At 41.4% G+C, this 63,334-nt stretch overlaps 2 protein-coding genes across 7 annotated transcripts; both read right to left on the bottom strand.

Annotated features, from left to right (window-relative positions):
* Positions 1-24,606: 24,606 nt before the first annotated feature.
* CASP2 (caspase 2) lies at positions 24,607-45,374 on the bottom strand. Of its 3 annotated transcripts, XM_072879382.1 has the most exons (12): positions 45,288-45,374; positions 44,658-44,808; positions 38,998-39,165; positions 37,204-37,279; positions 35,633-35,727; positions 33,924-34,100; positions 32,597-32,725; positions 32,048-32,138; positions 27,661-27,810; positions 27,460-27,569; positions 26,643-26,825; positions 24,607-26,458 (listed from the first exon to the last, which is right to left on the bottom strand). In XM_072879382.1, exons 1-11 carry the CDS (start codon positions 45,299-45,301, stop codon positions 26,691-26,693), a joined length of 1,296 nt encoding a protein of 431 aa, XP_072735483.1. In that variant the 5' UTR covers positions 45,302-45,374; the 3' UTR covers positions 24,607-26,458; positions 26,643-26,690. The 3 variants fall into 3 exon arrangements, with proteins under 3 accessions (XP_072735483.1, XP_072735473.1, XP_072735491.1); XM_072879372.1 differs by having other exon boundaries at positions 24,609-26,825; XM_072879390.1 differs by lacking the exons at positions 24,607-26,458; positions 26,643-26,825 and adding an exon at positions 31,874-31,935 and having other exon boundaries at positions 27,455-27,569.
* Positions 45,375-46,398: 1,024 nt separating this feature from the next.
* TMEM139 (transmembrane protein 139) lies at positions 46,399-62,226 on the bottom strand. 4 transcript variants are annotated; one of them, XM_072850908.1, is made up of 5 exons: positions 62,110-62,220; positions 61,835-61,972; positions 50,949-52,466; positions 49,580-49,888; positions 46,399-48,174 (listed from the first exon to the last, which is right to left on the bottom strand). In XM_072850908.1, exons 4-5 carry the CDS (start codon positions 49,825-49,827, stop codon positions 47,766-47,768), a joined length of 657 nt encoding a protein of 218 aa, XP_072707009.1. In that variant the 5' UTR covers positions 49,828-49,888; positions 50,949-52,466; positions 61,835-61,972; positions 62,110-62,220; the 3' UTR covers positions 46,399-47,765. The 4 variants fall into 4 exon arrangements, with proteins under 4 accessions (XP_072707009.1, XP_072707030.1, XP_072707039.1 ...); XM_072850929.1 differs by lacking the exon at positions 61,835-61,972 and having other exon boundaries at positions 50,949-51,040; positions 62,110-62,226; XM_072850938.1 differs by lacking the exon at positions 61,835-61,972 and having other exon boundaries at positions 50,949-51,136.
* Positions 62,227-63,334: the final 1,108 nt, after the last annotated feature.

Below are 63,334 nucleotides of genomic sequence, written 5' to 3'. Positions count from 1 at the left end.
GAGCAAGATACAGAAAATCAGATGAAAGAGAAGATAGCAAAATTAGGTTTTATAAGTGGATTCCAACTCATCCAGAACTTTAAGGTAGATCTGACCAGATGTCCTGATGAGCTCTCTGGTCAAGACCAGCAGGCTTCAAAACTCAAAATAGAACAGTCTTTACTAGAATAAAAATAAGATTCTTTGATTTTTTTAAATAGAGAAAACTTCAAGTGTGTAAGTCAGGAAGCACAGAAATAAATACGTAGTTTATACACAACTCTCCCCCACCCACTGGTTGCAATTAACTTGGTGACCTTCTGAGCTGCTAAAATTTTGTTCTTACACTCCATTGCCTAGGAGATTGTTTCCGCACCTCCACAGCTTGGATGGCTCCTCCCCTACAGCTGCCCCTCTTCTTAAATTGCAACCCTCAATTCCCTTGGTGACTCTCTACCCTACAGCACCCTGTAGCCTCTATTAAATAATCTCTTCCTTGCGTATGCTCAACAGCTTTCCAAAGGAAGAGGTGTCTTACTGGTGGGGTAGAGATCTGTTTGCCTTGTCTTAGAATAAACTGAGAACAAATCAACTATGCACAGTGTGTATACAAGTATCAAAAAGTTAAAGCAAAAAAAAAAAAGATATTTAAAAAAGTTAGACTGCTCAGAGGCAGAAAACTTTTAATAACTGCATTATGCATCTAAAAGCAGCTAAAGTCAATAAGAACTAGCAAACACTCAATGAACTATTCGAAGTGGGTTCAGTGGATTTCTTATTTTCTAGAATAACATTGCATCACAAACATTCTCTGAAGTAATCAGCTTGAAGACATTTTTAGCAGAGGAGACTAAGGAACATCTAGGAAATACAGATTCATCCCTAGTGACCAAAACATATTAGGAATGCTTCTAAGCTTGTAAATTTGTTATTATTCCAGGACAGAGAATCTACAGACTCTCTGCGAAATTACTCTTTACCTGTGTATCTAGATGATGAGCTCTGATTCCAAATGGTGAATGTTCCCTAATAAGTCACCTGCACCATGACCTGTATTTTGTTGTCAGCTAAAATCATCCTTGAGAGATAGTAGGCAGTGCATGGTAGATAATTTGCACCTTTCTCCCCCTCCTCCCTGTAGATTGCTTGTTGCACAGGTAAAATTAATAATTGCACATTCAATCTGTCAGTGATGCAATTACACAGCAGCATGACTGACATCATAAGGGTGGAAATAAAATGCAGTGATGATCAGTGTAGAACTGGGCTGGCACAGGCTGTGCTAGGGCTCCTGGTTTTATATTGGACTTGACTAATTTCAAGAGAAGAATGCTGCCTCTTATGTAAGCCATGGCCAACTAGGAAAAACTGTGGTCACAGCTGAAAAGTTTAGGAGGAGGACTGGCTTATGAAGCAAAATTATTTGGACTGAGATGAAAAGGGAAGGTTTCAAGGACATGTTAGGGGTATAATTGAGCTGGGGTTGGGCAAGAAGAAGGGACCTTGTGTATGGACAGATCTCCAGGAGGCCATGGCTAGGATTAGAGGTATGCAAGGAAATAAATAATTTATTTCATTTTCCTGATACATGTTCAACTTTCAAATACTTGAAAAGTTACTTCTTTGAGGCCCTAGAATCTATTGATCTCTCTGAAGGGGAGATCACACTACTGGTTTAGGGGTCTTAAGGAGCAGACTGGTTGAAAAGCACAGTCCTAATCTGTTAAGTACTGGAACTAGTGATCAAGAAGCTTGATGCAACAAAAAATTAATTCTCAGCCAGCTCAGCTCTCCATTCCAGCTGATGCATGGCCACATGAATGTTAGAAAAGAAAGGGTCAGGAACACACCTAGAAATGAGGAAAGGGACTGTCTTTTCTGATTGCAGCAGAGACATAAGCAACCATAAACCTTTTTGCAGTAACACTTGGGTCTTGCTTACATTTCAGACTTTCACCATTATTAGAGCAAATGCTATAAATTACTTATATGAACTCCATAGTTGCCAAGTACTCATTGCTGACTGTACTAGTGTGTCCTGTCCTGTCTCAGCTGAGATAAATTATGTCAATATAAAAGTTGTAGCACAGACATGTTATCACTACCATTAAAGATTTTTAAATACCTTATTTACTATCAAAGTTATACTAGTAAATCTTGTACAGTTTTCACTAAGCTTCCTGTTTTCCTTCTCCTTCGCCCATCCAAATGCAGATACCCATACAAAAAAACCTAACCCTCCTGCACAGCAGGGGTCTTTCCTGTTTCCCATAAAACAATCCCTGTTAGTAATATGAGATAAAGATGAAGGTAAACAGAGGGAAGATAGTAGTTCTCTTGGCAGCCAGAATAGTCAATCCATCACAAACAAGGGCAAAGTAATTCCCCTGTGGCAATAACCTTTCCTGTTATCACTGGCTGCTGATATAGGGATGATAGTGAGAGTCAGCATGACATTCACTGGACTCCCTCCCTCCCTGATAAAAGTATCAGCCCCCTGCTTTGACATGTAGGAAAGTGTTGGGGGAAGGGAAGACCTGCATTGAGCAAGTGCATCCAGGTTGAAGTAGTGGGTCACGCTTTGGCATGAAGGCTGCAGAAAGACTTTTCTCTGTGGAACTCATTAAACTCAAGCTGCTGTATACTTACCAGCAACAGCCAATTTTGACTGTCACAAGGGGAAAAAGGTGCAAAAAGTACCCCAGGGCCATGAGGGAGCAACAACCTCCAGATGTCAAAGAGACAGGTAGCCTAGTATTTCAAGCCCAGGACAAGATAAGTCAGCAGAATAAAGTGCAGGAAGTGCCGCACAAATGGCATTGTGTCTCAGGGCTGACATTTAATGTCCATGCCATCTAAAAATGTTAAACCTGGAACAGGAATCCAGGGAGTGGCTGTAGATCGACATTAGAAGCTATTGACCAAAGTCAGGAGTGGTGGAGGGATAATGGGCCAATGAAAAAGAAGGCGTAGAGGCTAAATGATGGGAACTATTCTAACTTTCATTTCACTTGAGAACTGAAATAATTTCTAGAAGCTGCTACCTCAGATTGTTTATGAGAAATTACTGATTTTTGGATGCCATGTTTGTGTGTTTAATGACATTGTTCAGAGTCTTGCTCATGTGCATTATTTGGTGTTCAGAGTCAGCACTAATCACTGAGAGTAGTTGTGGTATCTTGTTCAGACACTGCTCTTGATCTGGGGCGTAACTCAATTTTTGCCTATCTGTGTCAGAGTCATATTCTATTCCACAAGTAGTATTATGTCTATAGCATATTTTGATAGGGATCAGTCAGAAAACAAAAAAATCCAGAGATAGTCCTTGTGAGATTCTTCAAATCCCATGCCCTCTGCTGCTTGTCCATGCGTCAGGGGGACAGTCATTGCTTTCTGCCAGGTGCACTGGCTGGGCTGGGCTGGGGACCTTTAGTTAGCAGGAGAGGGACAGAAATGTCCTAGGCTGTTGGGCACTACAAGGACCATGGGCTCACACAAGTCTGCAGGCTCCTCAGACTCATCATGCTGAGGGACAAGCTGTGCCACCTGCTGAAGACTCACTGCTCTGGGAAGAAGATGGAGCTGACCCTTGCCGTGGCAGATTACAACCTCATCTTCATCAGTGAGGGCCCTGTTCAAGGAGGGAAGGGGACCCAGGGGGCAGAGCGCTTCCCTGTACCACGGGGACCACAGTTCTGGCTATAGAACTCGCTGGTGTACAGCACTGTTGGTACCCCTGGCACCACCACTGCTGGCCAGCAGGATCCTCACCCCCCTTTCTCTCTCTCTCCAAGTGAAACAGCTCAAAATCCCATCATTAAACCCCATGGGATTAAGGGACGGTCTCTGTAGGGGCAGCATACTCTCCTTGCTTTGGGCAGGAGGGTTCTCCATTGTATGGGTTCTCCTCCTCTTCCTGCAGGAGACCTTCACCTTGACAATCTAACTGTACTTTGTGGCAAGACAGCTTGGACAGACATGTCTGTCTATACAATTTCATACTGAGTTTTGCCACACTGATCATTACAACCCTGTCCTCTCTTGACCTATCGTCTTGAATGCTGGGGAACATGATTATTGTACTAAATCAGCTGCTGCACATTCAGATCTTCTTGGAAGTTCATTAATGTCTTTAATATCTGTGTTGTGATACGAGGTCTGCAATTTCATTTTTATCAGGATGCCTTCCTCAGCAGTATCAGTCCACATGAGTGTCTGGTCCTGGCTGTGAATTTTGCTTCTGCCCTATTCACAGAGCTGCATTGGAAATAAGAGGCAGGTATCTTTGGGAAGGCAGGTCAGCACTCCCTAAAGGACACCTGGTACCACCTCCAACCAGATAATAGTACTTCTTTCACCTATATCCAAGTGAAAAGATCAGGCTGAGCCACTCCTGACTAGACAGAATCTGCATCTTGCACTGGAACATCTCACAAACAGCCTCTGACACTGAACTGTTGTCCCTCCCAGACCACCATCTACTCTCTGTGAGGGCTGCTATCACTTCTTGCTGGCCTACTGGCCATTTTAATATGGGCATTGCAGGAGCTGTGGAAAGACAGGGCCAAAGGCTTTGGGAAATGGTGTGCATCTGGCTATCTTGCCACAGCTACACAGAGATGGCTGCCAGCAGAAGGATGTGGCAACAGGGCAGCTGTAACAGGAGGTTTTGGAGCTGCATGGGTGTTTGTCTGTCTTGTGATCCATCTTTCTACAGTGAGTTTTAGGAGAAGTGGGATAAGCTGTAGGATTTGAAAGTTTCCTTGTCCTGGCGTGTTTTTTTCCTGGTCGTTCATGCACCTCCTTTGGGAGACAGATCATACCACACATTTCCTCTACACCGTGGAGAAAAAGAGGGTTCTAGGAAGCATATCACCTGCATCCTGGCAGAGGACAGCACTCCTTTTAAGGATCTGAGGCAGATGAAAGAAGGACTGAAGGCTTTCTATGTGGACCTGTTCTCTTTAGATACCACTATGGTGTCCTTCAGTAACCTCCCATGTGTCCTGGAAATGTTTCATTTTCTTTGGTCACATCTCTTGATTAAAAGGCTTCTTCATTTTTATGTGGTTTTCTGTTTGATCTGTTCTAGTGGATTTCTTACCCTTGTTGCTTCCACAGGGTTATTGACTCCATGCACTTTGTGGTCACTATGAAGTAGTTGTTTCAACTAAGAAGTTTAATTGTTTAGCACAGTATCTAGTCATAACCTTTTGTGGACCTCCTAGCTGACTATTCCACAATCACTGATTGCGTCTACTTCACATCCCAGTGTGACATCTGCCCAGCCTATATGGGGGTCATTGCAGTTTTTTGTTACTACTGTAGTTTCTGCCCTAGCTGGCTCTGTGATCTCAATTAGCAGATCACAGTGTTGCAATCTAGGTTCAGAAGGTGGTAATGCAGATCCAACACTATACACTTCCTGTTTAGGTCTGAGGTTTCAACCTATTCTGTTGCCAAGTTCATTAGGTTGATCCAGGTTCTCATCAGCATATAGTACTACTCTAGTATGGTTTACCTTATCTTCCTGCGTATTTTGTATTCTGGTATTACAATTTTCCACTGGTTGTCTGCCACAAAGTTTTTAATATGCCTAGTGTATCTCCTGTTAGGACAAGAGACTGGTCCTACATGTTATTTTTCACAATTCTAGCATTTGCATAGAAGTACCACTACTTTGGTTCTTGTTTTGGTACTCTGTTTAAATTGAATCATATTTGCTTTCTATGTCTAATTTGATTGTTCACAGACTCTAATCTGCCCTGCACTTGAGGATACAGAATTTTTGTAACTTTACTATCCTTCATAGAAATGACCTGAAGAAAATATGCTTTTGCACCTGTTATCTTCTCCTAAATCTTCAGTCTGAAAGTGTGCTGATAACTTTCTTAACGTTCAGCATCAGAAGCCTGATTCCAGCAGCTGGTCTGTCCCTCCTGTACAAGGTCACTCTTTACAACAGTCCGTAGCAAGAAGCTGTATTACCAAACAATTTTCTCTTCCTTTCATGGGGTTTGAGCAGTCATGTGACTGAGAGGTGACCAAGCTGGGTTGATGGAAAACTAATTGTTTTGATGGGTTAGATTTCTGTTCAATCAATGGTCTGAGCTAATTTAACATTGCAGTCATGGGCATTAGATCCATCATGACTGGGGCAGTAGGAAAGCATGTCCAAGAACAGAGGGAAGAAAATAAGTCTGTCCCTTTTCACAGCTACCTGCCATTAGATCATATTATACTATATTGTAAAACCCTGAAAAGCACAAACAGTCAGCTGATATACTGTTATGGAATCAGTTGTGTCAGTCCCACAGTCCTCCACATTCAGTAGCAAAATGTCATCAGCTGATGATTGCTCATTCTCTTTAGACAAGATCCATCTACTACAAACCCAAACACACTGATGTGGGAAAGTGGGGAGAAGGAGAGAGAAGCTTACACTTGTAAAAAGGGGTTGTGTTGGAAGTGGAAACAACTAGAGGTTCTGAAAGAGTAAAAAATCCTTGCAGAAGGATTTTGAAAGGGTATGCCAGAGTATCTTAGGGTGTTTTGTTAATACATTATACTAACATTATACCATGTACTTGCTATAAGGATATCAGGTTCTATAAGGCATCAGGAGTTAGATAGCTGAGTAGAATATAAAACAAACAAGACTGGAAGAAATGGCACATCGAGAAATAATAAGCAAGCTATACCCAGTGAATCTCTTGCTACCAACTGAGGATATATGAATTCCCTCCCTTTCTTTCCCAGGACTGGCACTTTTGAAGGAAAAGGTCAATTCAGTACTTGTCCAGCCCTTGGGGTTCTGTTCCCTAAGATGCTGCTGAGATGTAGGAGTGGGGCAGAACTCACAAGGGTTGACCCAGTAAGGCACTTCAGGCAGTCATTGGTACTGCCTCACAAGTTTAAACCATTGTGATTCATGCTTCAAGCATGGTGTTTCTTTAATATGGTTATGCCTATGGGTAACCTATGTAGCATTCGAGCAGTTTCCCACGGTGATGGAACGGTAAAAGTAAAGAATAAGGGTGCCATGGGGTAGCTCAAGGGTAGAACTTAATGGAAAGTGAAAGGTACTGTGGGGAAGGACTACTTCTTGCAGATATTCTGACTCTCTCTTTCTGTGGGCTTGTGGTGAAGGCTGGAATAGGCCAATGAATAGGCTACCCGAGCCCTACGCAGAACAGGCTGCCTGTCACACTGTGCACCTGCCTAATCAAAAGCCAGTAATGTGTCAGATCTTGAACTTCTTAGTCTCCCTTATTCCACTTTTCCAGACAAAGTCTCAAGTCTGGTCTTTTATCTTTTGGAATAAGGGCAGTTAAAAAAAAAAAAAGGAACTCTTTAGGGGTCATGGGGTAAGAGTAGCTCAGACTGCTTTTGAAACATAGAGAAGAGGCTGGGTTAAAGAAGAGAGAACACACAGTAATTTAAGATTTTTGAGTGTTGGCCTGAACCTTCACAGCTGCCTCAAAATTGTGAGCAGCATAAAGAAAGGACAGTCACATTCCCTTCCTTGCACCAGCTCTGATATATCTGCCTTTAGCATTGTGAAAGGTAAACTGATAGAAATACATTCATGTCTTTATGTGGTTAACTGCTCAGTGTCATGCTCTGAATGAGTTCACCATAGGTCAGGGAAGCAGCATTTAAGTAAAAAGATGTTACCTGCGACGGTCAATAGATCATCTCAGCTACAAGTACACCCTCACATGAAGCATTAAAACAGATGTTTAGGCAAGAGGAGAACTTTACTTACCCTTGCTTAATCTTCCCAACAGAAAGATTTTCATGTACCTCTGGAACAGAGTTCCTACACCACACTGGCTGTTTCTATGTTGCACAGCTGCAGAGTGTTTAATCTTGCATTTGCCTTTACCATTCCTGGAAAGCCTAGGTGAACCTGCAGTTCTTTTACCCAATGGGCCTGGAGCATTATTGACTTCCAAGCAATGAAAATGAGATTTCCAACATGCCCTACTTCTATATGGAATTGGAACTAAAAGCAGCGTACACTCAGTACATTGTCTTCTACTGCTGATAATAAACTTGATGCCAAGCAGTGTAATATCAAATACCTCTCTGGTCTGGAAAAGGGCTCACAGTTTGTTGGTAAGTTATTCAGAGGAGTAAAAACAAAGGCTGACTGAAGAAGAATTGTATAAGGACCTTAACAGGATGACTGAGCAATAAAATGACAGATGAAACAGTCACAATAAATGTAAAGTGATGACTAGGAGGAGGAACAGGTGTTCTAGCTTTGCATACACAAGAATCATCCAACTGTTACTATTTAAGCTGACTTTTATTTAAGAATAAGGTCTTGGGGTTAAACAGAATGGTCATAATAATGACTCCCTCAGTATTTTTTTTAGAACCATGAGTCAAGAAGTAGGAAAATAAGACTAGATAAAATGCAATGTGCAACTACATCTTGAGTAATATTTGCATTTCTGTTTCCCCAATCTCAAAAAGAGTATAGTAGAACTGGAAGAGTTTCAGAGGATGGTCAAAATTATGGAACAGCTTCTGTATGAGGAACAGCTAAGCAGACTCAAACCTCCCAGGCTGGAATGGGCAACGAGGGCTGGACATGAATAAAAACATGAGTGATATCGGGAAAGTGAATTGAGGAGGTTTGTTTTGCTGTATCTCGGGAGGCATGCAGTGGGTTCAGAACAAAAAAAAAAATTGTTGGTCAGACAACATGCATCTTCCTCTATTAAAGTCACAACTTTTTGGAATTTAGATGCAGGAAACAGTTTTAATTTGCTTTTCTGTAATAGAAGTAAATGTCAGGTTTTTGTGAGTCCTTTAAAAGTAAGGGTAGATAAGAGAGTTCATTACAGATGAGGAATTAAAAATACGTTATGTGTCATATTTAGAAAACAATAATCTTGTTGACCAGTAGGTAAAACTTGCACTGCTGTTCCTCTGAGCACTTTAGTTAATTACAGAATCACAAAATATTTGAGCTTTGGATGGGACACCTGCTGTATCATCCAATACCGTTCTCAAGCAGTGGCAACTGGAGCAGGTTGCCCTGGACTATGTCCAGACAGTTTTTGATTACCTCCAAGGATGCAAATTCTATAACCTCTCCAGGCAACCTGTGCCAGTGCTCAATCACAGCAAAAAAACCTCTTTCCTTATGTTCAGACAGAATTTCCTGTGTTTCAATTTGTGCTCATTCCATCCTGTCCTGTCACTGGGCACCACTGGGAAGAGCCTGGCTTCATTATCTTCAGTCTTCCATCAGATGACAAGATCCCCCCTGAGCCTTCTCCAGGCTAAACAGTCCCACCTCTCTCAGCCTTTCCTCATATGAGAGATACTCCAGTCCCTTCATCATCTTTGTGGCCCTTCGCAGAGCTCTCTCCAGTAGCTCTGTATGTCTTTTGAACTGGGGAGCTCAGAACTGGACACAGGACTCCAGATGTGGCCTCGCCGCAGCTAAGTGGAGGGGAAGGATCACTTCCCACAGCCCACTGGCAACACTCCTCCTAATGCAGCCCAGGATACCATTAGCCTTTTTTGCAGCAAGGGCACACTGCTGAATCATGTTCAACTTCGTGTCCACCAGGACCCGCAGGCCCTTTTCTGCCAAGATGCTTTCCAGCCAGTCAGTCCCCAGCATGTACTGGTGCACTGGATTATTCCTCCCCAGGTGCAGGACTCTACATTTCTCTTTGTTGAACTTCATGAGGTTCTTCTCTGCCCATTCCTCCAGCCTGTCAAGATCCCTCTGAACGGCAGTGCAACCCTCTGGTGTATCAACTACTCATCCCAGTTTTGTATTATCTGCAAATTTGCTGAAAGTTTACTCAGTTCCATCATCTGGATAATTAATGAAGAGGTTAAACAGTATTGGATCCAGTATCGACCCTTGGGGTACACTGCTAATGACTGGCCTCCAGCTGGCCTTTGTGCTACTGATCACAACCTTTTGAGCCCTACAGTTCAGCTAGTTTTCAATCCACTTCGAGGTCCACTTGTCTGGCCTGTACTTAATCAGCTTGCTATGAGGATGTTGTGGGAGACAGTGTCAAAAGCCTTGCTAAAGTAAAGAGAAACAAAATCCACTGCTCTCCCTTCATCCACCAAGCTGTCATCTAATTGCAGAAGGCTATCAGGTTGGTTAAGCATGACTTTTCCCTTCATAAATCCATGCTGCCTACTCCCAATCACCTTCCTGTCCTTCATGTGTCTAGAAATGGTTCCAAAGATGAGTTGCTCCATCACCTTTCTGGGGATTGAGGTGAGGCAGACTAGCCTGTAGTTTGCTGGACTTCTTGGCCTTTTTGAAGATAGGAGTGACATTTGTTTTCTTGCAGTCCTCAGTAACCACTCCCGATCCCCATGACCTTAGAAAGATAATTGAGAGTGGCCTTGCAATGAAATTGACCAACTCCCTCAGCACTTGTGTGTGCATCCCATCAGGTTCCATGGACTTCTGTATGTCCATTTTGTTTAAATGTTCCTTGACTTCATCCTCTTTCAATGAGGGTCCGTGCTCTTTGTCACCTGGTCCCCTGCCCCTTTAGCAGAGGCCCCATATTTTCCATCACCTTCATTTTGTTGCTGATATACCTTTAGAAACCATTCTTGTTGCCCTTCATGCCCCTTACCAGATTAAACTCCAGATGAGCTTTGGCTTTCCTAACCTCATCCTTGCATACTTGGCTGGTGTTTCTTTATTCCTCCTGGGTCACATGACTCTGTTTACACCTTTTTATGTCTGAGTTTAGTCAGGAGCTCCTTGTTCATTCATAGAGGCCTCCTGCTAGCTTTGCTTGATTTTCTGCTCATCAGGATGGATCGTTCCTGAGCTTGGAGGAGATTATTCCTGTACATCAACCAGCTCTCTTGGACCCTTCTTCTCTTCACGGCCATATTCCATGGGATTCTTCCAAGCAGATCCCTGAAGAGCCAAAGACTGCTCTCCTGAATTCAAGGACTGTGATCTTGTTTTTAGCCCTTCTCCCTCCTCAGATCCTGAGGCTGTCCCAAACCTTCACACCCCAAACCAGTCCTTCTTTGTTTGTATCAGATCCAGCAGAGCACCTGCCCTTGCTGTCTCCTTGATTATCTGTGTTAAGAACTTGTTGTCAATGTACTCCAGAGACTTCTTGGATTGCTTGTGCCCTGCTGTGTTGTTGCTCCAGCACATTGCTTCCAGGGACTGTGAACATGAGGCTCTTTCAGTTGCCTGAAGAAAGCCTCACCTAATACTTAAGTCTCTTTGCAGGACTGTGGTCTGTACCTAGGCTGACTACATACTCAAAAATGGATAGTTATTTTTCTGTAGCTGTTAAAACAGTAATTTCTTTTTAACAGTGAAATATTTTGTCAGCTTCTGCGAGTGATCTTCAGGCAAATTCTGTTCTCTTCAGTGTCCCAGTAGAGCTTTGGGTAGCTCCAAGTCTCAGGTTATAGACATCCATAGTCACTATAATAATTTACACAGGATCAAAGAATGTGTATGCTAGACTATGCACAGTTAAGACTAATTGGCATAACTTCCATGTGAAACAAACTTGAGGGACCACAAGGTAATGTACTTAAACACTGTGTTTCCTCACATCATCAAATCAGAAAAGAACATACTGTGTGTAATTTGTCAGAGTTTTTAGAGCTGCAGGTAATGGCTTTCTTTGAAAAGGTGTAGGTGCCACTCACACTTGCATTAGCACTGTGCAATAAATACAGTGAAGCTGCTTTGTGTTCTTATGTACTTTTAGAATCTACTCTCAATGCCAATAGCTGATAGGCAAACATTCCTGATCCATGACCTTTCATAAATATTTTGTGAAAATGGATGACCATCAATCCCAGCAGTCACTTGGTTCCTTTAAGGACACAAAAGAATCAATTACTTCACCAGGAGGCAGGAATTTGTTGTAGAGATATATGGCTCAGTTTTAACAATGTGAGCAAATCCTTTAACCCCGCCTATATCCTTAGCAATGCCCAAAGATTGAAGTGTCTGTTGCAGTAACAACTTGTGGAGGATCTCTTTGCTACTCCCATGTTCAGTGTGGAGACTTGTACCATTATCAAATACAAAAGCATAGAATGCCTTCATGCTTCATGCAGATAACCAGCAATGAAATCCAGTTCCTCAAGTAGTTCTAAGTCACTTAATAGTAAATGAAAACACTTTAAATAAGCAGGTTCTGATAAGATAGTCTCCAACATTAATAGCCTATGTCTGTCCTCCCTCTGTGTTAACAAGATGAGTTAACAGTGTTATCATTGTATCATGCAGGTATGTGGAAGCTGTTCTATCAATACTAACACCAGCAACTTCAGCAGCAGCTTCCTGCTACTTCACTAAAGCAAACATTGACAAAATAACTAATTTTAATGTAGCGTTCACCGCCAGCTTCTCTCTGGTATGCCCAGGTTCTTTGCTGTGATTTTTGTGGAGATTCACAACAGTAGCTGAGTTTACGTTGAGGATTTGTATTTCCTGTATGTTTCTGTACTGATGCATTAGTTCTCATGTGCTTGTCCTGGTTTTGGCTGGGGTAGAGTTAATTTCCTTCCTAGTAGCTGGTATAGTGCTGTGTTTTGGATTTAGTGTGAGAATAATGTTGATAACACACTGATGTTTTAGTTGTTGCTAAGTAGTGCTTACACTAAGTCAAGGACTTTTCAGCTTCCCATGCTCTACCAACTGAGAAGGCTGGAGATACACAAGAAGCTGGGAGGGGGCACAGCCAGGACAGCTGACTCAAACGGGCCAAAGGGATATTCCATGCCATATGACGTCATGCTCAGTATATAAACTTGGGGAAAACTGGCCGCGGGGGGCCACTGCTCGGGGACAGGCTGGGCATCAGTCTGTTGGTGGTGAGCAGTTGTTTTTTTCATTTGCACCACTTGTCTTTCTTGGGTTTTATTTCTCTCTCTCTTTGTTATCTTCCTTTTCATTACAATATTATTATTGTTATTATATTTTATTTCAATGATTAAACTGTTCTTATCTCAACCCATAAGTGTTCTCACTTTTACTCTTCCGATTCTCTCCCCCATCCCACTGCGGGGGGAGTGAGTGAGCGGCTGCGTGGTGCTTAGTTGCCGGCTGGGGCCAAACCACGGCAGTACTGTACTTTGTATGCCACCTGCTGTACAGCTTGGGCAGTAACCTCTGTGTTCCAGTTGCCTCTCTACTACCGTTGTTGGCAATTTTGCTAGCAACAGGTCTAACTTTTTGAAATACGAGGAATGCTAGTACATGGTCTTTCCATCCCCAACTCCCCAAACTTGCCTGAAATAATTTCATCTGCTACACTGCTAAATTAGCATGCAAGTATCAGCTGTCAAAACAATGATGTACTTTCTTTGTCCACATAAAAAAGCTTACAGCATGCAGCTACCTTGTTAGGTTTCAAACAAATGTGGGATGCCCCCTTATGCCATTTACACACAAGCAGGTTATTTTACTTTTTACAGCACAAGATCAATGGCAAGGGTTAGATTGATCAGCATGCTGCCAGCCCATGGCATTTATTTGCCTGAACAGGAGGTCTGTACAACTTGTGGAAAAGCTTACATTTTATAGCATTAAAAGTAAGGGACATGTAGCTGGGCAATCTTACTGAAGTATCAAGACATTCTTATTGGTACTGTGCTATAGTTGCGACAGCTTTCTCAGGAATAGACAACTGCAGTGCTGAGATACAACACTGCGGCTAGTCAGCTAGCTCCTGGTGTGCGAGATCTCCACTTTGTACCTGGACACCTCAGATTGTTTGGAAATAATGTATTAAAACATACAATTCCGGACACCTTCATGACAGAACCCAGTACCTGAATGATGCTGGAAATGGGTGAAAAAAATGTTTTTCTGCAAGTAGCAGAAAAAGCTCCTTGCAGCACCCTGCTAGGACTGTGCTATCTCGGGTAAGGTGCCTACAGGCAACCTGCACCTGTGAGGGTGCAACTGCTCCAGCGGTTCAGTACAAAGACAACATGGGCAACAGCCAGGCAAGGTAGTGCCAAGTGGGAGGCAAAGTCTTTAGTGCCATTTCTGCTGCATGTGTTGCTGTTAAATCAAACTTTCTCCATGGGAAAAGCATTTAGGTCAGTAATAAACAGCACTGGTACACAGCTGTGGGTGTCACCTCAGGAAGTCTTGCCTGGGTTGTTGACTGGAGAGGCTGGAGGAGGTGGATTTACTCACCCTGGAGAAGAGGAGGCTGAGGGGGATCTATCTCCTGTCTGCCACTACCTAGAGGGAGGGTATAGACAAGATGGAGCCAGACTCTTCTCAAAGAAAGAGGCACAGGGAAAGGGCAAGAGGCAACAGCCATGACTTGCAATATGGGAAAGTCATGACTGAACAGGGGCTTGGACTGGATACTACCAGAGGTCCCTTTCCATCTAAATCTTTCTGTGACTCTCTTTTTTTTGCTTTGATAGAGACAAAAAAAAAAATACTGGCAGACAAACTTAGTTTATTAATAGAACTATGAAGACCAGGTCTGCTAGCAATACAAACTGGAAATGAGAGAATTTCTTCAAGAAACTGCTAGGTCTCACAGTGGAGCTTATGGCCTCAGCAAAATATATGAAAATTTCCTATCCCCATGTTTTAAAGAGGTAGGGCAGCTCTGAACATCTCTCCCACGCAGTGATGGACGGAGCATTACTTTCTTGTTTGGGGAAGAGGTTCTTACATAAATTATTTGCAAACAGAGTGCATAGGACAGCTATGAACTCATGATTTGTCTCTAGAGCCTGGCACCCTGGAGAAGTAAATCTATACTCAAACTACCCTTTAACCTGCTCCTGATCAACAAATGCCATGTGTATTCCACCTTACTAAAATCTTAAAAATAAAATCCATGTTACTTTAAGAAAAAGCTAGTTGTTAGTAGGCCTGTTCTCATTTTTCTTTTCCTCAGCCTTCCTCCTGGCATGCCAGGTGGCACTGGAAACATGCTGTTACTCACTGGGATTCTGAAACTGGCCCGTCCCTCAGCTAGGAAAGGTCCAGGCACAATCCCACAGCACAAAAGCAGGAGGTCTGTTTGCCCAGGGACTGGCTGATGGTTACAGAAGAGGAGCACTACTATGCGTACATTGCAGGGGAATGCCTTTCAACTCCCCATGCATTTGTACCATGCAGCCAGGACAAGACCCTATCACTGATTTCTGCAGTGAATTTCTGACAAGGCAAGGCATTAGTTCTGTGATCTCACTAATGTGAAGTGTGGAGAGAAATGAATGCAGATCTTCAAATATGCCTATAGAACTGAGTCAGTAGATGCCAAAGCAAGGGGAAGTAGACAGCAAGGTGGATATGGTGGATAAGTGAATAGGAAGCCTTTAGCTTCAGTAGATACTAAATTCCAGTCTGACTTACAGGAAGATGGGCAATGGACCTCTTCTTTTCACCTCTATTAGTTTCAGCAGAGGCCGGCCTGTGAGCCAACGAATACTGCCAGTATACAAGAGGTGACTCTCTCTCCCCAAAGAGTGCATATGACAAGCTAAAAATTGATCCCTAATAGCAGCAGGTGATGCTCCTAAATGTCTGCATTTCTAATCAGACAGCAAGAAACTGAAGAATCCCTTTCTTTCTTTTCTGTTGTCATTGTCAGCAGCCTACGTCTTGCCCTGTAGAGCTTGGCCCTGTATTCATCTGCATGTTTTATCCAGCTTTGGAATTAGCAATAGAAATCTGCACAAGTGATCTTTCTCATGACCTCATTTCTCCAGGTCTCTTCTGCCTTCTAACATTACTTTCTGTATGTTTGACAACATCTTCAAAAAGAAAAAGAGGAGAGGGGGGCTGTGGAGAATCCCCCCACTGCCTTGGGACAGCACTGGGAAAGGGTCACATGGGATATTTTTAGAACAGAATCCAATGGCAGTGATGTGAGGAAGGCACAGAGAAAAACACAGCTGTGAAACCTAACACTTGGCTTCATATACACTGAGAACAGGAACAGCAGAGAAACAAACTGAGGAGACACAGCAGAAGACAAGAGTGGAAAAAAGGTATGTGAGGATAACAAGAGAATGGTAAAAGAGTAAGTGACAAAGAGGCAATGAACACCTGGGAAAGAAATGGCTAAAAGAGAATATGGGAGAGAAATGGCAAAAGACTGATCCAGGAGGAGAAAAATTTAATAAAGTTGCCGTGTTATATAAATAAGCAGAGATACTTTAATCACAGAAGGGATGGAAGGACAAGAAATGGCCAGTTGACTCACCAGCACTCTTTATGTAGATGATTTGTGACCTTGAAGGCTGACCAGCAACCATGCAGTCTACCATCTCTCCTCATCCCAAGGTATAAGGGCTTCATAAGTGACTTAAGTTTTGGATTGTGACACTGCAATAGATTTTCTAAATCAGAGGAAAATAGCAGTCATTCCTACAGTCTTTGAAGCCAGGTGATGACCTACCGTCTCTCTTTTACTACAGACCAGCATGTCCAGAGAGCAGTGACTGCTTTGTGTATGAAAACTGATGTGTGTAGCATTAGTTTCGAAGCACTCTCTGCTACTGTTCACCCACTAAACAAGAAAGAACTAATATGACTGACTACATGGAGTGGATAGCGGTAATGATGATACTTGATAGGAGTACGCTTGTAAAGATAGCATTTTAAGGCATAACTTGCTAAGACACTCAAGTCCCAAAAGTGTCTGGGATCCACTTGAGGCACCTACATCCAGAATTACAGTCCCTTGCTCACTTGCTACCTAATGCTTATAACTGTTCTTCATTTTTCATGTTTTGAGAAATAATTAATCCTTCATCAAGGTTAGTGATTCAGCATCTGCTTAGCACTGATGCCTGGATTAGATCCAGCAACTAGCTGCCCTCAGTAACTAGTTGCTACTCTGCCTATGATCCCTAAGGACTCAAGTATATGGTCATTCTCAAAGAATTCCTAAATTTATAGCCACCTCCTTAATGAAATAGGTTGTAGCATAATTGTCTCCTTGCCATAAAGCTTATCTGGGATGTGAGTGACTTGAATTCAGTTAAAGAACTAAGTGTTTGGGTTTGTCCATGCAGACACTTGAGGGATCAAACAGCTACCATTTATTACACAATACTGTCCTGTCCAGAACCCAACTCTTGTTCTCCCTCCACCAACCTTACATGTTTGCATACTGTGCAAACAGGCCACTGCAATCCCATGATGTCATATGTTAGGCCCAGTCTCAATGCCCTAGTGTTGGTGCTACTCGATCCTGACACTGAGGATGCTACTTTCTTGTATTGGACTACAGAAAGCCAGGATGACAGAGATGAAATATTTCATAATCCAGCCTTTCCACTGTAATGATTGGCTCCTTCAGCAATGTTAATACTTGACAAATGAGAAATAGCATTCTTAGTAAAACACTGTTGAGCTGAGGGCACGTGCTTGTGATGTGCCTATATGGAGCACTAAGAAATTTACATTAATTATATAAGTCTCAATTTGAAATCAAGCTTTCAGTCATAAAGGGCTATACGGTCACACTAAAGATCATACAACTCTTCATTCACCTGTAAGGCACTACGTCATACACAACAGCAGGGCTTAGCAGCAGAAAATGTTGGACTGAAAGCTACTCTCCTGGTCTTCATCTCAGCTTTCTGTTCCCAAAGGGAACCATACATTCCCCTTAGTAAACCAGGTGTTATAGCTTCTGTAAAGAGTCTCTCCATCTTTCTTTACAGTAGCTCAAAGAAGGTGAGGTTTCATGTTTTCCTCAGCCCCAACACAGTCTTATTTGTCTCCAAACACTGCTACCAAAACTTTGCATGCTCAGGTACAAACAGGCCACCATTCATTTTTAGAGGCTGGGATTCCATTCATGCTGTTCCTTAGGCAACCTGGAGTGTATGATGCCAATTCTCACTTCAGTTACCAAAGGAAGTGGCTTTTTTAGTACAAACTGCTACCTCAGCTTGTACAGAGAAGTGTGAGGACTCATGAGATGCAACAAATCTTAGTTCTCCTAGTTGGTAGTAATCTCTTAAAGTACTTAAAGCAGAAAGTGGAGCAACAGCCTGCATCCAAATACATAGAAAACAAAGCAGTGCAAGACCCCACTGGGATGTGCCCAAAAGATGCCATAGAGAAACATGCTTTGTGCTCTCACAGCATCTGTTAACACCTAGCATGGCAGAATCCTAACCACATCTTCTGGGAGCTGTAGCAAAGGGCAGAGAAAGGTTTCAGTGCCTTATGTGTGGTTGTCTGGAAAAGGGAAACCCATTCACAACCAGGAGTGGCATTTCTATACAGCTGTGCAGACTAGGTGTCCCTACAGACTCAGCCCTGAGTCTCTCCAGCATTTTTTTCTTTGTCTGGTGAATTCAGTGATGTAAATTTTTCACCCATGGGGATAAGGAATTATTCCCATTTTCATACTGAGAAAAGAAGAATATGGTCTCATTCTCTCTTGGAGGAAGACACTACTGGGGCATGTGCTCAGGCAGAACTCTCACAGATTCTTCCTAATACAAACAGGGAAGGATATTTGTAGGCAGAGAAGGTGTTTAGCCCCTTAAGCAGAGAAGGGAACAGCTATCATGTAGGAAACATTCTGTCCTGCAGGTATTGTACTCACCAGAGTTTGTTGGTATCGGAACGTTTTTGTTGGAGAGCCATCCCCAGTCATATCCCCAGAGACAACGTCCTGTGGAGTAGGGGTTGTTCAGGGCAATGTCTTCCCGTCTGCTCTCCACAGCAAAATCATGGAGTGAAACAGACGCAAGGCTTCAGCTAAAATCCCACAAAGCACCCTGAGAGAGAAGGTTACTGGTGAGAGAAAGACAGAGAGGGAGACTGTAACCAGAGACTCCCTGCCCCCTCCTGTTCAGTCTGTGCTTGGACACAGCAGCCGTGTCCCTGCTTTAATATCTCTCTGCTGCCCTGGCAGCAGGACAGCTCAGTAAATTAACAGGAGGTAAGGTTTCCCTCTCCTCTCTCAGGCAGTATCATTCTTCACTGCATTTGGAAGGGGTCAGCAGTAGGACCATAGAAAGAATGGGGGCTGATGACAGAGAGAGACTGGGGAAGAAGAGGATGGAAATAAAAAATTACCAAAATTAGAGACAAGAGAACCATCCTGCAACTTGAGCAGGGTTATTCCTGTTTCAGGGACAACTTTGTGAAGTGTCAGCATCTGAGAGGGCAAGTTCTCCTAGCAGGCCTTGGAAGACTATTCCTTATGCAAATTACATGGTGTCCTCACATTTAACATAATTTTTCTTAAAGCATATCCATTATTGCAGATTCCCTGGCCACAATACCCCATCACAAATAAACAGCCTTCCTCATAGTCTTTGTACCTTCATGAACCTTCATCCACTGGCATAACCAACACTCAGTATCTTTTTCATACAGAATCACAGAATGGTTGAGGTTGGAAGGAACCTCTGGAGGTCACCTTGTCCAACTCCCCTGCTCAAGCAGGGCCACCTAGAACCAGTTGCCTAAGATCATGTCCAGACAGCTTTTGAGTATCTCGAAGGATGGAGACTCCGCAACCTCTCTGGGCAACCTGCTCCAGTGCTCAGTCACACTCCCAGTAATACTGTGTTTCCTGATGTTCAGATGGAGTCTCCTGTGTTTCACTTCCTGCCCATTGCCTCTTGTCTTGTCACTGGGCACTACTGAAAAGAACCTGTCTCTGTCCTCTTTGCACCTTCTCTTCAGGTGTTTATGTACACTGATAAGATCCCCCTGAGCCTTCTCTTCTCCAGGCTGAACAGTCCCAGCTCTCTCAGCCTTTCCTCGTATCTGAGGTGCTCTAGTCCCTTCATCATCTTTGTGGCCCGCTATTGGACTCTCTCCAGTATGTCCATATCTCTCTTGTACGGAGGAGCTCAGAACTGGACACAAGACTCTAGATGCAGCCTTGACAGAGCTGAGTAGAGAGGAAGGATCACCTCCCTTGACCCGCTGGCAACACTCCTCCTAATGCAGCCCAGGAAACCATTGGCCTTGTTTGCTACAAAGGCACATTACTGGCTCATGTTCAACTTGGTGTCCACCAGAACCCCCACGTCCTTTTCTGCCAAGCTGCTTCCCAGCTGGGTGGCCCCTACCATATATTGGTGCATGGGGTTGTTCCTCCCCAGGTGCAGGACTCTGCACTTTTTGTTGAACTTCATGAGGTTGACTTCATAAGGTTTCAACTCTTAATAATTCTTTTTTCCATTTTCTTTCTAATTTTTTCCCATCATCCTCAGAAGTTAATTTCAAGTTTTGAAACATTTTGTGATAGACAGATAAACCAAAATAATGCATATTCTAACATCTAAATATGTAATTTCATTCCTGAGAACTACCTTGAAAAGATCTCATGTTTTCCTCTTGTGTTAATGTTGGGTTTTTTTTCTTAATGTCTGACTAGAAATGACATGGGAATATAGAAGACAACAAAAAAGCTATGCTTAACCCAATTTGTTATACCTAAAACCAGGCAAAGCGGCTCAATATTACAGTCAGGAAAGGTTCATGGGATGTTGAGGATCCTGGAACATCAGTAGGGGTGCAAAGTAGGGAGGTCTTGCCTCCTGCCCTTCTGTGTGTTCTGGGCCTTTGCCACAAGAAAAGCAAGGAGGAACTAATAGAGTAGAAAGGGCAAAATCAGGGTGCTGCTCTGGGCTACTGCCTTGAGAAACAGACCGCTGAGCAGCTGTGGTAACTGCTATGTCTTCAGCAGCAAGCTCAGAGATCTGTGGGGAATGGAGCAGATAATACAGGCCACAGCTTTTTTCAGACACCTGCTGGTTTTTTTCCTCTGTTATCTGTAAAGCTTTTCAGTTAGGGAAATCGATAAATTCTATATATATCGAGGCAAAGCAGACAGTTACTTAGGGCAACATCATGACTTCCTAAGCTGTTTGTCCCACTAAATAAAGATGGGTTATGTAAGGGTATGTGAAAGGTGAAAGCATCTCCTTTATTAAGGTTATCCAGGCAAGGACCTTTTCAATGCAGAAGGTGATGATAAAGAAAGGGGAAGCCACAAACAAAACCACGCAGAGACTCAGACCTGAGAGACAAGGGATAACAGACATGATGCAAAAGACCAAATGTCTCTAATCACTATTTGATGGGCCATTAAGAAACTACAGGCACAGCTTTGGAGAGGGCCAGCTTGGACTTTGTAACTAATAAGAGGGAAACAAGAGGAACATAAGAATTTGAGATATTTGAGCTGGGTCTGTGGGACTATGCAAAACTTGTTAAGGAAAAGGGTTGGGGAGGAACAAAGTGGGGAACAGATGGAAAGGGGCCGGTTTTGTGAAAACCAAGGCTGGTCAGTGTGCTTGTCTGTCTGAGCGCTGCTCCTGATCACCAGAATCTGTCGTATCTTATTATTAAATCCCTTCTTAACTATCTTTCCACGTAATCTCACTATCCCACATACCTGAGTGCTGCAAGGATGAGGTGCCAGCAACTGGTGAGACTGGTGTGAGTGAATTCGGGGTCAGCAACTGCAGTCAGACCAGGGGTCTAGGGGCTCTGGGACTGTGGTACCAGCAACTGGAGCAAGTGGGGTCTCAGCATCAGTAGCTGGCGCAGCCATAGCCCTCCAAATCATCTGATTGGGTGCCAGAGTGCTAGCTACAGGTGAGACCTGTGTGAGGGGACTCGGTGCCAGAAACTGGAGTCAGACCAGGGGTGTAGGCACACCAGACCTGTGGCATCAGCAACAGCATGGGTGAATGTCTTCTCCAGCCCCTAGGATGGGACCAGCGTGTGTCCTGGGCGCAGCTGCTGAGGGGACCAGCATGAGCAAGGGTGAGGAAGGGGCTCAGAACCAGCAGCTGGAGCAGGACTGTGGGTCACAGCCTTTGTGCCAGGTGCCAGCTGCTGGGGGGAGTGTCTGTATCTTCCTCAAACCTGGGATGCGTGCATGTAATTTGGTGGCAAACTTCAATCTGGACTAACCAGCAAGCATGAGGCCGTGGGTCTGGTCAGGGGTACTAGGTAGGCAGAGGGGTCATGTTGATATTCAGTGGGACCCATGAGTGTAGGGTGCCTGTGGGACAAGCATGTGAGTGCACCTGTTCAATAGCAAGCATCAAGCTGGACTAGCCAGCAGGTAGCAGACCCATGGAGCAGATAAGGTTGAAGATTTGGACAGGGGTATGGGAGAGACAGAGGGGTCACACTGTCGGGTACTCAAGGGATCCATAAATGTGCTTGTGAATCTAGAGTGGGGGTGCAAGTGCTTTCACTACTGAACTTCAATCCTTACCAGCTGAAGAAGAGAAAAGGGGAGGTGGCTGTCTAAATTTATGCTTTGAGTCCTGGTAGCACTGAAGCTCGGTGCCGCTGAAGGCAGTGCCGTATCTGTCACAGTCTGCATAGCCGGCCCCATCAGTGTCCTCTGTACATCTGTGTTTCCAAGATGCACACTCAGCCTTACTATTGTTTGAACCTGCAAATGGAAAATCAGCATGGGACAGAAAGTATCTGGGCTGGGCAGGGGGAATACCCAACCCACAGAGCTGCTAGAGGCAGTGGCAGCTTATAACATCCCTTCACTTATAACATCCCCTTCAAAATCAAGCCTATGCTCAGTGTGACCTTTTCCCCCCACCCTTTAAGCCACTTTACAGGACTGAATACTAACAGCTAGCTAGTTTGTGTTTTTCTTTACAACCTGAACCAAATCTAAATATTTTCTCAATGCAGCATGATGCTCACCGTTGTCAAAGCATGGTTTCTATGAGAGGTGTTAGTTTCTCTTTATTTTGCAGCTGAAAATCAGAACTTATAGGAGTGACAAAGGAAAAAAAGTTAAAAAATCAACAGCCTAAACCACAGCAATTCCAGTTATTTTTCTTAAGTTGGAGAAGCTGAATACAACTCTGAGCTCTTTGAAAGATGTAGTGAATTACAGAGATGTCTTCTTAAGAATTTGTGCACACAGGCGTAACAGTTTATGCAAAACTAGTCTGGAGACTGTTATACATAACAGTGACCATAAACAAGGTACCAAATGCAGATGAATGGAAACAAAAGAATACTAAACCTTCACAAGAGAGAATTCTACAAGTAGAATTGGCAAAAGCAGCAACACTAGGCCAAATTGCATTGAGTAAGACTTAGTACTCATGCCTAGTGAAACAGCTTCACCAATACTGCTGACCCTGTGACAATGGCTGATTATAGCTTCTATGGAGATTCTTGTTTCATTCCTTTCCTTTAAAAGAAACTGTTTACTGTATGCATATGCTAATGACATCATCACTGTGTAATGAAGATGATCTATTACATAACAGTATCTTCTTTTCTTGCATTTCCTTCTCCTAACTTAAAAATTTAGTGTTGTGATGAAGTGAAGAATTCTCACACCCTGAAGACAAGGGTAAGAACACATTGCACAACACAGGTACAATGCATGTTAGGAATCTCAGCTTGGCATAAATTTTATTTTACAAGATGTTTTATAGATGTTTAGCCAAATCTTTTGGTGTTTTGGAAAGCATGCCCTCTTTCAATACCATTCTGTACATCTAATTTTCAATGAGATCAATGACTATTTTTACAAAGTCAAATCCTCTGAGTATCTATTTCATAATGGCATATAAGGAAACAAAAACAGTTTAGAATTACTAGAATTGTATTCACGTACTCAATTGTTCTACTAATAAATACAATTATTTTTATGCAGCGGAAGATTTCTAAAATACCTTGTCTACATCCTGTTTGCTGTTTTCACTCGCTGTCCCACAAAACAGAACTTTTGACCTTATTATTCTTTTGGTTTTGAGCCAAAATGTGAACCGGTTAACACTTTCCTGCTATCTCAGCTATTAAAGTAATTCCTGAAACTATGCTAGTAGCTCAAAACTTACTTCTCTGAAAATACAAAAATCTTGTTTACTTCATCTTCTGTACTACTGGAAACACTTTCTGCACATGTAGATGTTAGTAATTCCACTGCTAACATTACTACTAGATTTCCTGTACCAGAATTTGGTACTATTGAAAGAACAATGTACTCTTCCCATAAAAAAAGAGAACTTAGAAGACAGGAAGCACCTTTCTAGGTGTCACGGATGAGACAGTAAATGGCAACCTCTGGTGGACCTGGATACTGGGATTTATTTTAGAACTAATGAGAACAGAGCTTGTACCTTCGTATTTCACACCTACTCACTGGATTTATCCCAGGTGCATTACCTAGGTCTTGACTTCCCTTCCCAGCAGTGAGAGCATTGCTGGTCTGTGAAGGTGGAGCAGAAAGTTGTGTTGGTTCTGTGCTGTGCAGCTGCTCACAGTTACCAGTCTTGGGCATTACAGGTCAAGGCCTCTGGGCATCCCCTGGCATTTGTTTCCATGCAGCTCTGATCCCCTGGTCCCACTTCCAGGATCTTTCCTCCAGCTGGTATCTTCACCTTCTTTATGGGCCCTTCCTCCTTCCAAGACTCCTTTTTTTCAGGAACCAACTCTTTTTGGCACCAACTCTTCTTTTGAGAACACCAAGCCCACAATTTTCCCAGTCTAAATATTTTATGTGCTGAAACACAACATCAGCCTCCTAATCAGTGGTTCTGCCTTATATCTCTTTATTAAAAATGTATTAACTTTAGTTTAGTGCAGGTGTTATCAAAATTCACAAGCAGCCCATACTGGCTGCAGCTAGCAAGTAGCAGGCTTCTGCCTGAGAGTTCAAAAGTGCCTCTGGGAGGTACTATATCAAGAAATTATGCAAAATTCTCTTTATATAGAAGCTCCATTTCTGCACAGAGGTATAACTTTCCAAATGGAAGATACTGCACAGATTAATCAAACAAGAATTCTTTATTCTGACACCTCAAGGCAGTAAAATACAAGTATACAAAAAGTATATATGAAAGTGGCAGTGATAATGCAACTTGATGCAATGCTACAGAAATTGAATCCATCAGAATGGACTGCTTCATCAATATACGTTATCTGTAAAATACTGCACCATTTCAAAGAGGGAGCACTAAGGAAGAAAGTGTTTATACTCCAGGGAGGTACAACAGTCCCTAAACTGGTATCTTAAACTTCAGAGTAAGGCACCAATTGGCAAGTATGATCCTTGTTCTGTTTATCACATGTTGTGTGTAAGGTAAGTGCAAGATGTATGTTAATGTGGCACCTTTGTCAGCTGGAGGAAACACAGACTTCATTTTCCTAGGCAGACCAATGAAAAGTACTTGCCTAATTTTCCAGCTTCCCTCCATATCCCTTTATGCTTCTTATTCATAATTCTATCCTGAAAAAATATTTTAAAAGCCACACTTACATAAAAAGAGTAAGCCAGAAACTATGCCAACTTACTGCTACAAAATGGAGAAGATCAAGACTCAAGTGAACAGACTGTAGTCCATATGTAATCCAGTATATCAGGATTTAGGCTCTACCACAAAAAGAGAACAATGGCCATCACATCAAATGGGAGTAACTGCAACTGGACACAAGCAAGAGACAAATTACAGCATGAAGAGACTGTGTAGGAAATTTCCAAAAGAAGTGATGGATTATGCCACAACATTTCTTATTGACCAGTTGAAATGACACTTTGCAAACAATATTAGCTAAACAAACAGCTTTAAATGATCTTGGCTGAAGAAAGAAAACCTCGCATAACAGGGTAATAATGTGAAACTCTTCCCTTTCATTTAAAAGGGAAACAAACTGCAGCGATAAATAATCCAAGCAACATGCTTAGACCGTAAAGAGCTGCCTTGATTATTTTTGTTAATTAAACAAAGACAAAATATACTTTTGTACAAGGCTGTAGGGTTTCAGGGATTCAGTTGTGCAGTGCAATTTACAGACTCCTGAGAAGTTGGTGGATTGAATGCTATGCCTGTTGTGACACACAGGTACTATGGCAAACAAGTTCCTCAAAAGTAATATTCCAGGCAGTTGTTCACTCTTGGGACTAAGGGGAGCTAATCTAGAATTTCTAGATTCAAAACTATTTTTGGGGCAGTTTATGGAGGCTTATTTGTCTGTATGAGAAATCCTGGATCTCTATTTGTTTTGCTGATAACCTGGGATGTCTTGTAGTTCTCTTGATAACTTGGCTACAGAAGGAATGTGCAAAAATAGACTTTTAAGTGATCACGATGGATAGGAAAGTGCCAAGTACTTGAAAACAATACTTCAATTGTATTGTTTATTGTCCATAAACCAATAACCTTCCATTTTAGAGCGGGGAAGGATTCTCCTCCACAAGGGAGCCCTTTTCTAATGTGCACAGGAGCTGACTGTCCTGCGTGAAGAACCAGACAGAAAGTATTTAAAAGTTTTAAAATACAAGCATAAGATAAGTAGCATTTTATGAATAATTTTCCTTTCTGAAAGGCTTAACTTTTAAAAACACATATGAATAGTCTGTTTCCCTTTTCACATTCACTTTGCTTACAAATGTCCTTACATCTCCTTCCAAAGGATGTTCCCACCTCTTCCCAGTTCCAGTGCTGATCCTCTTTCCATCAATTTCTATACATATGGAATAAGTCAGGATATTAGAATTTTAAACCCTGAACTGAATCAGATTACAAAGAGAGTTGCCAGATTATTTTAGAAAGACATCAAGAACTGGACTGGCCAGATATAAACAAGCATTCCTTGCTTGTGCATCTGATGTCACAGCCCATAAGAATGAAAACATAGACATCCATACTCAAAGTTCAGTTTTGGCAGTATCTCTCTTCCAACAGAGCTGGCAGGGTTATTTTCCTGGCAGATAGCCAGGAAACAGGTAAAGGTCCTGACAGAGCGTGCTACAATATTCTGACATTTCCTTGCAGCGGTGAAATTCTGTGCCTGGGGCATAACCTTCTCGTTGCTTGATTTGCCTATTCACCTAGATGTGAGATTAAAAAAAAAAAAAAATTACTAGAAGGATTAAGACGACAGAAGTAAGAAAAACATCATTGCTTTCTGTACTCATAGATTATTCTGTTTAATTTATTAAGTAGTCCCCCATGTATTGTCTGTCTAAATTATAAGAAGGATAAAGAACTAGGGTGCAGTTCCACAGCAGCTCAAGTTGACATGATCAAACTGTTGTCTTCACTCCCTCTTCCCCCATTTTCTTAATCTTTCCCTTATGTGAGTGCAAGTGCTTGTGCAGCTATGTGGTGGGCCAGTTCAAGGAATTAATCCACCTGAAAAAAAGCTATTTCTATAGAAGAAAAGTAATTCTTGAGAAGCCATATTAATTCTTCTCGTAAGATCACCACATGACCGCACAAGTGAAATGGAAGGGGTCAAAGAAACAGCATTTTTACTTTCATTAAACTGCTGTGGAACTGTATATAAGGAGAGAGAGAGAGAGATATATGTATACATATATAAATGGGGAAAGAATTAATAATTTTGCTACAAACAAGGCAAGAACAATTGCTTTAATAGTAGATTAATCCTAGCAATTTGAAGCACTGGAAGGCTCTTCAGAAACTTGGTAAGTATGGGAGAGGAAAGACACTCCAGCTCACCTTCACCAACATGTCAGCCACATGAGTGTCTTGGGAGTCCTCTGCAAATACAGAGGTGAGAGCCTCGATATACCAGGATCCACGCTTGGTGTTTCGCATGGCTGCAGTCCCTGGGAAGAAAGTGTGTATGATGAAGTTTCTGGGGAACACAGACAAATAAAACCTCCTTATGCCCTAACAATTAGGGCCTCTCCCCAGTACCTTTCAGACAAGCATATCCACAGATCATATCAGAGCATGTAGGCAGACGCAGCTTGAGATTTTCTTCCTTGTTTGCATCACTTTCCTCACAGCCTGTGGAATCTGACCATTCCTTCCCATCTCTTTGATCCACTCCCCGGTCTGTCTCATCTGAGGAGGCAATAAACAAGGATGGGGAGCGGGGAGAAGGGAAAAAAAAAAACAACAAAAAAAGAAATTATCCTGAATTACTGGGTGTAGTTTTCCTGTACTTTCTTAGTTTTGGGCTCTGGTCAGCAATCCCACAACTGCTGTCAAGCAGAAAGCTTTTGCATGAACTTTAAGCTTTTTCAGCTGTTTTTAAAACTCATCTGAAAGTTCTTCTGCACAAACTAATGCAGATACCAACAAGTGCTGAACCGGCTCAACCTAATGTGTTAGTCCGCATGCCAATTGATTTTTTTTCCCCTCTCCTTTCCTATGCAGATCATGGGATAACTGGAAAGTAAAGAAGTTTCTGATAGTTCTTCACCATGCATGGAAGGATTTGATGCCTAGACCTAAAAGTTTCTATTTTCCACTTTTACCTACCTTAGAAATGTCCAAAAATGTCTTGTCTAGTTTGCAATGCTAACTACCTACTTATTGCGGAACTCAAATGAGAGCTGTAACTTTAGTTGCTGTCCAGGTTTTGGCTGGGATAGAGTTAATTTTCTTCCTAGTAGTTAATATAGTGCTGTGCTTTGAATTTAGTATGAGAATAATGTTGATAACACAGGGATCTTTTAGTTGTTGCTAAGCAGTGCTTACACTAGTCAAGGACTTTTCAGCTTCCCATGCTCTGCCAGGTGCACAAGAAGCTGGGAGGGGGCACAGCCAAGATAGGCCTTTGGCCAGTTTGGATCACCTATTCCATACCATAACATATGATGTCATGCTCAGTATATAAACTGGGGGGAGTTGGCCAGGGGACAGCGATCGCTGCTCAGGGACTGTCTGGATGTCGGTTGATGGATAGTGAGCAGTTGCATCACTTGTTTTTTTGTTTTTCCCTGGGTTTTGTTCCTCTCTCTCTCTCATTATTTTCCTTTTCATTACAATTCTTTAAATTATAATTATTTTATTTCAATTATTAAACTGTTCTTATCTCAGCCCATGAGTTTTCTTACTTGTGCTTTTCCGATACTCTCCCCCATCCCACCAGGAGGGGGGAGGGTGACCAAGCGGCTGCGTGGTGCTTAGTTGCCAACTGGGGCTAAACCACGACAGTTGCTAAGGTCTGCCTCTAAGACATCAAGAAAATATGGACCAAATATCTCACCTAGTTCTAAATCCTGCCTATAATATCACTTGTTTCAATCAAAAGCATAAATTGTGCAATAGTAAAATGCAAAATAATTTGACCCCAAACACGAGAGAGAGGACTCCACTACATGGAGATTAGTTTAAAACCTGGAGAACATTTAATGTCCTTTCCAGAATTCATTAGTATGTATTATGACAACTGTAGTTGTTCTCAATTGGTTGTTTACATGATGCAGTTTCCATTGTAACCTAGACTAACTGCTTTGTGGCAATAACTTTAATAGTCCAGCTATGTTGTAAGAAAAATAAAACTACATTTTACAGGTTTTCTATATAATTTTGCCCTTTTGTTGTAAGATGAGAATCTACTATCTACTTACTTCTTAACAGTATGGGTCAGATTCTAGTCTTAGGAGGCATAAGCGTCCACTTCAGAAGCCTTCCTGTTATGACGGCTCTAGGTTTTTGAGGCCAAGTCATGCCTAAGAAATGCATTTGGATTTCTAACCCTTTTACAGGCAGTGGCACTGGTGGCATCTCATAATTATGCACAGGAAATGGTCAGTTCATAAGTCAGCAACATTGTTCTTTTCCTCCAAAATGAAAGCAGCAGTGGGAGGGGTGTGATTGTCTGACAGGCTAGATACAGCCTATATTAAGGCTCCATAGCCCAAAATTTCATTATTACTTCCATTAAGTTGCTTCATCATCTCTTTAAAGTATCAATGCAAATGTTTCCATTTTTAACCACACTTTTTTCATGTCTTTTATCACACTTCTCCAAATCCTTTTAGTTCTATATCTTCTTAAAAATCTAGTGTCCTGTTCACAGTGTAAGTTATTTCAGATAAGACTCAGGTAATTTTACAGTCAAGCTATACTATTCACACTGTCATCATCCCATAATGTATAAAGTCAAAACCTTTTTGATTAAAGCTTCAGAATTAGATGTCTTCCTCATGCATTTGTCTTCAAACACCATTCCAGTCAACTTACCAATGTAACTAAAAAGTGTAAAGCACTAACCCTATCAGGCTATTCTTCTGCATACTTAACCTCTTAATTTATATCATCAGTAACTGTCACCCAGATTGATCCCGTCTGTTTAAATTTTACTGAAGCTCCCAGATTGCTGTTATCCCAATTGATTTAAATAACTGCTAACTACCTATTTGTCATTATTTACCACAGTTCTTCACTTTTCTGGATCAACTACTGTATTAAACACAGATGTTAAGCAGCTTCAAAGTCTCATTTTATGTCATAGTGAAATCTGACTGTTTGTCTTTTCCCATTGCTTTCTGTTGCCACTGGTTTTTGACCCATGCCTGTAGGTACACTACTTCAATTTTTTTAGTAGACTCCTGCCAAAGGCCCTTTGGAAATTAAGTAGACTGTACCAACTCTTCTTTATCGACATTTTTAATGTGTCATTAATAGAAGACAGATAAGGCCTATTACATAAACTTAGGGAAAAAGAATAACCTAAGCATTTCTCATTTTGTTTCAACTGGATCCAGCTAACTTGCATGGCATAGACTGACTACTAATCTAAAGTTGTCCACACTATTTATACAGTCTTTTAAATGATGCTTTAAAAAAAAAAATTGTATTGGCTAGTCTAACCTTTGAATGCTAACATGAAAAGGTACACATTTTTGTTGACAGCTCAATTGCTTTGTAACTGGCTTTCCCCTCCAGCTATTAATCAAGGTTTAAGAGAGGTTAAAAAAGGCAGTTTTGTGCCTTTTTTTTTTTTAATTAAAGAAAGATTTTTCCCTTTCAGTTGCTCAAGTCTCAATCCTTTGCCTATTGCAGTATCCCAGTTCTGCAGCATTTTACATAGCTTTCTTAACTGAAACCTTTTTGGGAATAGGAAGGCCAAGCCTGATTTGTTGACGTGAACAGACCCATTATGGTAACATCACAGTCAAATAAACCTAATTACCTAATTAGGTCAGCTGCCACTTCTGGCTTATTACACTTAGTTCCACACTGTTATGAGTCTGCACATTCACATTTGTTCAAGAGTATCTAAAGGTTCAATAACATAAGAAAAGCAATCACATTCCATTCATATTGTAAACGTGCACGTTACAATATTTCCAAATGCTTAAAGGATCAAATATTTTTGATATCCAGAATATTTCATGTAGACTCTAGGTTTTTCTCTGCATTAGGATTAAACACGAGTAGGTAACAGGTGAAGGAAACATTCTCTTGGCTAGAGGACAAACTATAAAACTCAGCTAAAAATGAAGAAGAAGGGAGACAATTGGAAGGAACAAGGGAAAAGACGGGGAAAAAGCACACACGCTAGAAAAACTTCTCTACCACAAGGGAAAACACAAAGCTTTCTAAGACAGAACTTCTCTTTGGAGTATCTGCGGTTTCACAGCAATCTCTAAAAGTCCAAACACTTGAGGGAAAATTTGGTCATTAGCAGATCTGAAAGGTAGTTAGTTACAGTCGTATTTAGTTACTAAAGGAGGGAAAACAAACAGCAGAATTAAAAAAAAATAGGAACAGAAAGCGTGGAAAAAGAACAAGTCTCTGAGAATCAAGAAAAGAATTCTATAACTACAATAGTACATGGAAAAGGGTGTAAGGAAAGGTCATTTGGAGGAAAGCAGGATAAAGAAAAAAAAAAGAAGCCTTGGAGCCTGATAGCTCAAGAGACAACACCACCAGACACACAACACATCCTGGATCAAGAGAAAGACAGGACCTCAGACAAGACTCCAGTGCTAGTGTACCACTCCATGCTGTGCTGCAATTTGATGCACCATATGCCCCATTCCCCCTACTGCAGGCATAGCAAGAGAAAGCCTCACTATATGAGTGGCATATGATAGAGTTTTTTATGACTAAGGTGCTCTGGGGTCTGCAAGTCAATGCACACACCTCATGCAGAGCAAAAGACACTTACAGAGCAACAGATGCAGTGGCAGCAGCAGGGCAGAGGGAGGTGAATATGGGTCCCACTTACACCTGAGAGAAGCAAAGAGGAGAGTTGACAGCAAGTTGAATGTGAGGGTGTGTATGTGTAAAATGAGCCTTAATGGCATGCCAAATACATGGCTTTTAGTATTTCAGCACTCACCTCCCCGGCAGGCCTGAATAAAGAACATTTTGGGCTTATTCTGCAGATTTGGACAGTTTGCATTATCAAAGAGTCGGAAAGCCTCCTGCAACTGTGAGAAGAAACAAAATAAATATTCCTTCACTGCAGCCTTCTGTGAACGAAACCCAGTCTCACCTTGCCTCCCTGTATTTTGTTTATTACCTCACCAGTCTTGATATTTTCTCCTTTATCTCCAAACTCACTGTGTGACAAACATCCCTTCCCCCCAGCTCCTACTAGTTTGAGTTCACACACTCTACCTAGTACTTCTAGAGAACGAGAGAATTAAATAACTTCTCCTACCTGCCCTATTTCTATGCCATTTTTTATCTTACAGACCTCTCATAGACAGAACCCTGCCCTTTTCTTCCCACAAGCCCTTATTTTTTCCTTTTTAAAAATGTAAATCCTCAATCTCCCATCACTTCACCTTCTCTTTTTTATTTTTTAACTTTTTTTCCTCTTTTCATTGTTACTTTCCAAGATATAACTTACTACAACACATCACATCAGGACCCAGGAATATACCTGTAGTAGTTTGCCATCACTGCCATAAACCCCACCCTCCACACCATGGGAAAGTAAAGCTACAATACAGGAATCCACATCCCGATGATCTGGCAGCTTAGAGAATCTCTCCAATGCATTCTGCATCTCCTGGAAGAGAGGAAAAAAAAATGCTTTCCAGACTTGCACAGGGAAAGTGGGTCAACGTACAGGGAAAAACACAAATGGTCCTCCTGTTATGAAATAAACCCTACGTACATCAAATTTACAGGACAAGACATGTATTCCATTAAAAAAAAAAATCAAAATGTTCTTGTTCTTTTATGTAATATTCAGTCCTAAGTATAACATTGTGAAGTAGGAATCATTTAGGACATCTACATTTCTATATGGCCAACAGGGAGATGCAGCAAGTATCTGAGTTGGTATATATGGATTCAACATAGGAGAAATCAACTGATATCTTATAGAGGTTTTACATTGACACTTGAGTCTGGCTGCGATATTGGAGCAACTTAACAGATAAATACTCTGGTACTTCAGGTATTCGAACACTAGTGATCAAAACACAACAATTTAAAGTGGAAAACTTTAGGAACTCTGACACATGGCAAGTGTAAAAGTCTTATAATGTTGCAAAAGCTGCCTTCTTGAACAAAACTCTCTTGAACAGGTTCTGTACTGCTTGGTTTCATGGGGATCTAAAAGGAATAAGAATAAATGAGGCTGGAGAAGACAGCAATTGCATTTTTAGGGAAAGAGAGTGGCTTGATTCAGTTAGTCATGGAACATTGCAATTTTCCTAAGTGAAGCACAGCCACTTCTCTAGCAAAGCAAAGACTGAAAGAGTGGAACTTAACTGCATAAATACTGGAAGACTGATAAATAGAATGGCAACTGACTCCCCATTAGTGAAAGGACATGAAAACATCACTTACACTTGCAAAGACTAGGTCAAATATTTGCAAAGTTTAACTTTCAGGATAGCAGATGACTGGAAAAGTCTATCTAGAATAAACTGGAGACTTTATTCATTTGCGGTTTTAACACATATCCAGGTGTGGTCTAGAAATTCTTGCCCCTTGCACTACAAGGGGTCAGACTACAGTAGTGGTCCTTTGTGATCCTACTTTCCATCATAAAGTCCTCTGCCTTCCAAGCTTCTTCACATTTGTCAGTATGCTAGCAGACATCATCCCATTTAGCCTTATTTTCTATTCCTAAGGGACCATTCACATCTTCTTGTTCAAGCTTAGTTATACCAAAGGGAACCTCTTAACATGTTTATGTAACAGTTACAAACTCTCATCCACACTGGTTGTGAAGTACTGGGATCCATCCCCCTTACCTGTGCAGTTTGATCATGAAAGACAGTCACTTGATACCCAAGATGCTTAAAAAGCATCTCCAGGGAAGTACAGTCCACATCTCCCCCTGCACGATACTCCAAGTCCTTCTCACTGCTGAAATGGACATTGCTGAGAATAAGTGCTAAGCCTCGGGGCTCTGATACCAGTTTATATGCCTGAAAAAAAGATTTAAAGTTGGTAAATTTAGACTACACAAGGAAATAATAAGTGTTAGAGAAGAAGAGCAATCCCTACATACCAGCTTGATATAATATGCAGGATTTCTCGATTGAGAAGGCACAAAAACAGCAGAGGTCAAATTTTTGAAGGTTGTTTTTTTAAAAAAATAAATAAAACAAATGTTTGTATTGCAAAGCATCCCAAAGACAACTGTATTTGCAAGCGTCCACAACTGATGATCCTACAAGACTATTATTAAGATGTTATATGAGCTTGCCTTATTTCTCATTTTAAAAGAAACACAGCTTATACATTTCAAACTGTGAATTAGGTCTTGCTAACTTTTTTCCCTTTCCCCACCCTCACCCCAGCACAGCCCCACATATTTCTGTCACCCCCATCAAAGGCCTTAGGACAACACTATGTAAAATTTAGCTAACATTTCTTAACTGCTGTTGGGAGCAGATAGATATGTAAAATAGCAACTGAGTGCAATTTTAACAGCACGGGACTGTCAGTCACTGATCCTGAAAGTGATGTGGCTGGCAAAAAAGGTTAACAGGGAGTGAACTAATTTAAGAGGGATGTCTTCAGAGTAAGTTCCCTCTCTGCTCCTCCCACTCTAACAACAACAAATCAATAGTAAATCAGTTACTAACACTCCTGTAAATTGGAAGTGAAATTTAATATCAAAGGAGCATATCAAAAAGGGTGTATCCAGGAGCAGATGTAAAAGGAGGTAAGCCAAGCTCACACTGACGCTGTCTAATTAGGTCTCCCCAACAGACAGTTAAAAAAAAACACACCTGTTTTGCTGTACGCAGAGCCTGTGAGAGAAGTGTTGTGTTAGCACACTGTGTAACCCTAGTAAAGTGTCTGCCCCATTACACGAAACGATTTTTTTTTCCCCTTAAGCCCACCCCACCACAACCTAAGCTTTACAAACAGAATAAACAAAAAGTAATTAGACTACCTACATAAGTTCTAATGCTGCAGAAGAAGAATAGAAATTCAAGTTGTTCTACCCAGTACTACCCAGCACAAGTCTTGATCTGGTTCTTGAGCCTAAGGAGAGACTGCTCTGGTACAAGCTGGCAACTAAACCAGCCAAGACTGTTACTACTAGTTGAAACACAGTTCTAGAATCTTACAGTCATTTGCAGAGCGTGTCATCACACAGAAGGAGATGAGGATGCAGACAAATAAATATGAGGCAGTAATACTGACAGCTTACACAGAGCAACAGAACAGAATGCATTTCACAAAGCTCTTAATGAACAAAAACCAGAAGCAGAGATTTGTATAGAGTTACAGAACTTCTCAGAATTTCTTGACACTTGCAAATGAGAACTACATCAAATCAAACATGACTGGTAACATCTTTCAGTTACACAAATAGCGCAACACTGATCTGCATCCCAATGAAGCATGCGTTTAGCTCAATTTTAAGTAGCGCATATTCAGTTGATACATCCAAACACCTCACATCTTTCACATCCTAAGGCGATTTTCTCTGTCACCTATTTACCAAGTGCTGATGATCATGATAAAATTCAGGAGTGCAGTACTTCACTGGAGGAATCAAGGGACCATCTCCATTATCCAAGGAATGTTCCATTGGTTCTGTGCAAAACAAACATATCAATAACAATAAAAAATTCCAGCTACAAAGTCTCTGCATTAAGGTAGTAACCTGCAAATTCTGAAGTATGTGGTCTTAGGCATATTCTTGTATTATACTATTCATACCTCTAAAAATTTTGCTTTATCAGGAACTACAGACACACAGTGAAACATAGCAGAAAAAACAAAAGTACTGGAATGGTATACTTATTTTTTTATAATTTTAATTGGCAACTTTTTTTTTTTGTCTTGTATGTGGGTTAGCCTTATCTAAGGCCTAGTAAATTTGGTTCTACACAGTATGAAAACAGAATTCTCATCTAAAATTGGAGCCGTGTGCTTTCTGTCATTTGTTGCAATGTTACTCCTTTTACAGTTAGGCTGACAAACCATTGCTAGAAATATTCAAATAGAATAGTGTTTTTCCTTTCATAAAAGGCCTCCCATGCTCACTGAATACAATTATTTATTTTTTGCTGAACACATGCATAAGTTATCAAATTAGACATTTCTAACTTCCATAAAGAGCAATGCCCTTTTTTGTTTATCTGCCTCTGAACAAACCTTTCCTCTGGATAACAGCAGATGAGGGCAATGATAATCAACTATTTGCCATTTGCAGACAAACACTCACTCTGCTGTCCCAAAGAAACGGAGCTAATAACATTCATGATCTTCTTTGAAATCCTTTTTCAGGCTTTTGAGACATGGCTCTCCTGGTGGGAGGAACATATGCTCTACAAAACCAAAACAACTCAACCCTAAAACCTTTGCACCTAAATAAAAAAAAAGTATTCAAAATCTAAACACTTGTTCTTTAACACCAGAGAGAGCTCCTAGTAACCAGCACACAGTTAAAGCTGTGGTTAGGGAACATGAGTACTCCAGGCATTACCAGAGGCAACATAAAAACTAGCAAGGAGATTCATTCCAACAACTAGCTCCCTGATGTAAGTCACAAATGCTTGCTAAAGAAAAGCTTATTTGCTGCACTCAACAGAAGCTACAGAAATCTATGTTGGACCCATGAAACATATATAAGGCCTTGTACTTAAACTTATTTGCTAAGAAGGAAGTCTAAGTTAAGGAATGCTGCCCAAAATCAGTATCTTTTCACAGCTCTAGTTCAATTCAACTCTATTACAAATCTTAAACAAAGACAAAAATCTTTGAAAAATCTAAAATTTTTCTGACATGTACTGTTTAAACAACAAAATTTCCTGTAAGAATAAATGAAGCTGACTAGAAACTGATTGGGTTCTCTCTTCCAATATGCTATTTCACTTTCATTTTCTAGCATAATTCTGCCTCCTGGATCTGATCATAATATAGTGCTTTCACTGTCAAGTTTGTACTCCTGGGATGAGCAAAGTGGTGGCAAGCTTATTTCCAGAATTGAGTTAAGAGAGTATTAAGAAATTAGATGCAACCAACCAGATAGCCAATCAAGTATTCATGATGTCATGTGCAACTCACCAATCCAGCGCGGTCTCTTTGAATTACATGATTCACTGGCAGGGAATGAAAGATTTGATCCATAACAGTGTTCAAGCTACAAGACATCCAATAAATCCATGAAAAAGAGTAGCATAAAACAGCTATTTTTTTCTCTACGGTACAAGCCTGTAGGTATCATGGAACAAAGATACATGTATTCACATACACATATATATGACTTAAAAAATAATACTATGGTTCACACCCAAATGAAACATCATGACAAGATATCGGCAGCACTTTCTGTCAATGCAAAATTCCTTCCCTTCTTTGCACATCTCTACTTCTACCCCAATCCCCAGTTTGGAAACCTTACATTTTTGCCAAAACTTGATTTGTCCAGTGATGCCTATCTTTTTGTTTGCTTTCAAGATTTCATTGTTTGTATAGTAAAGCACAACTGAAAACAAAAAAATAGAAAGGGTAGTCTAATAAATCCTACGTTTTAATAAGTGAACATGTCTGCTCAAAAATATCTGGTCTTCCTTCCTTCATATAAAATGTTTACTGTGAGATTCCATGCTTGTCAATGCACTGAGAATATTGAATCTTTATTAAATTCTTCCTTTAGTCCAATGCTGACAACTGCAGATAGTGAAAAGGTAAAAATAAAAATAACAAAATAAAGAAGAGTCCTTCTCTCCTCAACAGACAAGACTAGCTTTTAGTAGCTTTCTACTCAGAGAATCACTGAACACTAAATTAAAAGATTTCAGAGAAAATATTTTCTTTGCAGCTTTTGGGTTCTTGATGACACATCAATTAAGAACAGGTTGGATGTTAAGAACATCCAGGAACCTTGTGCAGTTCAACAAAGAGAAGTACAAAGTCCTGCACCTGGGGAAGAACAACCCCATGCACCAATATATGGTAGGGGCCACCCAGCTGGGAAGCAGCTTGGCAGAAAAGGACTTGGGGGTTCTGGTGGACACCAAGTTGAACATGAGCCAGTAACGTGCCCTTGCCACAAACAAGGCTAATGGTATCCTGGGCTGCATTAGGAGGAACATTGCCAGCAGATCAGATCAAAGGAGATGATCCTTCCTCTCTACTCAGCTCTGTCAAGGCTGCATCTGGAGTCTTGTGTCCAGTTCTGAGCTCCTCCGTACAAGAGAGATATGGCATACTGGAGAGAGTCCAACAGCAGGCCACAAAGATGATGAAGGGACTAGAGCACCTCAGATACGAGGAAAGGCTGAGAGAGCTGGGACTGTTCAGCCTGGAGAAGAGAAGGCTCAGGGGGATCTTATCAGTGTACATAAACACCTGAAGAGAAGGTGCAAAGAGGACAGAGACAGGTTCTTTTCAGTGGTGCCCAGTGACAAGACAAGAAGCAATGGGCAGGAAGTGAAACACAGGAGACTCCATCTGAACATCAGGAAACACAGTATTACTGGGAGTGTGACTGAGCACTGGAGCAGGTTGCCCAGAGAGGTTGCGGAGTCTCCATCCTTCGAGATACTCAAAAGCTGTCTGGACATGGTCTTAGGCAACTGGTTCTGGGTGGCCCTGCTTGAGCAGGGGAGTTGGACAAGGTGACCTCCAGAGGTTCCTTCCAACCTCAACCATTCTGTGATTCTGTGTTAAAATTCTCTTCTTCCCAAATTTCTTCCCCTCTGCTTTTACTAAGGCTACTACAAGTTTCAATTTGCAACGAAAATCCATCCTGTCCTTTGTAAACCATTTTTTTTTTCCATTTGTAAAAGATCACTTTGTGCCCAAACCCAATCTGAAATGCAGCCCATCCATTTTATTTTTTTAAAACTGTTGTACCCTTGCAATCCCACGGCTCAGGTTGGATGTTGTCTTCAAGATGATTGCCTCCAGATGCTGCTGTTTGGTTTCTCGTAGAGCTTCACAGAAGGCTGAGAAGGCATTAGGGCCTCTCTTGGGCAGCAAATTGAGGAATTCCACATTTTGGTTGAAGCTCCCAGACTTGGCCTAGATCCAGAGAAAAAACAAAATCCACACTCAAAGTAACACCCCAACACAATTCATTTTTAATTAAGCTTTAGAACAATTCAACTGTTTTCCTTCATGTAAACGTTTCATCACTATGCTTAGCTGTGCTAGATCCATTTTTATAGCTTTTCCTAGTTGATTTCAATCCCACTCCTCTGTTGCTATTAGCTCAAGGGGGAGAGTATATGACAACACAGCAAGCCAACAATTCATACATTACCACACACATTAATACACCCTCTTCTCTCTAAACTTTTACTTCTAGTTACTGTTGGAACAGCATCTGTTTCCCCTCGTTGAATACACGAAGTCCAGAATATGTTTTCACTACTGCCCAATAGTTTATGGTCTCATGCACCAATAACACAAATCCCTCAGAAAGCGTTAAGTAAAATACTTATTTTACACAGTCAATTCCAAAAGGATACTACATATGTATAGACTGTAACATTTAGACCAATGAAGAAATATATAGTAGTATGTGAGAAAAAGTAACAACTAAAATTAGATTCATGTATCTGTAAAACAGTGCCAGGAAGTTCTAACTGTTCGAATATTAACAGGACATTTGCCAACAAACTGTATAATTTATACAATAATAGCCTTCTCTGTGAAATCTAAACCACACCAAAACATCATGTACTAAATATTGAGTATCAAAAATAAATTTTATCAATTCCATGGAATTCATGCTATATTTTTTGAATTACCACTTAGATCCAAGATCTCTTCTTTTGGTGGATGATGAGAAATGGTTGGCGAGTTATACAGAATCAGGGCCTAACACTACGTTTGCAATCACAGGAAAATCAGAAAAAACGCAGAGTCATATGTGTAAGTCCTCTACAGAAGATTTCACATCATCTGGTTTCTTTCATAAAATTTATCAAGCTTGGTGTTAAAAGTAGTTTGGCTTTTGCAACATCCTTCCAAACAACGTGATGGGACAAAATCTTGTTGATCCAATGCTTATGAACCTATTTGGAAATTTCAGACCTATGTTCATTCATGACTGACTAATAGCATTTATTTTTGTATCAACAATGTCCCTTGACTTCAGTGTTCTCCTGTCCCTTCCCTTATTTACCAAACTTCTTTCTATAAATTGGTCTCCATTTGCTATAGTAAACAAGCCACTTTCAGCCTCCTCATAAATTGTCTCTTTCCCTTGACAATGCAAGTACCCTTTCCTATTCCCACAGAAACCTCAACTTTCAGAGCACTGTTGACTAGAAGTGTATACAGTCATCTCACCTGTGCCTTTCCAGAAGTATGAAAATACTTGCCCCTTTCTCCTGGTAACACTTCTCCATTAGTCTGTAGAAGATAATCAGCTCCATATACTTGTATCTTGCTGTAAGCCCACTGAATTTTATTTTACCTAATAAGTAAATTGACAGCTGATATTCTAAAGTACCTATTAATTGTTTCTTCCTTTCTAGTAGACCTGCAGGTTAGGATCATTAATCTTCTTCACTCTGTATGTCTTCATAGCCTATGACTATAAATGACTATAGCCTATGACTATAGCCTATGCCATAAATCATAATTAAGAACACAAGCTGACCTCAAGAATTGGATCTTAAGTTTTATTGAAAAGTTAAGAAATTTCCATAATGTTCATATTCTGCACTTTGTTATGTACAGTAGTCAGCTTTTGGCAGACTTCTTCATTAATGCTTCCTCAAATACCCAAAGTGCTGTACCTCCTCATGTAACTTCCACATCAACACCACATTTAGGCTCTACTAAATAATGTTGAGCAAACATTCAGAAGTAAAACTTTCATAAGACAGACTTCTTTCATTTTATTTTCTAATACATCCTTAATTTATTTTTGTTCCCTCACAGATGAGTTGATAATCTGCAAAACAGGAACTGGTTGCACAATAAACTCTGAATTCCTGTCAAAATCCCATAGTATTAGTCTTCTTATTGAGCCTGAATATACATGCAGAATCTGTGGAAAGAGCATATATACTTGACAAATCAAATTTATGTCACTTTGTCAAAGCCAGTCATCCCTTCATTACTGTCTAGTGATCAACACAGAGCATTTAAATCTCCATATCTACATGATCTGAGTCTTCAATTACAGTACAGAGTATTCAACTTGTTTAAAAAGCAAGAGAAAGCTCTTGCTATGTATCTGCAATTTCAAAGGTCCATCCCAGAGCTCTGGAATAACGTCTGATGCTCTGACAAGAAGGCACTAACGAAGTGGACTTTGGACTTAATCTTAAAAATGGCTGTTTCCACTGTCCCACTTTATTTCCACTATCATTTTTGCTCTGTGTTTGAAATCCCTCTCTTCTGGGCCTTCATTTAGGTAATTATATGTACATCATCTTCGCTACACAATAAACACAAATTTTTTTCTTTATTCTTTCTTAAAAGTGTATATAATTGAAAAAACTCAAAATTTTTAGTATCGTTCTGAATGACCTAATTTAAATTCATTCCTGTCAGTTCTTACTGTCTCTCCTCATTTCGGAGATCAAAGGAAGCTGCTCCTATTTATTAATTCTTCTCCCGTGAACACCTATAAACTCGTCACTTCCCATATTCCTTGTGAGCTCCTCATCCAGCTCAACCACCTTTGTCTTCAGTGGCTCCTCCTGCAAAGTCCTGCCCTCCCACCTTTTTCTTACTTGTGGTAAAGTTTCAGTACTGGTTAGCACCTCACACCTGAAGAAATTTCATCCTTCCTTCCTCTCCAAGCTCCTCGATTTATTTCACTTTCCTTAGATTACAAAAGTTTATTTAAGTGAAGTGCTCTATTTCCAGAACCAATTTGTTTATTCTTCTATTCAGTTTAAATCAAACCAACAGGACGAGTATAGTTGTTGTGTTTTTAAGACAAGGTTATTTAAAACTATTAACTATTATAGTTATTGATAACTATTTATCCAGCTCTTCTTGATTTCCTGACTTTTTGGGGGAGCAGGGAGATATATAGAACCAGTCAGTTACAATATCCAGGAAAATCTACATTCTATCGTCAGACACAGTGGCATTTGTCTCCTCCTGTTTCCACTAAGGTACCTAATAATTAGCGTCACAATACATTTTCAAGAATAGGCTACCTAACAGCACTTCCAAGACCTTTGTTCACATTTAAGCCAGAGAGTAGAAGACTTACAAATTCACAGACTTACTATAGAAAAAAGAAAGGTAAGACAAAGTGTTTTTGACTTCAAGTGATCTTTTTTTTAATGCACATTACTTTTTGCTTATCTATAGCACTGTTATGATTAGTACTATCCTGCAAACATTCCCTTCACTTCAATCCTTCTACTGCAATGCATATTTTGCAGTACTACTGTTCCAGTTGTGAATGCTTTCCTCCTATCCCTGCCATATTTCTATTTTTGCTGCGATTTCCAGATTCATACCCTGCAACAGTAGTTCAAGTCAGTTTGTTCTCTTGCTCAGGCTACTATTGCTATTTATATACATTTAAGCTCTTAGTTATGTGTGTATGTTGCATTAGGCACAATTTTTCCACTAAGCTATTACTATTTACCTGACTTATCAATCATAACACTTTTCTCCTTACTGATAATCCATTACTAAGTATTGTTGCATCTCCTTTTACTCAATTACACCTGTAAGGGAAGATTCGCTTAGTCTTCTTCCCTTCTGTCTCAGTTTAAAACTTAACTACAGCAGCATTTTCCCAAAAAGATTATTTTCTCTGGCATTATCCTACCTTTGAGAGGGCTTTTTTTCCTTTCTTTTTTTTCTTCCTTTTCTTCCCCTCTCCCACCTGTTCAGTGACTAATTGCAGGCCAGCCACTGAACATCCCTACTAGCCACCCATATACTTCAGCAGTGTCGTTGTTTAACCCCAGTGGGCTGCTAAGCATCACACAGCTGCTCAGTCACTCCTTCTCAGCGGGAAGGCAGGGAGAATTGGAAGGGTAAAAGTGAGAAAACTCCTGGGTTGAGATAAAGACAGATAACAGGTAAAGCAAAAGCCATGCACGCAAGCAAAGCAAAACAAGGAATTCATTCACTACTTCCCATCGGCAGGCAGATGTTCAGCCATGTCCAGGAAAGCGAGGCTCCATCACGCATAACAGTTACTTGGGAAGACAAACATCGTAACTCCAAATGTCCCCCCTTACTACTTCTTCCCCCAGCTTTATTGCTGAGCATGATGTCATATGCTATGGAATATCCCTTTGGTCAGTTTGGGTCAGCTGTCCCAGCTGCATCCCCTCACAACTTCTTGTGCACCCCCAGCCTACTCGCTGGTGGGGTGGTGTGAGGAGCAGAAAAGGCCTTGACTCTGTGTAAGCACTGCTCAGCAATAAGGAAAACATCTCTGTATTATCAACACTGTTTTCATTACAAATCCAAAATATAGCTCCATACAAGCTACTATGAACAAATTAACTCTATCTCAACCAAAACCAGTACAATCAGTTCTTGATTCATTCTCTGACTTTCACTGTCTTCCTGTATCTTTGTCCTCTTTCACTACGGATTAGAGCTATTTCAGGTGAGACTGCTCGCATGTCCCACAGCTTAGCACAGGTATCCTTGACAGGTCCCATGAGAAATTTCACACTGACACACAATGAGGCAAAATTCATCACGAAGTTATTTCCCCATTGCTTTCAAAAACCTTATAAGTCTCAGCTTCATACCTCCTGCACTTGTGCCCAGCAAATAGCTCATAATTCTGTTTTTCAGCATCTGTTCTTATGACAGAACCCTCAACCTTACTAAGGGACTAAAAAGTCCCTCAGTTGCTTACTTGAGTCTTGAGATGCACTTGATGTGCATCTTCAGTCATTTCCTTTCCAGCTTGCTTTCTCTTTGAAGACCTGTATCTCCATCCTGCGCAGTCTTCAGTGCATTACCATACCTCTGGGAGCAATCCCAAGCTATTTCCAATGACTTCTCTTCATAGTACCCACTGCTCAGGGTAAGAGACAAAAGCCCACAAACAGCATTTGTCATCTGAGAGTAAGTCTTGGATCATGTCAGGTTCTTCACACAATTTACAAAAACACCTATGAAATACAAATTCTTCAAGCAAAAGGTGCACAAGTGCCACAACAAACTGATTTACAATAGATTCATTTATTTATTTTCACAGTATTCTTTTGGAAATAGGTATTATTCCTACTTTTACAAATGGGGGAAAAAAAGAGGCACAAAATGACAACAAAAGACTGAAAGATACCACCATACTCATGAAGCGCAGCCTGCTGCAACTACATACCAGCATGCGGCAGAGCCAACCATTTAGTAAGTCTCAGACAAAATCCATATTGCCAAAAGCCGCTTACAGTTCTCCTACGTGTTGTAAGCAAACCCTACACTGTTTTGCCAAACGTAACCACATTAAAATATGCAGATAACACACAGATGAGTTTTACCGTGCTGCCACTGCCAAGGACGACACTGAGCTTAGTTAGAAATAAAGCTCAGGGTGCAATCGAATATAAGCTGCATACCTGTATCATTTCCATCATCTCCATGGTGATGATGTCCTTCTCTATCATATGCTCCATCAATTCTTTTAAAACCAGCTGTTTCGCCAGCATCACTCGGTTCTTCTTTAGCGCTTCCTGGTGACATCGCTGCATGCCGCACGCAACCAACATCCTGGCAGGAGAGGGGAGACCAAAGCCAAACTCAACGGCAAGAGCCACCCTTACCCCTCCTGACTTTCTGCTCAGGAAGAAGATGACCGTCTCGGCGGGCAGCCGCCGCTTGACAACGGGCGGAAGAGGCCTCCGCCGCACCGGGGATCGGCGAAGGGCGCGCTCCGCGCCACTCCCCGCTCCCGAGGCGGCAGGGGCCAGGCGGCGGCAGGGGCCAGGCGGCGGCAGGCCGCAGGCCGGTGCGGGGCGCTGAGCGCTCTCCCGGGACCAGCTCCCGCCAAACAGCCCGCGCCGCGCGCGCCGCTCCCGCCACCCACCCCTCGCTCCGCCCCGCGCGCGCGCGCGCCTTCCTTCCCGGCAGCCCCAGCGATTCAAACCGCGAGACCCGCTTCCTCCAGTCACGTGGCCGAGCCGGGGGCCCGCACCACAGCGCCCCCCCCCCCTTTGCGAAAGCTAAACAAAACAAGCGTCAGCCGTCACCCGTCGTGCCGCATGCGCAGCCGGGCCTTCCTGAAAGGGTTCGCAGCGCGGAAGAGGTTTCGTGTCTCTTCCGGCCTGGGCTCGGCCGCGGGGCGGGGGGGGGGGGGGGGCGCTTCTCCCGTGGCCTGTCAGCGCGTGCCGGCCCCGCCCCGGCCCGCCCCGCCCGGCCCCCGGGCCCCCGCCGTGGGGCAGGGCGGAGGCGTAGAGGCCGAGTCAGTTTGCCTTGCAAACATACCGGTTCTGGAAATTTCTTTTAGAGTTTTTTGTGACGTGTGTTTTGTTGACATACGTTTCACCTGAAATCACAAAAGGGCTCAAGTAACCTTCAGTAATTGAAAGGGGGGAAAAGGAGCACACAGAACATGCAGAGCACACGTGAAATATAAAGGGAAAGGCAAGTGAGCATCCTTTCAGCAGAAGCAAATTTACAGCTGTTGTCATGTAAAGCTGCAAATAGTTGTTCCTTGGTGCACAGGAGTTTCACATGCTAAAACTTAACACAAGTCTGAAGGCTTAAATAACCCTTAAGAGATGCTGAAGACAAAATCCTAGTGATCATAGCTGGTGACATTTTTTTGTCTTTGTTTTGTCTAGTTTTTGTCTGTGCTAGTCACCTGAATTTCTTCCTGACTTCTGGCAATTTGGTGCACTCAGAAAGGTCCTGGCTTGCCCAGCTTAGACCCGAATTTTCTATTCCTGCATGGTACACCTGTACTGCTTTTATTCTCGTTTGTTCCTTTGTGCTTGCAGCTACAGGAAGAAGATGCAAGAAATGGTTGGCTTTAAAAAAAATCATGTTGCCTCTATCAGCAAATTTGTGTCTCATAATACTTTTATGATAGAGGTATCATAGCTGCTTCATCATTAAAGATATTAAAGTGATTCAGCTGTAGACTTAGAAATGGAACTCCTCTCCTTTTTCTAAGCCAAGATTATCAAGTAAGCAGAATGCAAGCAAAAGCATGCTTTGTGGAGTGTTTCTTTTGGGAGGAAAAACTAATGATGCCACCAGGTATTTTTAGCGCAGCCCATTTATTTATAAACAACATAAGTCTTTATTTTTTTGAACTATAAAGAATCAAACAATAAGAAATAATTTATTTGCTTCTAGCCTATGGTTTGATGTTTCCTCATATGAATTAAAAATGATGCAGTCGTACTAGACAAGGCTGTGATGATTGCTGCTGTTCTTCATAGGAGATTTGGACCACCGTATTTCTTTTTTTTTATTGTTTGGACATTCACCAGACATGAATATCTTTTTGCATACTACACACCACTTTAATGCTGCAGAGCTCACCAGTTTAACTCACCCATTTTAAAAGGCTGCACAGCATCACTGATCAGTGAGAGCTAGAACCTGGCTCTAACCTAGAGCCATCATGATGAAGGCTGTGTGTGCCTTGGGCCTGCTGTTTTCAGGTGCTCTCCACTGTAGCTGTGGCCTTGGCAGACAGACTGTCCCTTTCCAGAGTCCAGAGAGAAGCCTCCATGCACAGCATTGTTACAGGGAACTGGAGCAGTGTGTGCAAATGATGACATGATGACAATAAAGTATCTCAAGCGATCTGTCTGGGGCTGTAGTACAGCAGAGAAATACACCCTCCTGTAGAGCTGCGAAGACTGGTGGTCCAGGGAGAAGATATGTATATGTATATGTATCCCACTGCCAGCCTCTCTTACAGGAGAAAAACTGCTATTATCTCCCTCTTGTCCACCACCTGGAAGCTCTGTGGGATGAGAACTTTGTGAACAATAGAAGTAATTTCATGGTGCTGTGCTTGCCGTCAGCTTTTCAAGCCCAAGTTACAGGTATCAGGTGGTGCCGGCTTCCGGTTGAAGACAGCCACCCTCCCCCTCAGTCACACTCAGGTGCAACACAGCTGAGTATGTGGAAGCGAGCGCAGCAGAGGTGTAGCAACAAACAGTGCAGACCATAAATTTGTGTTGCTGCAAAACACCAACTCAGGGAATCACAGCCTCTGTCTCTCAGTAGGGATTTTAGGGTGGCTGATGACCACACAGCTCTCAGCAATACTGCTGTTTGTAATGCACAGGCATAACCTACTTAGTGCTGTTTCTATTCCTCCCCTTTCCGAGGCAGCTTCTCCTGGCTGCATCCTACAGTCCTTCTTCAGAGGTCCGTTGGCAACCTTGTCTCTGCTCATGATTCACTCTCCTCCCCCATAAAGGTGTATCTCCAGTTTGAGAATTGTTGCTGTATATAACACAACTTTCCTCACAGTGGTTTATGTATCTGCCAAGACAAAGCATTGTGGTATTGCATTGATATATATTTTGTGCAAAAAGATTCTAGTGAGATCAGAAGCTGTGTCTGTAGTTCAGCTCTGGTTCAAAGAATGGTGAGACAAACTTACAGTTTCGGGTGTGAAAAATCTCAGCTCCTTCACCTTCCCTCCAGGAGCACCCTGTATTGGAGTGAGGGTTTGGTTCTGCATTCATAGAAGGTGAAATTAATCATAATATGGAGGACTGGAAAGCGGCTTCAAAGACCTCATCGTTGTTGGCACTCTCATAAGCAGGTGGTGGCGTGAGTGGCTCCAGTGGCTCAAACCGGTCTTCAATACCTTTCACTTCATGGATGTCCGAAACAAACCGCTGCAGTCTTGGGGGCAGCACCAGCTGCAACTGCACTCTGGAGCCTGTGTCTGTCTCAGAGGTGTGCCTTGTGTCTGATGCCACTGACACTGTGAGAGCCTCCACCATCATCTCTTCTCGGGCAGATGATTCAATAACTACGTTGTAAGGAGGAGGCTCATTCAGTGGTGAGGGCACTAAGCCTGGATTGGATGCAATTGTCCATATTGCTGGAACTGACATGGTCATCACCTCCTCATAGGTGGGCGCTTCAAAGGCAGCGTTTACCCTATGCACAAAGAGAGGAATGGCAGTTACACTCGTTATTTTACTGCTTAGTTTATGCAGAGGCAGGTAGTCTGGATAATGTAGTATAGGGACCGTGCTACAATCAATAGATGGGACTGAGACAGGATATCTTGTGGTATTATTGTATGTGATATTCTGCCACTGGATCAGCTTGCTTGTGCAGCCAACTTAATGTCTTGCTTCCTGGTGTAGAGAATGGCTCACGTGACCATTTTCCCAAACTCCCCGGAATAAGTAGAAAAACCCACACTGGGTTTCAGCCTAATTCCTAGGCTTAGCTTGATCACAGAATCATAGAATATCTCAAGTTGGAAGGGACCCATAAGGATGACGTCCCTCATTTAAAATCTCCTACCAGTTAAAATGTATCACTAAGAATTACTAACTACTAATTATTTCTCAGAATAAAACAGGACCTTGCTTTTTTAATACATTAGCTCAATGTTCATCCATTTTTAAGAAGTGGAGAAAATTAAGTCTTTTCATTTAGTTTAAACAAGGACTAACTATTCTGTGCTAAAAATAATGTCTGCAGAGAAAAATGTTCTTTTAGAAACATTTTCCTTTTTAGGTCATGTTTTTAAATAAATAGATACTAATTTTTCTCTGGTGTGCCCCCAAACTAGCAAAGCCCAATATAGACTTCATTTTAGGTACTCTTTCTAAAAATAAACACGTAATAACATTTTTACCCTGCTACAACACCCTGTATTTGAGAACGTCAAGTAATTTATGGATGTGGATAATGATTATCTGCATTATACAGACAAGGAAGCAAAGATACAAATAAAGTTAAACTCTTTAACTACAGTAGGCAAATTGGGGTTAAATTAGGTGCTGCTGAGAACCTGCAAAGATACACAAAGCCAAAAAGATGTGAGAGTATTCAGAGCCTCTCAAAATCAGGGCTTATTAGTGTCAAGTTGGATTTTTAAGACTGGAAACACACCCAGTTACAAGTTCCTTCTTAAAAGTTTGTTGAGGAACAGTTGCTCTGGAGATAAGGTTTATAGAGCTTAAACCCAGCTAAGATTCAGTATTGCTTCAGCATTTTTTCTTTTTCCTTGTCTGACTCATTGTTTGGCAAGACTTGATTACTCGAAGAAAAATAAAACTGGGCCTGGATCTGTTTAACCTTGGAAATTGTTAGTGGATCAGTTCCCGGGGGGAAGAAAATACATATTGGACAAGATACAGGACGTGTGGCATAAACATTTGCAACCTCCACCTGAAGAATGAAGGAAAACAACCTAAAAAGAACTTTTGTCATCTGAAATGGAGGCTGTGTTTGGTGCCCTAGGGGAAGGGCAGCAAAACAATACGTAAAATCGCCATATCTGAGGAGAGAGAGTTAAAGTAAGAGGAATAACCAGGTTGCTGCTTACCCTGCTTGGCTTTGTCTGCTTGGAGATATCTCATTTGCGTCATGTCGGTGCTGATTCCTCAGGTAACACTCAACAAAGACACTCAGCAAATAGCCGACCAGGCACACTCCCCCTACCCCTAGGAAGAAATAGCCTACTGGATTGATGTTAGATGAAATGGCCAGCATGGTGACCCCAATGAGAAGAGCGGCAGTGAAAAGAAGCAACAAGACTTGGCGGATGTTCTTCCAGTGTGTCTGTAACCACATGGTAGTATAGATGGTGGTAGCAGACAGTTGAGAACAGATGAGCAGTTAAGGGGACAGACATCTGTGGAAGATGGAATAGTTTTTTCAGCATGAAACATGAGCATACAAATACGTTATCAGTACCATGACCAAAATAAAAACATACATCCTCAAGTACATGCCATCATGAGAACACGCAGCTATGCACATATGTAATAAATCTGGGAAATCGGTGCGTAAATACATGCCCATGTAAATGTACTAGAATTTCCTATGTGAATGCATATTGAATAATGGGAATGCTTGGACACACAGTTGCAAGACATAAAATGCATAAATAGACCATCAGCACTTATTGCCAGGCTTATCTAAAAAAGTCTAGCTTCTTAATAGAACTTAGAGCAGTCTAGGATGCAGATTTGAGGTTACTACGAAAGTGAAATGAAGACTAACTTTAAAGGTTAATTCTAGGACATTTGTACATTGCATAATGAAGGTTCAGATACTAGTTCAGATCCCAGAAGAAAAGTAGCCTTATTAATGGGGCTGTCTGCCCCAGTAAATTGAGCATCTAACTTCAGTGTAGCATTATAGCATTAACATTACTTTAGATTCTAGATATAGCTGGGGTATGTCTGTTTTTGCAAAATGTAGGCATCCATTTGAATATTTGCCTATATCCTCAGTTCTTTTTCTGTTGATGTGCTTTTTTGCACCATTCACAAACACGAGAGCCCCTCCTGTCCCCCATTCCAAACCCCATCTCTGTGAAAGAGACAGCAGTTGTCACTGTGTGCAGTCAATGTGGAATGAATACCAGGGATCTGTGGTATTCAAGAACACCATAAAGGAGTCATCTTGCATGTGTTATACTAACCTAAGTATACCCCACTGTTTTGATGAAGATTCCTTTGAAGGAAAAGAGCATGGCATATTTTTAATGAATATGCATCTCCAAACAAATAAACAGTTTTATATAGTTCCATGTTACATTGTGTGTTTTGGTACACTAAATGTGTTCCCTTGTTACAGCAAAACCAGATAAATGTATCTATACAAATGCCAGAAAAAGAAACACATTCTTTCTGAACAGATTACCTTCTTGTTACCTTTTTTACTGTCAGCTTTCAGCGCATACTTACCAGAGAGAGGGGAACAGTCATGTTTTAACTTCTCTCTTCATCACAAGGAAAAACATGCAACCTCTTTTGTCCCTGCTCCTTCTTCTTCTGACCTGAGGATGGGACACCAGTAAAAACTCTCCTTTCCTCCTTTTGAGTCTTCTTGTAGGGAGATGATGAAGATTTCTTTTGAAACTAAAAGCTGGTAACTAGTGAATATGGGAAGGTACCAAACGATGGGAAGATCCTGTTGTACGAGTTGTGCGTGGGAAACAAGAACCTCATTTTTCCAGGTTCTGAATCCAAAGCAATTTCTAGACGATCACACACCTTTTACTCTTTTGCAGCTCTTTTAGGTCTGTCCCGCAAAAGCAGGAAACTCATTAGGAAAGAGGGCGGAGTGAGCAGTGGGGGAGTGCTTACCTGTGTTGGATCTGTTTGGTCTGCTTTACTTTAATGAGAGAAACTCTGCCCTCAAAATTATGTTCTCCTCCTTGTGTAGCAGAGGAATCTTGATCTCTGCCTCATAAAGCAGGAAGGACTGCCAGCCCAGCCCACATCACATGGCCCACACATAAATCTATTTATGAGTTCTGCAAAATGTAAATCCATACATTTTTCTATCCTGATTGGGTCCTGTTTGTCAAATGTTGTTTTGTGCCCTCTTTGATTTTACAAACAAAAGGAAAAAAGGAGGCAATGGGTTATTATTTCACAGAGGGCTGGGTTAAAATCCTTCTTACTCCCTGATGTATCTGGGAATGAGGAGTACTGATAAGCAACAGAACAGGTACTGAATTACTTCTTGAAGTCTGTTATCATCTGAACCTTTAGCGTGTGTCTGAAAATCATTGGAAGTTCTCAAATACTATAGTGTATTTATAGTGTATCAAATACCAGGAGCTCACTGCAGCTCATGTTTGTCTAATAGGAATATGTTCTACTGCTAAATGTTTATTAATAGTATTTGGGTTGGAAGATTGTTCCAAGAATAATTGCATCAGGTTTAACAAAGATAAATGTAAAGTCATGCATGGATGGAATAATCCCAAGCAGCAGTACAGGCTGGGGTCCGACTGACTGGGATGCAGCTCTGCTGAAACAGACCTGATGGTCACAATGAATGGCAAGCTCAACAGGAGTCAGCAGTGTGCCCTTGAAGCAATGAAGGCAAACTGTGTCCTGGGCTGCATCGGTAAGAGTGTAGTCAACAGATCAAGGGGCGTGATCATTCCACTCTACTCAGCACTTGGTAGGACACACCTGGAATACTGTGTACATTTTTGGTCCCCCCAGTTCAAGAGAGAAATCAAAAAATTGGATATGGTCTGGTGAATTGCTGCAAGATGATTTGAGGGCTGGAGAACTTTGACAACTTAAGGAACTAGTTTGTACAGCCTAGAGAAGGCTTGGGCAGGTGGTGAGTGTCTACTCACAGTTTTCCAACGTCTAGTAGGTAGTTACAGAGAGGATGGAGGTACTCTTCATGAGGGTACATGGCGACAGGACAAGAAGCAACAGGAAAGAGGGTGTGTGTCTCTGGATATAAGAAAAAAAGTCTTCATGATGAAAACAGGGAAACATTGCAATTACTTGCCCAGAGAAGTGGAGGAATCATCTTGGCTGGAAATATTCAAGACTCAACTGAGTCTAAAGCCCTGCTTTCAGTAGGAGATTGGACCAGATGATCTCCCCTTCCAGTCTAGATTTGTCAATGTTTCTGTTTCTAATATTTTTCCCTTATACCTGCCTTTTTGGCTGCTGACAGATAAAGGACTTTCAGCTCTGATTGTTACCCATTCTTCGCTTTCAAGAGAATTCCTTTGAAGATGGCAGACTTAACAGCCATGTAAAGAGGAGGAAGTTGGGCTTCTGGTGTGTAGTGTGTCATTTTGCAAGACTATCCTTTAAATGGGAAAACTGATATGTTTCTTACAGCTCTTTCCATTTTGGGGTTGCCTAGTGTTGAGAGCACTTTAAGCGCTAAGGAAGATTTGACAAAACTGTTTTCACAGCCTCTCTGCACAGAAAGCATGACTGACTCGTGGTGGAATCTGGATGCCTTAGTACTTCCTTATAACTGGGGTAGCTGGTAGTTGTTAGAACTGTTCCTTAAAGATAAAAGATTTATAGCCTACTGGGTTGAGAAGGGAATTAAAATATACTACAGACCCTGGCTAAGCGTTCTGTTTACTGAGCTATTATAATAAAAGAGCATCACTACTGTAAGAATTATTTTCCAAGAAGATGGTTCTACTTTTTAAAGTAGCGACTGAAAGTGTGATTTGACAAGGCAGCTAAACAAACCTAATAGATAATTGCTGTGGAATATGGTAGTCCTTCCTCCTTCCTGCCTCTTCTCCATCTCCTAGCTGTCAAAGCTGTCAAAGCCTGTCCTCCTTGCAGTGATTCTAGTGCTCAGCTGATCTCTTGCTGAGCCACCTCAGCTGTCTCGGCTAGTGGGAAAGTATTTACGTATTTCCAGAGTGAATTTAGTGGGCTGAGTCTAGTCACCAAAGTATCGTCTAACCACTAGATCTCCATTCAAGGGAAGCAATGGGAATGCATAGCTGGAGTGGTGGAGGGGAAGGGAGGAAGAGTGGGAATAACTTCCAGGGCTGCAGTGAGCACTGTTTGATCGGCTCAGCCCAAACCATTGGAGTAGAAGGAAGTTCCTCCTTGTTGGACAAAGTAAGCTCTACAGAAAGGTGTAGAATCTAAGACCCATCTTGTCCTCAGCAAATCCTATTAATTATGTCAGGGATTTCCAGCTCAGCCTGATGACTTTAGGCACCTCCCAGCTCTGGTGAGTACACTGACTATTGTCAAATCCCCCAACAATCTGACTGTTGTTGGGATACCCCTTGTAAGTACCTACCCTTCTGTAGGCTATGTAGAAGGAGCCGAAGCACTTTGCTTGTCTGCACATTCTGCTGTGGGGAGTAGGCACATAAAAACTGCTTTGGGGCTAGACCTTTTTGCTAAGTTAGGAGAAAGTCAGAAAGGTGAAAAAAATCTTCATTATTTGGTGGAAAACTACCTCTGTTTTGGAAAGGCTGTATTTGATTTGTGGAGAGATAGAAAGATACAGGTTTTGCTGAAAATTTGTATAGTAGTTGTGATTGGTGCACCACTTTTAAAAATATTTCTAGACATAGTTATGAAATACCAGGTTGAAAAAGGCTAAAAATGGTAGATATCTCTGCTGCATTAGTTGTTGCTTGCATTACTTCAGATTATTTCAGGTGAAGTTCAGAGTTCAGTAACTCCTGTATATTTTACCCATGGAGTTGCATGGATGACTGGGCCGAATCTTTAGGAATTATTTTTACGCATTTACAAGAATGATACTTTGCCATGCAGCTGTGAATGCATTAGTTGAACAGGTTTATGAATGTGATACTGACTGCTTTGTGGATCTAAGGATACAAAGCAGGATGAACTTCTACGAACCAGCCTTTGCAATATGATTTCTATCAATGCAGTGCTTCTACGTGAGGTCTTTTGGCATTGCTGAAGGTCTTCTGAGATTTTTATCTGTCTGCCATTTTGATTGTCTCCCTAGTCTGGTTCAGACTGTCATTGGTTACAGTGTGTAGTGGTCCATAACAAAGAAAAATTGATCACATAGTTGCATGAAGAAGTTTTTGGCAATGACAAGATTCAGAAAACGCAGAGGGGCTTGGGAAAGGCCCGGGAGGTATCACTATGCAGTGTTTGTGAAACAAGAGGTAGAAGTCAGGGAGAGTAAAGAAGGACATTTATACTTCTATCCTAAACTGTCTCCCTTTCATGTGCAGTAGAGGTGTTTTTTTATAGAAAGCTTCCTGTTCTCTGTTGTTCAATCATGCTGTGGGGACCAGACTTCATTTAACAGCAGATTTCTTTAGTTAAGACCACAGATTTCCTTTTTTCATTCTTTCTTTCTTCCAGTATCTCATTGTTGATCTTTGTTCTTCATTCAGTCTCTAGGAAGCATTTCACCTTTCCCCTGTTTCATCTCACTATCTACTCTACCTCCTTCCCAGACTGCTACTAATTAACTTAGTACCTACAGTAAGCTCGCTTATCAGCTCGGTATGCAGAGAAGCTTGCTTTATTCCCAAGGGCTTGTGACGTACATACCATGGCACGATTAATCTCTCTGTCATCACTAAATTTATTCTTCCCTATAACCTTGTCCTGAAGCAATTTCTGAGAGGCTGAGCAAGTACTGGGGACAAAGTGCTACTGAACCACCTTCTCCTGTCTTGTCTACCTCTCCTTTTGTCTCCCAGGTTATGCTTAGTCACCTCTGTGAAATATGACTTTGATTTTTCTGTTCAGGAGCATGATTACGTTGTATCTACAGAGGTCATGGGGCAGCCATGGTTGCCTATGGTTGATATGTTTCTGGTCAGTATAATGTCTTGAGCAGGAGAAAGCAAAACCCCCAGGAAGTTTTGCCTGTGCTCAGATGTTCAAAAAATATGTGTAACTGAGAAATCCAGTTGTGCTTGACCTGCCATAGCTGAATGTTCATACATTTCTTGGGAGCTGGCAATCTCTTTTTGTCTTCCAGCTTAGTCCCGTTCTTACAAGGCAATGATTGAAAGTTATTGTATGTGTAGTTGCTGTATGGTGGTTTTTTGGCCTGGCTGTCTTCTACCTGAAGTGGCTTTTCTCTATAGATCAGGGTTGAGATGTGGTCACAGGGCTGACATTGCAAGGAGAGCTTCCACTGCTGCTACTAGTTCCTCACCTGTCTCAGGGGTACCTGGAAAGCATAAATCTACAGAGATGAGTCAGAGACACTTGTTATGTTGTGCAGAACTAATGGATTTCTATGTTCTGACAGTGGGGAGTCACATTTAAGGTGAGAAGTGTTTCCAGGGCTGCCTGCACACCTAAAGTTCCTAAGTATTTAAAATTAACAAAGCAGCACCTCCTTTTCTGCCATGAGAATGACAGAAAAGTAACAAGCGTTTACCAAGACTATGATAGATTAGTTTTTTTATCTCCTCTTACAGCCTTTCAGATTCACTTATGTCACATGTTTCATTTTTTCTCTGCAAAGAAGAAAGTGAAGGCTAGAAACTTCCTCATCTTTTTATTCTGAATTCTCCTTAGGGCAGGAGCTTTAAAACTGTGAGGTTTCATTAGCATTGGTAAAACTTTCTGCAGCTGGTTTAGTTTAATGACAGAGCCCAATCTGGTCTATATTATTTACTTTTTGCTGGAGGACTTTCTATACTTGTGTAGAATCTCTACACATTGCAGTACTTCTTATACTGATGAAAAATCAGATGTTACTGTATATAGGATGTAAATTAGCAGTATGCACTCTTTTGAAGGAATTCACCCTGGTGACTGCAATGCTACTAAATGGAATACTAGAGTGACTTCTCCTTCTCTGCTAATTTAGAGTTCCTAATGTGGATCAGACAAAGGAGGAGAGAACTTGACTGTGACTAAAGGTGAAGAAGGAGGGCAGTTAAGATCCTACTGCTAGAATATGGTGAAAGAATCAAGTGGAATACCCAGTGTGGAAAGAGCAAGTGAGCAGAAAGAAATAGTTTCAAGATAAAATTAAGGAATCAACTCAGAATAGTTAAAAGAACACAGGAAGATAATTTGCTGTCATTGTAGACTATACTAGGTGTCTCTGGAAATAAGAGAAAATAAGACCTGTATACACTGAGCTGCTTTACTATAGAACAGTGTTTGCATTCCTTTTCTCCAGACATAATTTCACCATTCCAAAATGGGAAAGTTTTCAGCCAAAGGACATGAGATGCAGTGAGAAAAGTTAACGTGTAATTGCCACAGAGTTCCTGTTCCCTATCTTCCTCCCTGGTCCTAGCCACATATTCTTGCTGCTGATGTTGCCAAACCTGTTACGCACTGGAGCCCTCCCTGACATGTTCTGAATTGCTAACAAGGCATAAAACTAATGAAGTAAAAAGGAAAAAAGTGCTATTTTCTATTGGGTTAGTAAACTAACTCACAAAAACATGCAGGAAGTGCCAGTATGGCCACAAGAGAGGAGAAGGGACCTCATGGCCTATTTCTGTGTTGAAGGATAGGGGATGCCCTTTTCCTTTCAACAGCATTAGATGGTTCTGCTAGGGAACCACACCTGAAATATTTGGGAATTACCACCTAACATTAAAATATAGCCTCCTTGGGTTGGAATTCAGTGACTGTGCAACTCACTGTAATACTAAATAACTGTGGACTGAAAAGTAATAGGCATGAGAGGAGGAGAAAGAGGTTGGAATTACTGTTGCAGAATGTAGCTTCTTGAGCAGGAATTTGGCATTGTTCACTGTCACTGGTGGGACCCACAGAGTCTCTCCTTGAGGCGCTCTTATGTTCCTATCGTATAATGTTGCACTTTCTTGAAATTCTTTCAGTAAATGGTGGGGTGGGAGAACGGGGGAGGTGTTGCCAGACAAAGAGGTCACTTAACTGTTTTATTGATGAGCTGTGCTTTGGAGAAAAGAGTACACTGCTGTTATTGGTACTGGTCACTCTGAGCATTGTGCTTTATAGCAAATACAGTGCAGAATACCATGTGCTCCTCAGTGCCTGTTCCCAGCCTAAGGTGCTCACAGTCTAAAGCAAGTGTGACAAAGCCACAGAGCAACAATTCAAGTATGGAAGGCCAGAGAGAGATAACTTGGTAAGAAAAGAAATAAGAAAAAAAAAATCAGTGAAATCTATTTTAATAAAGGCTGGTTTTGCTTGAAAACTAGATCTATAGCAGTGATCCTTTTTTTGCTTCATTAGATATTCTCCATTCAAAGGCAACATTTTGTTTCAGCGCTAGTTTTAGCACTAGTTTTCACAGTGTTTTGCTCCAGCCATGTGCCATAAAGGCAGCACACCTCAGAGAGAGAGGAAGCTCGATGCGGTTCCTTTTTCTTCCTCAGGAAAAATGGGTGTTATATTTCGGTTACGTCTGTGCAAATAGGCGTTCACAGAGGTCAGTGAAAGACCATCTTCTTCGTTACTTTATGAAAGCAAATAGACATGAGCTGAAAAGAATGTAGCTTTTATCTTGGCATGGTTCCTCAATGTGCGAGCCGTCAGTTTAGTGATACGTACAGGTTTTATCTAGTTCTGACATGGATTTACATTTCTAATGGACACTGCCAAATTAGCAAGAACACATCATAATGCATTTCTGGTATGTGCCATGATCATGCCCTGTAGTATTGCAGTTTGTATGGCATCTGAATTGTTATCCTGGTATATTCTAGCATGGCATTGTGAAGATGTTTTGGATGTTTTTTCCTGTGGGGTGAACTACTGTTTCCAAGGTCAATCATCAGCTGCAGGAACAGTCTCATAAAGAGCACCATGCCACATCACTGCCAGACCAGGCTGCTGTTTGTAAATCAGTGCTGTGAAAGAAATACACCACTTTTGCTTTCTCCTGAGGCAGCAGCAGTAGTGATACTGCAACTCCTATTGTTTGTAAAGGGGAATTCTGTTTTATCAAGGCTTCTGTTGCTGAGAGATGGCTTTCTTGTTCACTGTAGGAGACCAAAAAACAGGACACACAATATGTGGAACTAAGTGTCTATCTGGTTGAACTGATGGCTTTGACAGAATTTATTAATGGTGATAACTGTCTGCTTGTTCCACATCATGTCTGTGCTCATGAGAAGAGCGACTGGTTGCAAAGGATCTTTCCCTGAATATGAGAAGATTGCCCATGAAGAGAGAATTTCAGGATAGGGTTGTCATAGTTCATGGACATCTGTGTTGGACTGAAGTAATATTTGATGCCAAAGATGATCCATGTGATGGTGCCACTGTTTCTTGAGAAGAATTGTCAAGTCTACTGGCTACTGGCAACCTCTGATTCATCAGACTGTTCTGTGAAATCCCTTGCATATGAAAGATGTCAGAGTGATTCAGGAGACAGTGTTAACCATTTGAAAAGCTCTCATTGACACTTGGTGCATGGGAGATCATAGTTTTGGCTGAAGAGACTTCTTTTAATATATTGGAACTACTGATGAGGTATATATTCTTGTCCACTGCCTCCTCTGTTCCTCCCTGCTTCCTCCAAATTTTGTCTCCCTTGATTAAAAAAAGGGGTAATAATCTCTTGTCAGAATCACTGTTATATGACCTTTTACTTCTCACACTTGAAATTGTGGCAGTGTGTGACACCCAGATCTCTCACAAGTTCCAGTCTACACCTGGTTGTAGATCCATTGATATTGACAAAGTCTCCAAGTTTCCACTGATACTGATGAAGTTTCCAAGTCTTTGATACACGGTGGTGCTACTTTTACCCTGATTCTCCTGCTCATCAAGCTGTTCAGCAACAACTTTGACCATCATCAAGACTTCCTAAATTCCTGCTTCAGCCATTGCTATGGGATGTACATTTGGCCATCTGAAGAGGAGAAAAAGGGCCTTCACGATGAGAGCTGACTCCTCTGCTTCCTTGGCAGTATCATGTTCACCTGCTGTTCTTGAAATGATAATTGCAAAGTGGGGGATAGGGCAGAATGAACGGAGGTGAAGAATTGTAGCCTTTCGGTGATTTGTTCAATTTCCTCTGAGCACTGTAAAGGCCAAATGATGCACTGATCTTTATGCAAAATCCCTGACAAGTGTTTGCTTATATTGAGTACTACAGCTTTCTGCATCTCTTGCTTCTGCTTGCTGCTTTCCCCTTGCAACCCTGCCCTGAAGTGTCCTTGCATGGCAGCCCAGCTACAGTGAACTTTGTTAAGCTTGTCTCACAATTTCTGAAATTCCAAACCTTGAGTACATGACATGCAACATGAGTTTCTACGAGATCAACACTTCATCATGGGGCTGGAGAAGGCAGAAATATGTTCATTTCCATGCAAAGTATGTATGGCTTATTTAATGTAATTAAGACCAAAATATGAGTCATTAAAACACTTCTAGAGAACTTTTCAGAGGTGATTTTTTTATATTCGTATTTTATATTTTGTTAATTTGCAGGCTGAATGTTTTTCTTACAGGTTGTGTTGAAACTGGTAAGTCAAACCAGAAGTGTAGAATCTGACTGTAAACATGTTTCCAAACAAAACAAAGACAAAAGCAAGGTTTCTTGTGAATTGTGGCTCTCTAAGTGGAGAAGTTTTGGGTAGAAATTGCCATAGTAAGAGGTTTTCATGGTAGGTCAATAAGAGACAAATGAAGTGGAACAGCTTGATGAACATACAGGAAAAGGTGAAAAATAAAACCTGGTATTCTCCAAATCAACACTGGATGTATGCCTTTGGATGAGTCAAGGGAAAAAATATTACTGTTTTGGAGTGATAGATGAAATACTGGTATTATAAACAAAGAGGCTGTGGTTAGCTGATTCTGCACATTTGACATGCCTATGCAAAACTCTTCAGGATGAGAGTAATTGGTTGTTGTTGCTGTTCCTAAAGTCTCTGGTTTAGCTGTTGACCCTTCCAAGTTCTCTCCATAGCATTCACACCAAACTAGCTGGGGTTTGAGCGCTAACACAGTATAAATATTTACTGCCTAACAAATGTAACTTTCCTTATTTTGGTATAGTCCCACTATTGATTATAGTTCTGCCTTTCATTCCCTGAATATATTTACATCAGTTATATCAGTATATTTATCAATTCTTAATATTCTTTGAGAAGGAAGTAAACATCTTGCCCTCCTTTCATTATATATTAGTTTGTGCAGCTCTACTTGCTGTTAGAAGATTGCTGGATTTTCCCTCTTCTCAGTTTTATGTGTCACCGAAGCATTGCTGGCGTTCTGTATTTTAGGTCTACAATTTATAGCAGTTTAGAAATTGCTGGATGTTTCCTATTCCAGCCAAGTGGTCACTTGCTATCTAAGAATGGCTCGATGTTTTTTCTTCCATGCTGATTTCAGTGCAATCTACTAGGATTTTTTTGTTGTAGCAGTTCAGCTGCCTGCAGTCTAGGAATTTTACTGGATTCTTACTATCCACAGTGCTCTATGCAGGCTGATTTTCCAGTGGTGCTCAGTTGTGTGTCCTCTTAGTGCTATCCAGGCCAGTGAGGTGCTTAACAAAATGGTTCACAGAATCATTTTTGCTTAGTTGTTCTGTCATTTAAGTTTGATATGGAAACACTATTTTGGGGGACATGTTGTCTGACAGTACTCCAAAAGGTTTAGGGAGGACTTCTCTGTAATAAGTAAACTTTAAGCCATAGATTCAGTTTTTACTGCAGGGCTGATAGACAGAATATCTTATGCATTTTATAAATATATGTGCATCTATATTGTACAGCCCATATATGCCAACTGGAACTATGTCCTATTGTGATATGTACTGTCCAAAACAGTAGGATATGTGTTCAGCCATTCACACAAGCAAAATGTCCCCCACATTCTTCATTAATAGATTTCCTGGGTATTTAGTTAGTGTATGGTTCCTAAGTGGTAGACATGTTCTTAATGAATATCATGAAGTGATTCTTTTTAAGACGTTATATATGCTAAATATTTGTCAAAGCAAGTATCGGCTGTTCTCTGCTGTCATAAATACTTAAACTACTAGACCCTCCTTATTCTTTATGTGTCCTTATTGGTTAACAAAGAAATGATCCATTATTTTGTCTCCTAATGCTCTGCATAAACTATCTTTGCCACTTTCCTGGTGGCCTATCATTGTGGAATAATTGGTAGGTGCTTTTTGATGAAATTTTCCTGAGGCAGTAATCGTGAACAGTCTGCATATTGTTTGTTTACTGTCCTGATTCAAGTAAGTACCAATGCCCTCCCCTTCCTGTAATTAAAGAAAGACACTGTATTTCATGCTTTTCTTCTGTTGAGGAGTAATAGCAAGGAACAGGGAAGCAAGACTGTTCCTGTAACTGAGGAACTGAACTGTGATTCAGGTAATCTCAGTTAAATTTCCAGTTGCTACAAACCTTTCAGCTGTGACTTTAAGCAAATCCCTTGGCTCATCACATGTTTCTTGGAGAACGAATTTTTTTAGAATGGGGACTGACTCTTATTTTGTGCCTTGCAAATAGGGCCGAGATCTTGCCGAGCTATCTTGCAGCCTCCTTCGATTAAAAAAAGAATAGAAATGTTTCACTGAAATACATACTTTCACAACATTTCCGGTGTTGATGAAGTCTAAGAAATCAGCAGCACGAACTGCCTCCCGCCCCGCCATGTATTTATAAGTGAACGTTCGTACCTCGGGGTATATGTCCTGTTAGGTTTCCCTAACATTTTTAGGGGACAGTAGTTTGCGGACGCTCCCTGCTCCCCGCCCGCACCGCAGTGGATCGTGCCGTCCACACTAATAAGCAGCTGCTCCCGCTCTTAAAGGGGCCGTGGTATCTTCCTCATTTCCCGGGAAGCCGCCAAAAGGAGCAGACTCCTGCCAGAGGAGGGGGCTCTGGGCCGATGGTGTCCCAGCGCCAGGGACTCCCCAGCGTGAGGTGGCCTGGCAGGGACCGCTCCCTGGCACCCCTTGTACTGCAGGCTGCTTTAACCCCTTCCGCTCCCTTCAGAGTTATAATGATTATTATATAGATAATGCACTAATGTTTGCAAAAGATGGGCTTATTAGAGTGCCTTCCTCTACTAGAGCTGTCTTCACATCTCATGTTTTCCATCTGGGTTATCCTCTTGTTGAGCACCCGAGATATACTTTCAGGGCAAGACTTGCTGGATGTTACAAACTCTCTCTGATTTTCAGAGTGCTCTCACATATGCCAAGAAAATATTTACCTGCTGAATTATTAGAAAACTTGTTCTAATTAGAAAAATTATTAGAAACTGGTGGTGAAGAATTTCAACTTGGTTATGATCTGATGCACTGCAGAGCTTGAAGCTCGTACATTTCATACTGAAATAACAAGCTTTGAGCTTCTGAACATTTCACTCCACAGGTGTTCTAACATGCAGTGAGTAAAATCACAGAATAAGTCAGGACGGAAGGGTCTCATTTAGGTCAACTACCCTGCACAAAATAGACAACTTCAAAGCTAGAACCGGTTGCTCAGGGCCTTGTCCATACATCTTCTAAAGATCTCCAAGAATGGAGATTACTCAGCCTCTCTTGGCGCTTCTTCCCAGTACTGAACCACTGTCATAGGAGGAACCAATTTTTCTTTACATAAAGCTGAAATTTTCCTTGGTGCAACCTGAATTACCTCTTGTCCTTCTGCTGTGCACATATGTGAGAACCTAGAAGTCACTTCTGTGGAGGAGCTGCTTCCTCTTTTCTGAATTGTGGCCATTCCAGTCATCTCTGAAATTAGCAAGTAATACCATATTTTCCATCCATATGAATTTTCCCTGTTGACAAAATCTCCCCCAATTCATACAGTACTGACAGTCAGATAAATTAATAAATATTTCTCATATCATTAAATTATACTAGCAGGCAACTTTGCTCAAAGCTTGAAAATCAA

Source organism: Ciconia boyciana, chromosome 1 (assembly GCF_034638445.1).
Source record: "Ciconia boyciana chromosome 1, ASM3463844v1, whole genome shotgun sequence".
Classification (NCBI taxonomy): Eukaryota; Metazoa; Chordata; class Aves; order Ciconiiformes; family Ciconiidae; genus Ciconia; species Ciconia boyciana.
Note: the sequence above shows the minus strand (reverse complement) of the source record. Positions and strands in the feature narration are given on the sequence as shown.

Bases quoted from the DNA above. Each gene is read 5' to 3' on its own strand.
- CASP2 (XM_072879382.1), bottom strand. The intron at 37,280-38,997 runs GTACAACAGTTT...GATGTCTTGTAG, and splicing joins TGAGCCGTGGGATTGCAAGG to CTTGAACACTGTTATGGATC. The intron at 32,139-32,596 runs GTATATTCCTGG...TTCTTCTCACAG, and splicing joins GTGATGGCAAACTACTACAG to TTGCAGGAGGCTTTCCGACT.
- TMEM139 (XM_072850929.1), bottom strand. From the start codon at position 49,827: ATGTGGTTACAGACACACTGGAAGAACATCCGCCAAGTCTTGTTGCTT. The intron at 48,175-49,579 runs GTAAGCAGCAAC...CTTTGTGCATAG, and splicing joins AGCAGACAAAGCCAAGCAGG to GGTAAACGCTGCCTTTGAAG.